This window comes from Manduca sexta, chromosome 26 (assembly GCF_014839805.1).
Source record: "Manduca sexta isolate Smith_Timp_Sample1 chromosome 26, JHU_Msex_v1.0, whole genome shotgun sequence".
NCBI classification, from domain to species: domain Eukaryota; kingdom Metazoa; phylum Arthropoda; class Insecta; order Lepidoptera; family Sphingidae; genus Manduca; species Manduca sexta.
The window spans coordinates 9,568,347-9,640,435 of NC_051140.1; the positions used below are offsets into that span (position 1 = coordinate 9,568,347).

At 33.0% G+C, this 72,089-nt stretch overlaps 1 protein-coding gene across 32 annotated transcripts; it reads right to left on the reverse strand.

Annotated features, from left to right (window-relative positions):
• Positions 1-5,727: 5,727 nt before the first annotated feature.
• Positions 5,728-29,266, reverse strand: LOC115452604 (alaserpin-like). Of its 32 annotated transcripts, none has more exons than XR_005113128.1 (11): positions 29,033-29,266; positions 26,707-26,801; positions 25,895-26,038; positions 24,781-24,984; positions 24,403-24,501; positions 23,747-23,887; positions 23,449-23,658; positions 22,962-23,106; positions 8,720-8,845; positions 7,720-7,841; positions 5,728-5,824 (listed from the first exon to the last, which is right to left on the reverse strand). XR_005113128.1 is itself a non-coding variant. In XM_030181186.2 (10 exons), exons 1-9 carry the CDS (start codon positions 29,049-29,051, stop codon positions 7,720-7,722), a joined length of 1,179 nt encoding a protein of 392 aa, XP_030037046.1. In that variant the 5' UTR covers positions 29,052-29,266; the 3' UTR covers positions 5,728-5,824. The 32 variants fall into 32 exon arrangements, 15 of the variants coding, with proteins under 15 accessions (XP_030037046.1, XP_030037047.1, XP_030037038.1 ...); XR_005113123.1 differs by lacking the exon at positions 8,720-8,845 and adding an exon at positions 14,434-14,567; XR_005113125.1 differs by lacking the exon at positions 7,720-7,841 and adding an exon at positions 14,434-14,567.
• Between the last annotated feature and the right edge of the window lie 42,823 nt (positions 29,267-72,089).

Consider the following 72,089-nt stretch of genomic DNA (forward strand, 5'->3'; position numbering starts at 1 on the left):
AAATCTAACTTTCCCTTCCAGTCTTCTTTGTATTGACCGAGCATTCAACCACTTTCTCGGGACTTCAAAACAAATGTCAAAGTAAATGAGCGGAAAATCATGATATTATCAAGATTCATTTTGCGATATATTTTTAAAAATATTTGTGTATTTTCAAAAAGGTTTCCTTATTGGCTAAATGTTTTGTAACTATCGGCTGAACACATTGTTGTATGTATCATTTTACTTCATTTAACAAGCGGTATTTTGGGAGAAATATTGTACGTTCTAAAGGGCAAATTAATAGTCCATAGGGTCGGATAATTTACGTTGTATAATCCTTTTAGGGTCCAGCTTCCGATAACGTAGGTTGCTTCTGTTTTACATGTTTAACAAAATTTGATATCTCTTCAAAAGGTTTAATGGAGATCTTGGAGATGTTCCGATGAAATTAATGGGTAAATAATAATTTTTAAGATAGTTTCTTACTCGTCTTTATTAAAAGTATTTATTTATTTAGAGATAAATAAAAAAAAACATATTTGAATATAAAGAGATAAAACAAATAACGTGCATTAACTCGGTATCATTGTGCAAATCTCATTTCCAGAAAACTATAATCGTAAAATAAATCATTTGAAGTCTATATATTCTTTAGCTTAGTAAGTTATGTTGTGAGAAACAGTGTCTAGCCTTTTTGTATTCATTTATAAGGCTTTCTTCGTAGACAATTAGGTGGTTGAAATAAACTCAACGCTGTAAGCGTTTTGAATGTCAATATTTCTAATTAATATGCTAATAATATATCTAGTAATTGTGTATAGCTTATACTTTTAAATGAAAGTCTAGTTATGTAGTATACGAATATGCTATAAGTATATTCGTTTGTTTTTTTTGAGAATTGATGCCGATCACTGTTAACTGATAGCTTATTGTACAATTGAGTAGGCTCTGTTATGTTTAATGGCTGGTATTTGAATTTCACAAACACTCACGCCTTTTATTCTCGATGGGGTGGGCAAAGGCATTACTGGTGTACTCAAAATTTCGTCCCATGGTGTGGCAGGTGGGAAGCTATCGCCATATCGAACTGTTGTGGCTATAAAGACCCAATATCACTTTGCCCGACCCGGGAATCGAATCCAAGGCTTCAGCACGGCATTCGTACCGTGATACAATTATGCCACCTAGGCAGTTTTTTTTTATTTAAATAAAAAAAATAATAATCAATTATTGACTTTTGCCTAACTTGTTACTTCTTGTTTATGTAGGGTCAACTTGAAATAGATTAATAATAACCATACACTCGGTTTTATGTCTGATAACATCGTGCAACAAAATATGCACGAATAACGAATAGTTTTGTAAAAATCTCCGGTTTTAGTTTTGTAATTTTTTTATCACTCTGTAGTTTAGTGCGAATACGCTGTGTGCGTGAGTGTATTCCAGCCTGAAAGTAACATGTTGCCGCTCCGACGCATTCTATTAGATTAGTAGTAGGAGAATTAGGTCGTGTAAAATCATTTTTTTTGTTTTTATTTTCTAATTACACTTTGATTTTACATCTACGGTTAGAATAACTTATTGTAGAATTATTTTCATGAAAAACGAGTAGATTCATTTATTAACGCTAAGCCAAGATAACTATTATAATGTAATATTATTATTAAAAATAAATTTTATTAATACATATTAATTGTACAGTGCATACTAACCTTATTATATTTTCATGTCTTATAACATACACGTTTAAGTTTGTTAGTGAAAGATTGTTTTAGGACACAGATGTTCTTAAACTGTAAGCACTAATACTAATAGTTTAGGCAAGGCTTTCATTAATTATCCTAATGTACAACATTTTCTAACTAAGACGTACATATCATTTATCCTCACACCGCCTGTGGGACATGTACGAAACATATTGGTAGTTGAAATGCTAAATGACTTAAACGACATTTTTTTGCGACACTAAGTGTCATTCATATTTAAAATCAGCATTCTTTTATGTTTTTTCTTAACATAGTTACAATTTTTCGAAAAAAGATGTCGCTTAAGTCAATTGGCCTTTCAACCGACGATACAGACTTAATTCAAATGTGGTTTTATCAATAGTGTGCAGCGCTCGAAATGAGCGAATGGATTCGAATCTCCTAGTATTCCTCCAGTTTCTACCATAAGTACATTTGAGGCTCGATCAACCGGACTAGTTGTAGGGCATTCGGATTATCTATAATTTGGTTAGTTGAAAGTCTGAAGAAAAGCGATACATTATTATTAAGCAATTTTTTTACTGGTAGGTCTTTTATATGTGATTCCGCCTAGGTACGTCCCACCGCAATGTCTAATTCTGCGTATAGTCACTATTGTGTTCCTCTTTGGAGAACATTGTTATCAGTGTAAGTATAGGACATATTAAGTCTCAACATCTCATGTCTCAAGATGGCAAACGCATTGGAATACAAAACGAAACTTTGAAATTCTAAGTATTGAAGGTGTTTATGGGCCATGCTAGTGCTTTTAGTACCAACATAACTGTTAATTTTTTTGTATGTTAATGTTAAGTATCGTTAAGTAATACTAAATTGCTATCACAAAAGTTAAGAACACGAAGTTGTTTGATACTTCAACAACATAACAAGATGCCTATATTTTTATATCGAAATTGAGAACATTATAATAAAACTTTCTTATAAACAATGCAATATTCTACAGTTGATAAGAATGAAAGCAACAAAAATTTAAAGAAATAAAAAAGTTTAAAAACAAGAGTACGGTGGACGGAATATCTGCCCAGCCAGCCAACGAAGCAATGTTCATCGATGTTTCTAAATCTGTTTCGTTTTACTTTTGCCTTCACATTCATTCTTGTCCTCACATACATTTTTTCTTCACGCTAGACTAGTTCCGTATTTTATTGAATGACCATTGGATACCTATTATTAAATGTAGACAGCTAGTTTTCTTCATTCATATTTTGCGTTTATGTCATTGCGTAATATGCACATAAGGATTGAATTGTTAGGTAATACTTAATAAACTATGAATAAGAGTAAGAATTGTTTCTAATTTAATTTCATTAATCGTTTTTAAACCAATGGCTAAATTATTTATATAAGGAGCCATGTCTAAAAAAGAGAATGTTTAAGAAAATAAATACTTCGCAAAAGCCCCGAAGCAATTTTGTAACATTGATATCTTTGCTTAATAAATAGTAATGATCCTAAACAATAAACGGCTGACATTGTTTTGTTTCTGCCTAATTCATCGCCGTCGACGTCAATTAAAACGAAATTGATTGTTTGCGTACATTTTGTGGAGGCAACAGTAAATAGGAAGGCGACGCTGCCTTGCCTGGCCATTGTCTTCCCGGCACTCACTTTACGGGCTAATTGCTTCTCTTTCATACAGAAGCGAACAAGAAAATGTTGTTAGACTTCTGTGCATTGTTCCTTAATTGAACTTGTTCGTGGTGCAGCGCCTACAGACGTCATTGGACGGCTAGGAAATTCTCTACCCACGCTAATTGGAATATGAACTTTTCCGTATTAGTTTCACGTGTGATATCGATGTTTGGTTTTGGTTGCATTTTTTTTAAACAGCATGAACGTCGCTTCGTGTACACTTCTTTAATAGAGAGTATACTAGTATTAGCAGTGAGTTCTGAGAAACATCAGGAAAATTCATTACCAAGATCTGCGTGTGGGTTAACAGAATTTCGTATCGGGAAAGTGAGAATACAAGTATTGTGCCAAAAACGGACATGCAAAGTTGTAATAGGGTTTAATTTAAGTTGGTCGGTGAATCATGACATCGCTCAACATACAATAGGTACAACTACAAAGATAACAAGGGTGGAAGGTGACTTACATTAGTCTTATGGCTGTGTAACGTTTGTTCCTCTGACAGCGGTCATTAGGGCACAAAAGCGTTGTCTATCAGGTAGTTTCCTTAGCGCTGTTCCTTAACAAATTGGTGGAGTAATGTGGGAAGCGGTCGGACAATGGTAGCGCTTCCGAACTATGGAGGCCACTATTTACTTAGTTTACCGGTCGCGGCGCAGCGCGGGTTGGCTAACTCAATTAAATTTTACTTAGAACAAAAGGAACTACAAACCGACCAAAGGCTGTCATGCTGGACTAATAGGGGATGTATATATTGTAAAGAAATTATTTTAAAAAAATTGAATTGTTGTAGGAAATGATTCCGTGCCTATAAACAATAGCTAACTAGCTCTCTGAACAGGAAAAATCAGTTACATTGATTTAAATGTCATACAAACCGGAATACATAGCAAAGTTTCCATACCGCCATAATACTTACAATCTAAAAACAACATTGCTTACATACTTATAGAATATTGCAATCAGAAGACACTAAAACAAAACTATTTTTTGGATTTTATCGTGGTTGTTTATATTGTAAACTTTTCGCGACGTTTCAAAGATTTTGCAACCTCCATGCACAGGGGGAGGGAGAAGGCTGGGCCATGAACACTACAAAGTCTTCGAAACGTCGGAGTAAATAATAATATGAAAACCGCTTTAAAATCCGAAAAAAGGTTTTATTTAAATGTCTAACATTCGCGTAAACATAAGAAATCGTTATTGTCATAAAACTGCTTGCTTACTGCAAGAATACTTACAAAACTGACATTACAAACCTGCAGGAACACATAATTTACACGTCGCCAAGAAACCTGTTAAGCGTTAAAAATAAAAAAATCTTAAAAAAAAAACTATTTATCTCCAAATGTTTCTTTGTCGTTCGTAAATAATTTACGAAATACTGACTCTATAACTTACCAATTTATTTCCTGATGTTGGTGTAAACGATAGATATTTAAATAGATGTAAGACTAAATATCAATTTTTTTTATCACAGTTGCATAAATTAGTGTCTTAGATGAAAAGTAGCTATTGCTCGCGGAAAGCCTTTTCCACTACCAAAACCATGTAGGTAACATTGTAGCAATTTATAACGTCACCTGTAAGACACCAGCGCCATCTATTTAAAAAAAAAATAGGTAACTTTCCATGTGAGGAAATTACCGAAATAAAAAATAGCCTATATGTTAAGCCAGGACATGATCTAACCGAGCTAAATTTCATCCAAACATTCTGCTGTTCCTACGTTTACTTCTAACAAACAACTAGACGTCTAAACATTTTCACAAACTTTCTTATATGTAATATTAGTAAGATAAGATAAGATGAGACTAGTTTGAAAGGATTGTTAGCAAATTCGCTATTGTTGGCGTGCTACCAACTCAAACTCAAACACTTCTTCAACAGTGCAACAATTGTGAAGAAGAATACAAGTCGTAGTTATATTTTTAAAACTAGCTTTTGTCCGCGGGTCTACTCTCATGATATCATCTTTCAGTATAAATATTTTCTCGGGATATAAAGTATAGCACTCAGGAGTAATGTACCTTACTATAAGTGAAAGAATTTTCGAAATCGGTTCAGTATTTCCAGAGCTTACCCCCATAAACAAAGAAAGGTAGAAAATTTTCCTCTTTATAATATTTGTATAGATTACCAAATAAAGTCGCTATGTGGTCTATTTTAATATTCTCCCATTGGTAGAATTGGTTCTGTAAACATTGGTTTACGGAATTCATGGGTCTTTGTTTTAGTTCCTTTCTTCAATTTGTAATTAAGTAAAACTAGTCAATACCTTTATTTCCAACTTACTCTCTCCTTGTATTGTTCATTTCGCACAAGATATTTAAATAAAACAAAACAATGTATCAGTAAGAAAATGTTTATTGTTTGTATAAAAGTGATTTGATTACATTCCAACCGGACGTTATTGTTAATGTTTCTTAATGATAACAATATATCTGGAAACAAAAATAACAAATAAATTAACATTTGGTATGATAACGTTGTTTTTACACAGCCAAATAATCAATCTATAATGACAGTTATCGCATTTAAATTAAGAATATATAGTTTTAAGTACAATATAACAAAAAAAAATTAACTCTTAATTTGTTCAAAGAAAATACTGTAAGGTCACAATATTGCGTCATAATAGATATAGTCTGATATGGATCATAATGTCTGTGAGTTAACTCTAATATTGCAAAAAGTAGTTAGTTATTATAACAATACAAATCACTAAACATAGATCATGGAAATTTGTATAAACCACATTTACTATGATCCTTCTAATAGCATATTTGATATAGATTATACAAACAACGTTGGGAATGAATAAAAAAAACTATAAAACTTATAGACATTCCTTTAAATTATATTCATTTACTATTTTATTTTAATTAAAATTGTGCTGCTGAAGATGATTTATAGGCAAACCACAAAAATCATGCCAAAGCTATCTCAATTAGCAAGAACATTATCAGACTATATCTATGTTGCAATTTGGCTGTGTATTGTTAATAATCTAGGTATCACAGTTCCAAAATGGCTAAGCATCGTTTTATTAAGATGCAGCAATATTATATTGTATTATTCTAGGATTAAAGTAATATTGCGGCATATTGCACAATCCAAAAAATATACTTACGGCAATGACTAGTTAGGTAACTTTAAAGTTAACATAGTTAAAGTAAACAGACTAAGCATTCATTTAGTATGATAAAATTATATATATTCAAATGCCATATCTAAAAATCACAATTTTTGAGATTGTGTCACAAAAGGCATAGTAGAAACGAGATATTAAATATTATTAATTTATCCAGAATCTACTATAAAGGCGATAAGCGTTTTTTAGCAAACAATAATTTAACACCCCATCATAATACTATTTAAATATATATTAAAGTATAAACTACACGAAACTGTAATGCGCTTAGAAATTTATGCAGTTTTGAAAGTTTCCGTTCTGGGTGTCAAATTATACGTTAGCATAGTTAGCACACATAACAGCGTATTAGTTATTTAGCATCACATTTAGTTCATAGTATCATTGGTAGCCGTTAGTAATTTAAAAACAAAGCATTCGAGCGTGATTGCGAGTGTAACTTAATATAAGCAAGAAATTCAAAGGCCGCAACCAAGACGCCTTACAATCGTTAACGCTAATAGATCACAAAAAATATATGGGAATGACATATCCGATCGATAAGTCTATCGCTAGGCATAATGACATCTGTCATTCCCATACAATTATTTGTTATAATAGCTTTATATTGTAGAAAGGCGTCTTGGTTACGGGCCCTGATAAGAAATATATGACCAATGACAGTTTAGGTTTATCGAAGTGAAGTGATGATGATGATTATTCATTGTCATATTTGTATAAAGGTGCCAATTTTGTGTCTAAACAGTGACATTCGATGTTGAATTTTACATTTTTACGGCTTCCTTCAATGTGTAATTTTGCCTACAGTTATACATAAAAAATCTACAGATCACGATGGCATAAATTTTCCTATGAAGAAAGTGGTATCACAGCGGATTTTAAAGACGAACGGACGGTCGATTACCATCACAGCACTTGAGATAAATCCAGATCTGAGACCGATGCTAACATCTGAAAGTTTTATATTTATATACATAAGTTAACAAGTACCAATGTCTTATGTTGTCGATGATCGACACAATTAAATTTTACGTTTCTGCTTTCCTGCTACCAAACGATTAGTGCGTCTTAACTGCTAGCCATAACTTATTAAGATTAACTCCCAGCAGTGTCGAAAAATAAGGACTCAGCCATAGAGAAAACGGTTATAAAGTGCTGTATTACAATCTTATCTAATATAGGTACCTAAGACTGGAAAACTCCACTGAACAATGTGGTTTTGTCTTGTCTAAGGAAGAATATGAAGGGATGGTCGGCGTTGAATACAGGACTCCGGATTACAGCCGACAGATATGCTATACCAAATGCTGGAATTATGAAAATGTATATAATTAATTAGCATTAAGAGCATGCGATTAATACAAAGATTGCTTTTTGTTTCAAATTCGGACAGAATTGTCAATTATTGGCTCACAACCAAGGCCAAGAGAATTAATAGCCAAGAGGCTATAGAATTTATGGTTGAAGTCTACCAGAATTTTCGTGTTTATAACAATGTTTTTGCTGCTTTATATAATATAATTATCTATGGTTATAAAGATGTAGAGTCCTAAAGACTGCTTAATAAAGAGTATAGATTGTGTTTAGTTTATAATAATACCGCGGGTTTTATGTGGTTGAGAATTTCAGTGCGTCTTTGTTATTTAAAATGCGCTTATCTTTAATGTTAAATGGTTTATATGTTTTTATGGTAATTGTTGTAGGAAAAAATAACATAATAACGATCCAATGAAAAAATGTTAGTGTAACATCGCAATAATATTATAAGTATTTTATAAAATTATAAACATTTTTACGGCTTTTTACTGCGTGCTTTTATTGGCAATAATATATTGTATATGATATTTGCTCATAACTTATTATTCAACGTAACTTTGGTTATTCTTATTTATTTGGCGAAGATTTGAAATAGGTACGCTAATTTAAGATTCGGAACATAGTAACGCAAACATATTTGTTAATACAATGTGAAAAATTAAGTCAAACATTTTTATTTTCTTTTTATTAGATGAGAGGACAGAATACCGTTCGATATTGATAAAAAATAGTTAATCGAATAATAAAATTATTAAGAAATAAGATGTTTGCTATGTAATGTGCAGTAAAAAGTTCTCGAGTCTAAAATACCACGTACGTGTTTAGTGCATGCAGGTTTGTTTGATGTTTAAGTATTAATATAGTTTACCATTTTAAGGTTGGACGCATACCCCGCTGAACATAGAGTTTCTATTATATTTTAAACTGAAGAAAAATGGTTTGTTTATTTCCACTTTTGGCACGAAATGAAAACTATAAAATGTGATCTTGAACGCTAAAACACGAAACAAATAACATTGTATAACGTTGATCAACCTCGTAATTATCGTTCGTATAAAAAAATAATAGCTTCTTAAGAGAATGATTGGCATTGTGCGGTCTGCTAAATAATTATTTCTCTTATAACTTATGGCAATTTATAATATAAAAACGGTGTTTAAAATATGCAAATTTTAAATATAATTTTAACAAATAAAATCGATGACCAATCGCCTGTTACGTTGCGTACTATCTCAAGGACAAACATCTTACATAATATGAGGTTTTCGGTTTAACATGACTAGCCCGATATTTTGCTTTCCCCGACATTTTGTGACGAGCCGTAGTATTATGCAAGTAACTATAAATAATCTGAGGTTGATGGCTGAAAGTCGAACTGTTATTACATTTTAGCATGCTTGTATGCTTCAAATATTTTAAGTTAATATATAATAATAAGTACAAAACTGATACTCTATAATACACGAAATAAATGGCAAGCAGTATAATATCAATTTTACCTAATCATCTCTTTTTTTTTATTTTACAGCTGAATACAAGTTCTATTGCAGATTTGCAAAATATTTCGCAGTCGAAGTCCACTTGCATTCAAAGTACATTCCAAACGAATATTACTGATATCTAACAGTGAAGATGTTTACAAGCAAATTTGATTTATAAAGACAGTACATTAAAGTTAAAACTTATTAAATTACGAAGTTAATGTTGTCGAACAAAAAAATAGTTGGTTATAAATATATTTTAATGACTGAATTAAGTACCTATTTAGTCATAATATTATGATTGATGATTAATGGCGATTTCAAATTAAAATTATTTAGATAATTTAATGGTCGCGATATTTATTTTTCTATATACGTTTCGAAACTTAGAAACAATATAATATATTTTGTAAAATGCCAGTACGGTTGGCAAAAACACGAATTATGGAATTGCAAATGCTGTTGCATTATATCAAATAAAAACTTGTCTATTGCCAAACTCAATCAATTATATCTGGCTTCTATTTTGGTTTCTCTATTACGTTCGCAAAATATTAACCGGTTTCAAAAACTAACGTCTATAAAAAAATGTTAGTATTGTGCATTTTGTTAGCCTGTTTTTTATGCAATAATCAATATTATACTGGACTATTAAGACAGAACATGCACAGTGCACCACGTGGGTAACCCTCGCTTAATAGGTTAGAATTTATAAATAGCACAAGTGAAATTAATGAATCAAAATTACCGTTTCATCAAATCTCAGGTTGAATACATATCCCACTAAATAATAAATGTTCATTAGTTCTTAAGTTGAAGTAGAAAGGTCTGTTTACATCAAATTCAATATTGTCATCGTAATCAGAACAACATCTGTCTGTCAAAATGAAGGCTAAAAAATGCAAACATTAAAAACTTGTTAAGTGAATATTAAATCTAGAGGTTTGTAATATGTATGTTTTTGTGTAAATAATTACATAATTACAAATAAATACTATATCATTTCTAAGTTATCATCTTGACCCTGTTACTGGATACTTGCGCAATTTAATTTGGATTTAATTAACCTAAAAATTAATTGGACGCTATCTTTTCTTTATATATAGAATCGTATACAGAAGACGCGTTGGCGATTTAAAATCGTGGAATTATAACATTACAGCCAGTGTTACTGGACATAATTAGACTTAACATCTCATGTCTCAGGATGGCGAGCGCATTGGAATACTAAACAATACTTTGTAATGCAAGGTGTTGGATGCTGTTTCTATTATTTATGTGTGGTCGTATCGTTTCCCTCAGGTGAACGGCAAGATCGTCTCGTCATTCATAGCAACAAAAAAAAAATACAACTTACAAGTAGAACACAAAATGTTCCGGATGTATAACGCTAGTATGTTTTTTTGTAAGACGGGGTTGGTGGAAATAAATTTTATGTTAATATATGGTTTATTATTTTTATCAGCAACATGTCAAATGTTTGTAACGATAATTATCTCTAACATCTGTGAAATTACAGTCAAGTTGGAATTTACCGACTTGTGGATATCTGAAACTGAACTGTATTTGGCCTTTGACGAGATTATGCAACCATTGGTAAAACGAGCGTCAAATTTTATTTATTTATTTGAAAAACTAAAAACTATTTTGTTTTTGAATTTTTGGTATACCTCGTAACGTAAAATACCCGTTTAAACAATAAACGTAAGATTAATTAATGTAGTGTACGAATGTTTAGATACGAAATAAGTGAATTTAGCACCAGAGCGAAATAAGGAGATTCATGAGGAACATCAACTTAATTATTTACTATGATTCGGTACAGACATGCGAAAATTATAATTGAAGTTACCATTTTATGGCTGGAAACATATTCCGTTGAACAGATTTTGACCATTAGATCTTATGTTGAAGTAAAAAGGTTTGTTTACAACAAACTTAATTTCATTTAAAGAAAAGTCTAGTGATAGCCCAACTATAGTGAATACTTAAAAAAATCAAAGATAATAAAAATTATTATTATATATTTAGTCACACAAATCATACCGTACAGAATTTAGAATGGCGAGAACCTGATTCGAAGGGGAACATAACAAAATTAGAAGAGTGCTGCTTGCAACAAAAATAGACAATGCGATGGGACCCAGGCAGACTTTCGGATACATGTGACCTATAATATTTATTGCCTAGTAATCTTAACCTAACAAATAACAAAGACACAAATGTCGGGGTAAGCAGCCGTATGTACACAAGTACGATCCGTGGTTTTTAATTTTGGTTTCAAGATTCAAATAGAAAAATATGAAATGATTACATTCTTTTCTAAATGTGTTGGTAAAATGTGAGTACAATGCATATAAATAAAAAAAATATGAACACAATATTTGGTTTCGTTTTAAACTTAAAATATAATAGTGAAATGGATAATAAATAGTGTGAACAGGTTGTTATAACAAAGATACATAATTTGATATTATCGTTAGAAAATACTTATACAAATAAAAAGTGTATAGCTTTATTTCATTTAAATACTATACTTTTACCCTAAGGTAAAATTCGAAGTCGTGTGGTAGCATTCTACCAAACGAAACCGGCGGGATGTAGTTCCTTATTTTGCAACCAAAGCAGAATACATTATATGTAGGTGGCTTATATCGGAAATAAATCTGACTGTGAGTGGTGTTGTCGATCTGATCAATTTTCTATTGGAGAAATGGTAGTGATATTTATGTAAAATTATTTATTTTGTTTTTGTAGTTACAATTTTTTATTTGATTCTTGCGGTAAACTGCAAATAATTAATTAAAAAAAAACAGTTACATTTTAGAGCTATACGTACTGCCGTTTTTATGTATAATTATTTATGGACATGAGGGAGCATATTGAGTTGTAAATTACATGTAGATTGGTGAGTGAAGAAATAATATAAGAAAGAAGCATGTTTATAACGTATAAATGATAATCAAAACTAAATGCATTTTCTACAACTATAAGGTTTCAACAGTACGCAGATAAGAATAACGAAAAATACGTATGTAATTGACTAGGCTGACGATCCCGGAGCAGGCACCAATAATACAAATTGTAGAAATATTTACCATTTATAGTAGTTTCGGTTGGACTCATATCCATTAAACAGATATAGATCATTAAATGATGTAGCGATATTTACTTTTCTATATAAGTTTCCAAACTTAGAGACAATATAATATGTTTTGTAAAATGCCAGTACGGTTGGCAAAAACACGAATTATGGAATTGCAAATGCAACATGCGGTATAGCACTTAAAAACTTGTCAATTGCCAAATCAAATCAATTTTATCTGGCTTCTATTTTCGTTTCTCTATTACGTTCGCAAAATGTTTACCGGTTTCAAACACTAACATAAATAAAAAAAATTTTAGTATTGTGCATTTTGTTAGCCTGTTTTTTATGCAATAATCAAAGTAATACTGGACTATTAAGACAGAACATGCACGGTGCACCCTGTGGGTTAACCCTCGCTTAATAGTTTAGATTTTTTAAATAGCACAAGTGAAATTAATGAATCAAAATTACCGTTTAATCAAATCTCAGGTTGAATACATATCCCACTAAATAATAAATGTTCATTAGTTCTTAAGTTGAAGTAGAAAGGTCTGTTTACATCAAATTTAAAATCGTCATCACCAGATTTGTTTATCACAATGATGGCTAAAAATGCAAACATTAAAACACTTGTTAAGTGGATATCCAAATCCAGAGGTTTGTAATATGTTTTGTGTAAATAATTACAAATAAATGCGACATCATTTATGAGTTATTATCTTGACTCTGTTATTTAATACTTGCGCAATTTAATTTTTATGTATTTAACTTACAAGTAATTTGACGCTATCCTTCTTGTATATAGAATCGTATATAAAAGACTCGCTGGCGATTTAAAATCGTGGAATTATAACATTATAGCCAGTGTTACTGGACACAATAAGACCTAACATCTCGTGTCTCAGGATGGCGAGCGCATTGGAATACTAAACAATATTTTGTAATTCAAGCTGGTGAATGTTGTTTCTAATCTTTGGTCGTATCACTTACCATCAGGTAATCGGCAAGATCTTCTCCTCATTCATAATGTAACTATAATATCGTAGCCATCTCATAAAATAGATCTTAATATAGTCAATATTAGTTATTATTCGTTTGTAACTTAAGTCTTCTATTTATTGTTATTGAAATTGCTTAAACACGGCACACCCGCCCAAAATGTTAATCCTACTTAATTCATTCTACGAGAGAGGCTGTGCCTAGTGTAGAATGTTTTGCTAAATCTGACTGTGTAATTCTTTTGTTTTGGAAATAAATTATTATTATTATTCATAGCAACAAAATAAAAATTATACAATTTACAAGTAGAGCACAAATGTTGCGGATCTATTACGCTAGTATGTTTTTTTGTAATATGGGGTAAGTGGAAAGTAATTTTATGTTAATACATTGTTTATTATTTTTATCAGCATTTCAGACGTGTGTAATGACTTTTTCTGACATCTGTGATACTACAGTCTAGTTGGAATTTAACGTCTTGTGGATATCTGAAACTGAACTGTATTTGGCCTTAGACAAGATTATGCAACCATTGGTAAAACGAGCGTCAGATTTTCTTTATTGATTTGAAAAACTAAAAATTTTTGGTATACCTAGTAACAGGATGCACGTACTGATCGTGCCTTCTCTAAAAGTTCGGTGTTATGGCATCACTAGTGTGGTGTAATATCCAATAGTATTTATAACAAACGTCCAGATTTTAAAACTGTTCCAACGGTCTTTGACAAAATATCGTAGAAATCGTATAAAACGAGCATTTCAAAGGAAAATGGTAACCATGAAATTTGATGAGAATAATGTTTAAGAAATAAAGATAAAGTGATACTGTAAAAATGGCATCAATACCCGTTTAAACAATAAACGTAAGATTAATTAATGTAGTGTACGAATGTTTAGATACGAAATAAGTGAATTTAGCACCAGAGCGAAATAAGGAGATTTATGAGGAACATCAACTTAATTATTTACTATGATTCGGTACAAAGACATGCGAAAATTATAAATTGAAGTTACCATTTATGGCTGGAAACATATTCCGTTGAACAGATGCTGACCATTTGATCTTATGTTGAAGTAAAAAGGTTTGTTTACAACAAACTTAATTTCATTTAAAGAAAATTCTAGTGATAGCGCAACTATACCGAACTCTAAAACAATCAAAGATATATTATTATTATTATACATTTAGTCACACAAATCATAACGTACAGAATTTAAAATGGCGAGAAACTATTTAGAAGAGTGCTGCTTGCGACAAAAATAGACAATGCGATGGGACCTAGCCAGACTTTCAAATACATGCGACCTATTTATTGCCTAGTAATCTTAACCTGACAAATAACAAAGACACAAATATCGGGGTAAGCAGCCGTATGTACACAAGTACGATCCGTGGTTTTTAATTTTGGTTTCAAGATTCGAATAAAAAAATATTAAATGATTACATTATTTTCTAAACGTGTTGGTAAAATGTGAGTACAGTGCATATAAATAAAAAAAAATTGAACACAATATTTGGTTTCGTTTTAAGCTTAAAATATAATAATAGTGAAGTGGATAATAAATAGTGTCAATAGGTTGTTATAACAACGCTACATAATTTTCTATTAGTCGGCGTCTTGTTTATGCGCGAAGATTCCCAAATTATATTTCGTAGGGATCTAGATATTTTAAAATATAGAAAATACTTATACAAATAAGAAGTGTATAGCTTTATTTCATTTAAATACTATACTTTTACCCTAAGGTAAAATTCGAAGTCGTGTGGTAGCATTCTACCAAACGAATCCAGCGGGATGTAGTTCCTTATTTTGCAACCAAAGCAGAATGCATTATATGTAGATGGCTTATATCGAAATAAATTTGACTAAATCTGACTGTGAGTGATGTTGTCGCCCTGATCAATTTTCTCTTGGAGTAGAAGTAGTGATTTTAATGTAATATTACTTTTTTGATATTTATTTTATATGGTAGTGACAATTTTTTTTAATTTATATCTATGGTAAACTGCAAATAATTAATCTTTAAAATACAGTTAAATTTTAGAGCTATACATACGTACTGCCGTTTTTATGTATAATTATTTATGGACATGAGGGAGCATATTGAGTTGTAAATTACATGTAGATTGGTGAGTGAAGAAATAATATAAGAAAGTAAGTAGCATGCTTATTACTTATAAATGATAATCAAGTTTAAATGCATTTTCTACAACTGTAAGGTTTCAACAGTACGCAGAAAAGAACTACTTATGTAATTGACTAGGCTGACGACCCCGGAGCAGGCACCAATAATACAAATTGTAGAAATATTTACCATTTATTGTAGCTTCGGTTGGACACATATTCCATTAAATAAATATAGATCATTAGCTTTTAAGTTGAAGTAAAAAGGTCTATTTACGTCAAATTCTATAGTGGGTACAAAATTGTCTATGGATTCCACGTAAGTGATGAAGGCTAAAAATTAAAGGTTATGAAAATTATTAAGTTAACTTTTAATAGTTATAAACCATGTGAATGTTGGGTGTGAATATTGAAAATTTTTCGAAATAATTTGTTAATACACAAATTAAATACATTTTTTAATAGTACAAACTGTGACTTGTCTGGGGGGTTGTTTAAGAGAGGGGTTGGCAAATAGGTATTTTCATAGGTAGCATTTAAAAACCCGTTTTAGGTTCTAGAACATGTAGAATGTTTGTTAAATATAGTGCTAAAGAAGCTTGTATGTCATATTTACATAGGTTAAATGATTGTTGCTCAACAATATGCAGTGATGTAAAGCGCAGCGCGACCAGAACAATTTATTTGATGAATTTACAATTATTTTATACGACAGAGTAATAAATATATTCTATAGTAGTTACCGGTTTATGGTTGAACACAAATCCCGTTAAACAGGGACTGTCCACTGGCTTTTAAATTGAAGAAGAAAGGTCTGTTTACGTGAAATTCGATAACAGGTGGTTCAAATTGTATTGATGTTATGCCTACGATGAAGAAAGCTAAAATGCAAAGATAATATATATTTATCTTTATATCATATTATTAGGTATTTGTATTTTAGTTGTAGTATTTCAAGTAGTATATAAAAATGTAACAATCTTTAGAATTATTTTATGGAATTTAGTTTTTAAACTTTTTATACCGAAAATATGTTTTGCACCAGATTTTTTGACGGCAACAGTTACATTCAATTTTTATTTTATTATTACATTTAATTTCATTTTACACTGAATAACGAAATTATAAACGGAAAATCCGCATTTTTTACACTTTTATCGAATTATTTCTTATTTTTAATATCAGTATTGAATCTATAGTGCTCTAGCTGTGTGAATCATGGTTAGTGGTGATCTTTTATTATCATGAGATTTTATCATCATTTTATAATCAAACAGACTGCAACAAACATTATATAAAAGTTTATCAATTTAAAAAAATAATACGAAAATGAAAGATTTCTTTTCATTTTGGAACTTAAGTAACTATTGTAGTAGGATCATAATATTCATTTACTTACGGTTTATCGGTATAATTAGAATTTATGTATAATTAAAAATTAAACGGGAGTTATTATTTAGATTCGTTTAAAGCTGTAAAATATTAATAGTTGAATGAATAAATAGTATTTTTAGTTAGTTATTATAATGTTTAATGTTGTAATATTATGTCCGTCATGTGTATGCGCGTATATTAATTCATTTAACATACTGCTGGTTCTTTTCATTTGAGAATATTCAGTACCTATTGCTAATTACTTCAAGATTAAGAAAATATAAGTAATTTTATAAAAAAAAATAAGGCACAGAAGTGTTTGTTTAAGTTATTTTTTCCATAGGTGCCTTACTTGAAGGTCAAAGGCTGAGGTTGTGTGGTAACATTCTGCCACATATAACCAGCGGAATGTTGTTGCTCATTATGCAACCAAAGTAGAATGCTTAAGTAATAATTACAATTATGCGTATTTTAAGTACTGCCCTTTACTTATGTATTTGTTACTATGAGTGACACTGTTGCTATTATTAATAATATGTTATTATAATAAATGTAATTGACTAACAGAAGCCCTATTAGGTTGTTAATTCATTAGACGTGAAAAGTGGTTAGTTCAATATCACAGGATGCCTATTGTTTCTAATTGTTAACTAAGGTTAAAAGCATCTTCTTTTCTATTAATAATTCAACACTAAGTAGAAAAACAACTATGTAATTCACTGGCTAGACACAAAGGTTATTAATAATAATAAACAACAATATATGCATTATAAGCTGTGCTAATAATTACCGTTAAAGGTTAAAGCATCGGCATGACACATATTCCGTTGAATAGAGATTGACCATTGGCTTTTAAGTTGAAGAAAAACGGTCTGTCTGCGTGAAATTCAATAGTACGCTCAAAAATATCTATTGAATCTACGACAGCGATGAAAGCTACAAATTTAAAGGTTATTAAAATATACTGTACAACTTAGTAATCCCATATAAATGTGCGGTTTAAATTGAGTATATTTTATTGGTTTATATTTTATATATGAGTAGCACAACTCAATGATTAATTATCATGTGTTTGATATGAATTAAATTTAATTTAATATACCACGCTTTGAACGGGAAATTTTCAATTTTTTATATTTAATACTACGTGATTAGAGATCAGAGATTTATTATGGGTTGTAATCAGCGGTATGATGTTGTAATTTTAACAAAAAACTAAATTTGAATGTGTTTCTGACAATCCGATTTTTGTTATAGATTTTATAATATGTGCAATACGTAAAACTAAGACGAATTTAAAATTAAACGTGTGTTGTGGAGCTTGATTTTAGACAATTTAAGTTTATTTCATAACATGATATTTAATACAAAAAAAACTTCATATTTATAGTTAAATATTTTTTAGATTTAGGAAACACTTAATTTGTGTATAAGCCCCAGTATCAATTTTAGTTTTAAGTTAGTTAGAACTTTCCGGAATATCATGATTGATAATAATTTTATTTAAGCATACGTTACATTGCACATGCATTACGTGGTCGCATAATAATTAAATATTACCCAACGAAGTAAAATGTGTCTGGACAACGATCAGAATATGCCATACGATAAATTCATTTAGTTAATATACTTAATATTTATTTTATAGTACATTGTAGTTACCGTTTTATGGTTGGAGACATATTCCATTAAACAGCGACTGGTCATTTGCTTTTAAATTGAAGAAGAAAGGTCTGTCTACATAAAATTTTAGGACGGGCGGTATAACTCTAAACTTCTTTTTTACCACGCGGATGACTAAAAATGTAAAATATTTATTCAGTTTACCATGTTTGTTTACATTTTGAGTAAATAAAAATGTGTATCATTAAAGTATTCTATAAAATTCATTTTTGTGACGTAAATATTTCGAGTGTATTTACAGTTTTTTTGCGGCGGTTTGTTTGAATTTTATATTATTTATATATCTAACTAAACAAATTGACGAATGGTAAAGCCACGTTTTGAACATTTACGGCTCATTCCTCCTCTAAGATCGGCAATGCATCTACAGTATTCTGGCAGTATAATTAGGCATTGGAAAAGGGGATCACTTCCATAAGGTAAAGGTGTAAAGGTGCGTTTTATGTCATGAGATGAATTTTACAACTAAAGCGACAGTTGTGGCAGCCATATGTTTTCCTATTACAAATACAAAATACTCAATGCTTATTACTATGAATTTTATTGTTACTCCATGTAGTAATAATAATAATCAAGTACATTCTTGCTATTATATTTTAAAACAAGATGTTGAAATTAAAGTGATTTATCACAACGTAACTTGTACTTTAAATTGATATTTTTAATCTGTTATACTAAAGACAAAGGTTGAGGATTTAAGGTAAGAAATATGTGTTGCTGACGAGATGCTTTATGTAAATGCGACCCAGAGAAGAATAGAGATATGATGAAAGTGTTGCGATGATTATAATTAACGATATTTTAAATTCATAATCATTTCGTATTATATTTGTTTATTTTCTTTATATATTTTAAGACTGAAGGACTGATTTTATTTTCAATTTTCTATCAATTTTCAAACTCTTTAAAAATGTAAATTAAGTAAGAAGTTAGTAACGACAATTCCCATAAGTTAGTCACTCTAATAACACAAGTACCACACACAATGATTAAACATTACTGGGTGATGGTCCCCAATGTGACCAAAACAATCCACTTGATTGTAGAATTGATATATTCTACATCAACAGTAAAATAACAATTATGTTGCACATTGTATTTACCGGTTTACGGTTGCATGCAAATCCCGTTAAACAAGGTCTGGTCATTAGTTTTCAAATAGAAGAGGAATGGTCTATCTGCTTCAAATTTCGGAGTGGGTGGACGTACACTTGGTCGTGGTCGAATTCCACGGACGACTAAAAAAGTTTATATGATTTGACATTATCATTTGTTTCTTATTAAGTATTTAGATTTAACGGGTACTTACGTACTTTACAATAAGTTTTAATCGTAATATTTATATTATTAAAGTATTCTTTATTATTGAACGTTTTATCCTAAACTAAATGGGGGAGACCTATGCCCACTGCTGGACATAGGCCTCCCCCATTGAGCGCCACAGGGACCGGTTCTGGGCCGCCCTTATCCATCGGACTCCGGCGACCCTCACCTAAACGTATTTAATATAATAATATATCAGCCTTGTGGATACTATTCTACCGTTGGGTACTTCCTCTACTATTGAAAAGGTTCAGGCCTTAGTCCGCTATGCTGCCTTAATTCAGGTTAGCAGACTTCATATACCTTCGAAATTATTATGGAGAACTTCGCGGGTATACAGGTGTTTACAACTCCTTCCCCATTACACTTACCATCAGATGCAGTGGGGAAATGAAGCCGTGCCAGTTAAAAAAATGGTACAAGACGCATTTAAATTATAATATTAAACAACTTGACCGGTATCAGAAGCTTATTAAATGAGACAGGCACTTTTGATTTCATGTTATAGCCACATTTCATTATTGTGTATTTTAGTATCTATTAGTGAATGGTACCCAGTATGAAGTATGTTGCTAAAGAGTAGAATGCATTTATTATATGCTAGTTATACCTGTGTTTAATTTTAACTTAAAAAAATTATGTAGCAAAATTCTACATGATGTAAAATTACTTTCTTAAAGTAAAAAGATCGGTAATGGCTAAGGCAAAATGCATTAGTAGAAAATAGAAAGAGAACACCAAACCCGTTTTGAAGAAGTAAGTATTAAATGATTTGTCAACATTTACCGTTTTATGGTTGGAAACATAGCCCGTTGAACAAAGACTGGCCATTAGCTCTTATGTTGAAGTAAAAAGGTTTATCTATGTCAAAGACGGGTACGACAGGTTCATACGAAGAATATGATTCTATAATAAAGAAAGCTAAAACAAATTAATTCAATTTTAGTTAAGTACGTGAAGTTAAATCAATGGCAGATTTAAGAAAAAAAGAAGTTCCATAAAAAGAAAGGAAAGTTGAAGTTCCATAAAATATTTGAACATCTCAGTGTTGCTTTTAGTAATATAAGAAAATGTCGGTAGATTTTTGACAAACGTGGTTGATTGTTTAATGGATATACGGAATGATGAAGAGTATTCATTAGTACATTATGCATGCGGTCGGGCATGGTGAATGTAGATGTAAAAACACGGCCTAAATATAATACAGTGTCGCAGCTAGGGCTTGTATTAAAATATACATTCTATGATATAACGTCACTATTAGATATTTAGAAAATAGTCGCTTCGACTTCGAAAATTTAAAATGATATTTATTCATATTAACGTATATTTTTTAAGATTTTTTCATAAACCCTAGACGCGTTACTGACCATTTTTGTTGTAGTAGCGAATGGAAATTACCATTAAGGTTCGATAACTTTGCCGTTGAACATGGGGATACCATCAATCTTAAGTTCAAAGTAGAAAGGTCGATCGATATGAACTTCTGGATATAGTATCAAACTCGCCGGTACGATACCGAAAGCTAAAATCCAAAAATATACATTATGTTTCTGTTTGAACGAACATAATTACGTCATTAGGATGAGAACAATGAAAAACAGTGAAAATAATTCGATAGTTTGAGATTTATAGTTAGAAAATAATTAGGATATCAAGGCTTATAATTACCGTTGGAAACGAATGACATAATAGTAATACATGGCCCAAAAGGAAAGCATAATTGATTTATGTTTGTCTACTCGTCAAAAGTAGAAAGTAAATAAAGGCACCCATAAGTGAATAACTGTGAAACTCATGCTGTCAATTTAACTTTATATGTACCTAGGCCTTAAAGACTCCATTAAATAAGGCAAGTCCATTGAATCTTAATAAGAAAATAAAAGGTTTGTTAGCCACGAAGTATCGTATGTCGAGTCTCGCTTGTCGTGTTATGAAAAATGCTGGAATACAAATGTCAATTTGTAAGTCGTTATGGAACTATTTGCAACTTTCATTATAAATGTATAATTTGTTTGAAAAAAAAATATTAAGTATTTGTCAAGGAAAATTGATACTTGTTATGTAAGAATTGCAGATATGTGACTTCAAGCCTAACTGAACTACGAATATTATTAATTGAATTAATTCATTGTAATTCATTATTTTCAAATAGAATATCAAACTTGTTTTGTTCGTTTTATGACACAAGATAGCCCAGTAGGTGAGAGATCAATGGGTGGTAGGTGATCCCCATCGTTTATGAACTCCTGCATTGTTACCACAGAGGCATTGAGAATGCTTTGCCGATATTTTAAGAGAATACAGGGGTAGTACGAAGAGATTTGTTGAATCATCGGCATCTCGTGATCCTCCAAAACGCTACAGCAAAGGTACCACACACCCCTTTTACTTTGTGGTTTTATATGGTGGTATATCCCCGATCGAGCCTTTTTTAAACTGTCGACAATCTGGGTTCTAAGGCTAAGGCCCTGTTTCACAAGTTTCAAGTAAATTTTATTTGACCGCTATCGTATTAAACCTCTAATGTAGATTGTACTTATTTTATTACGATTTATTTGGAAGAATAGATCCGAATGTGAGTTTTGTATTTGGTTGGCTTATACATTTTTGTGCTGAGTAAGGATTCACTCTGAAGTTGTGAAACGGGCCCTAACAAAGTTACTTCAACGTGGCTCTACCAATAAAAAAATGCCTGTACTCTAACGTTGCTTTAAACAAGTTACAAAATGGGCTTAGCATTTACGACCGACGACTTGTCTGGGCAAGTCTCACAGCATGGGAAATCCAATTTCGGGCAAATAGATTTAAATACCCATAAATAGTGTAGACCGACCTGGGAATCGAAACCAGGACCTCCTGGTTCATATCACACGTATGCTGGACATAGTGGTCTCAGTAGACCACTATTGGACTACCAAGGAGACACATGTCGAATAACGACGACTGTCACTAAATAGTGACTTAACTAAATAGTCAGTAAGTAGCTAAATAATTATTCATCTTTCCTAAATTGATGGCAATGATAAAACTTACCGTTAGCAGCCGCAGCTTCTGCACCTTCTTCGTTGACTTCGATAAAAGCTTTTTGTATAGCCGCATCTACATATAAAGATTCCTTTGTTTTTAAAAGATTCTCTAGTCTAGCTGCTCCTGGAGTGAACAATTTTTTGATGTTCATCTGTAAACAGAGACATTTCGCTTGTAATTTGGTAATTTTACAAATCACAGTAGAAAACAGTATGATGTTGCATTGTGTTACGGTTGATTATTATTTTAATTATGTAACCACTATCATCGTATTTCTTATTGATTCAATACAGTAGTTGCACCAAATAGTGCAATAGAGGCTATGTCAGCGGTACTGCAGGAGTCGTTGGAAGCAAGCATAAAATAGAAAGAAAACATGGAGCAGGCTAGCATATTCCGGCCTCGACTAAACTAAATCAAATAGTAATATTAATTTCATTTGTACTGTTTGTACATCCATTTGGCAAGATTTAATAAACGAAATGATTCCTACGTTACTAAGAACTTCTTTCAGATCGGTAGTTGTTTCAATTTTGAATTTTGGAAGGTAAATTTCAACTTCAGTGTTGTACAAACGCTCCTCAGCTCTTGAAAGAGCTTTAGGATCCTTCAGTTTTTGTTCCAGTGCTGTGATTCCGTCTACTTGGTTCGGTAATATAATAATCATAGATGCTTGGTCACCCTCATATGACATTTCAATCATCTGAAATAAATTTAAGTAGTTAGTATCAAGTGTAATTCAAACGAAAATGAAATGAAATATTTCTTCTTTATGAAATATTTTAATTCACCTTAGCATCAAGTTCAGGAACATCAGCGTAACGGACATCCTTCTTACCGATCATCGTAGGCACTTTAATTGTTTTGTCTTTGGAAACATGGAAGTCTCTGTCCATTGTTCTTTCCTTGACAAACTTGTCTTTCCAGCTACCCTATAATGTCGAGGAAATAAAAAGATATAGTGATGAATGTTAAAGTTAAAATATTTAGTAGATTATTTTAAAAATACATAGAACGTAGATAAAAGACTTAATGTGATTTTAAGAAAAATAAAACGTTAGTAACGCAGGAACACGTTTGTAATAGGAATTATTATTCATATTTAAAAAAAAAACTGGTGTAAATTGCATTTAAAAAACGTGACGGTATACTAATTGGCGGTGGTTTGCACGAACTGCGATTATAATTGGAATCAAAAATCAAACAAATGTTTTTTGTGTGTGATCGCTTCAACTAAACGTAACTTATGAATATTTTATTCACGGAACTGTTCGAATCGTATATTTATGCGTGATATTTTCAGTTAGAACCAAAAGTGGTGTATTCAAATTATTCATTTAAGTCTTTTTTGATAGACTTAGTGTCTTCGTAGCAGAATAACCCAATCAATCACCTATTTATTTTTCAAATGATGAGCGCGTTATAAATTTGTTTGTATTTTACGTACCTTGAAGTATATAGCATTGACGAGAACGGAGCGTGTTGTTTCGTCCAACGCATCTGGGTCGACTAAATTTTTGATGCGATTGTTGGTTTGATCTTCAACCTAAAATATTAAATATAATTTACGAAAATAAAGAAATTTATTATTTTTACTAAGTACTTAATTTTAAATAGTAAATGATTATAACTATGTACCCTAGTTTCATCTTTGCTGTAGGTAATATCTCAAAAAATTGTCTGCCGCTTAGCTATTCCCATTTTTTCTTCATCAAGTATGGCAACACACTCATTTTGCTTGCTACGTTTGGAGTGGTGGAGACCCACTTTATATTTGCCCAGGTTGTATCCCAGAATAATCTAGAGGAAACTAATGCCTACTTACCCATTTGTTAATCGCGCCGGCTGCTTCAACGTTCTTTACAAAGTCTACATTTTGGACTTCAGAACCGAAAACGTCTCTTGATACTGCCGCGAAGTCATCATTTAGTTCAAGACCTTTTGCTACGTAGATTTTACTGGCCATCTTCAGATCGACTCCTTTGACAGCTCGCACACCACGGTTTAGATCCGCAAATACATCTTTCGTCTATAAAATAATTTGAGGGATAAGGAAATTGTTAAAAATACAGACAGAACAACGCTTAAATTTATTTGGATTGTATACATGTATATTATCTTGTACTTATATATGCAAAGGTTTGTGAAGATGTTTGGATATTTTTTAGAAGTCAACACAAAAGCGGCTGAACGGATCTGGATGTAATTTGACCAACAGAACACGTGTTCTGTACTAGATAGTTAAAAATCAATTTTAATGTACCCTTGCAACTAATTTTCTTGACAAATAATTTACAGTCCAGGCTGCGCGCTTGTAGAATGAGTTACCCGTATCGGTAGAAGGGCTAAAACTTTTCCATTTTTAAAAGGCTTGTTAAGCAACATTTTTTGTCACTGTATTATTCAGTCTCCTTTTTCTTACTGAATATGAAGTATACTATAATGCATTTTAATTGTGTAGTTTATGTATTATAATATGTAATTATTTTTTAATGTTATATATTATTAGTTATTTTATTTTTTATTTTATTAAATCATTTACAGTACAAATTACATATGGTGTTCGTTGCACCAGTATCAGTAAACCTGAAAGGCAAAAGTCCTTGCACCTAATATTCAAAGCTATACCAACGATAATTTTATTTTCTTTCGCACAAGTGTTCGAAAAATACGAAGTAACGACCTAGTGCTATGTTTTAATACTTCAATACATCGAATTTTCAATCCACTTCATTACTTCATAATGACCGCCCGCTCATTTCGTTCCTAGGTATTTAAATCCATTAAAAGGTTGTGTGGAAGAAATCGCCGATTGCGACAAGATCGTAATTTATACTTCCTGTTTGTTTATATTCTCTATTGTATAATATATACTTTCCTATAAGATTTGATGAATAAATGATTAATAAAGAGTTTTAAATTAATTAATAAATACTCACCACATTGTCGTTGGGTAAAGCCAAAGCTCTTAGCAGTTCGTCGTGTGATTCACCTACGGAAGCCAAAGCCAGTTGGCCCAATGGTGGCAGGACGGAGAATGCAGACAACACGACGTTTTGACCAGGGTTCGCTTTTACCACTTCCTGAAATAATAGTTATGTCTCTAAATGTAAAATATATGTGAAAAATAATTTTAATGTATTTGATGTATACGGTTTAATTTAAAATTCTGTTAAAAATGGCATTGATCTTCTCATTTTTGGTAGTACATTTAATTATCAATTATAAAAAAAATGTACTAAATTATCCAGTATTTAAAGGTACTGGAACATCTCTAATTGTTTTAAAGTTATGTTATTCGAAAATTAATTTTACAACAGCCATCTTTATCGCTTTCCTGAACTGAACTTGAACTTTCGTTTTTGCGCTTTGTCTTTTAATCTGCTACTGACACCATTCCAGTTTCAAGTTCCTAACTTTTCAAAACAAAATATGACAGCGTGGGAGTCGTTCTACTTCTAACTTATTAAATAATTCGCATGATAAATAACGATGTATTTTTAATTTTAGTAGTAAAATCGCGTCTATGCATAAGATGTTAAAGGCCACAATAACAAATTAAGTAAACGTGTGAAGATAAGGCGTAAATTGATACTAAACGTGAGATATTTAACAAAATAATAAATGATAAAGTATTCGAGTGAAGCAGTAGTATAAAGTAAGTACGTGTATCTTAAACGTGATGAAATTAATGTTCAAAGATAATCTGCCTGGCAACTGTTATGAAAAACTTGTTAGTGATTTTACTTACAGAAAACATCTGGGCTGTAAATTGGTCGTTGCTTTCTCGTAAAATCTTCTGCAGATCCGTCTCGCCAGCCATGGCCAAGGCCGCAAGGCCAAATACTGTAAAACAAAACATTTTTTAACATTTACAATTTTGTATGTGGAAAATGGATAAAAAAATATCTAATTTGTGTTTCAAGTCTTCATAAACGGGAAAGGGGTGGCGAGGTGACGCGAGCGCGGTGAGTGTCATATATTGTTGCTATCAATGTTTAAATAAGAAAGCAACGATTAACTGCATATGAAATTTTAGTGATAAATACAAGTTATTATTGCAGTTTTATCATATTTACCGATTGACCAATTATTGTAAAAAACCATCGTTGCTTGGCAACTAGAGTTAAATATAACAATCGTCTTCTAGGTTCAAGGTTATAACATTATGATTATATATAACGTTAAATTTTAAAATAAGATAACTGAGAGAGCAATTGATGCTCCTAACAAAATTATAGTGTGATTAATGATTGTATTGTATAAAGATCTCGTTTTTTTATACAAGCTAAGTTTTTACTTATTTTTTCTACTCATCGAATGGATATATAATCAACAAGATAAAGTCAAGGACTACGTCATGTTAACACAGATGCTTCCTCCCAAAAGTGTTTTTGACCGACTTAAAAAAATAAGGTTTTCTATTTCACCCGTATGTATGTATGTCGAATATTTTCTCAAAAACCTACTGATCTGATTTGGATGGTGTTTTTAAAATGTGTATTTTTTATGGAAAGAGTTTATAATACATTATTTGGTTCGTAGTGGTTTTTTAAGTAGGTAGTTTTATTTTATTTTTTAATTTTTGATACATTATTGAGAATTATTTTTCTTGAGTCTAATGGTAGTGTAAATCCACTCGTAAAATTAGTTTACTTAATGGTATTTATTGGTAGGAGAAATAATGTAGCTCGTATTTGCATCAAGAATAAAAAAAATACGAAGTATTTAACACAAAGCAACAACAATCAATTGAGTAATTGGAACACATATATCAGTGCATAGTTTCATTCTATTAGCATAGATATATATGTATATAGGTTCTTTACAATTAATTATATACTGCGTAGCAAGCACTAACCCAACAAATATAATTCCTAGAAGTACAACTTATATCATTCTTATGACCATCAGGTTCTGATAACGTCGAAATGACACTAAACATATATTTTTAAATGTCATTTTAATTGTATGATTATATTCGTCTGGCTTGAGCGGGTTTGAGTCACAACAAAAACAGTTATATATTTTTTTTATTAATAATCGAAAAATAGGCAATAAACATTTTGTAATATTCACACTGGTAAATTTTTAACCAATTTCAAAAAAGGAGGAGATACTCAATTCGATGTGTATTTTTAATAGTTTAAACGATATTGATACATGACGAAGCGACATGATGTGACTATATGAGATTAGCGCGTTAAAACTAACAAACCAACTCTTCAGCTTTGCGTATTAGTAAAGATTTGTTGTTAACAACAATAATGTGTTGAACACAACTTAATAGTCTAAATTTTTAGAGTAGTGTTGGTGATTTGTATTCTATTCGCACATTAGTTTGTGTTACCATGTACTTACAAACAACCTATTAGACGTTGAAGATCTTATGTTTTTTGAATCCCGTTATTTTATGCATTCTGAGAATTCAGATAGTATTTCCAATATTACTTATATCGTTATTACCAGACAGTTATTTATAAGTTGAAGCAATAAAAAAAACAATCTTTATTGGTAAGGCGACTCAGTATACGTGCGTTTGAGGAAAACCGGTCGGCTGTCCATAATTGCCTTTGCCTTTTTATGTCAGGGAATCCCAGTCTGCGCCGGAGCAACGGAAATGTTTATGAAAGGTTGTATTGTTTACTTACAATGAAATAACGCAGCCTAGTTCGTTAATAGTTATAGCGTTTTGCAATTACCGCATCAATACATTAATGATCTTTCGTCACACCTATTAATATTGAAATTGAAAACTCTATTAACAACAGCTGCGATAAAATATTATTCATATTTTCATTTGTTTTAAAATGGTATAAAATTTGAATGTGTCATACAGTTTTACTTTAGCAGTCGGTTGTCAGAGGATGCCTCTGACATTAAATCCACTCATCATTGTAAAAGTTTTAAAATAATGTGTTAAATATAGGTGCAAAACAACAATCACTATCGAAAAAATATCTTTAACCTTACGTAACAAACTTAAGGTCAACAATAGACCAATGTTAAGAGCACGAACTTGGGAGATAAGAGTAAATCATCTCAACCACAAAATAATAATATTAAAAATAACTTACTACACATAATAATCTTCATGTTGCTGTGCCGAACGTCCCACTCGAATGCCGGACAAACACTAACCAGTTTCCGTGAGCGTTGTACTTAAATATATGCATTTTGTTGACCGTGTTCATTGTCAATATACAGTTGTAAAATATAAACAGAAGAGAGTACTTAGGGAATACCTACGTCGATGTACGTCAACATCTTTTCTTAGTACCGCTGGATAGTCGTGTTAGTTTTGAATAAGGAAAACGGGTATCTTGATTTTCCATTATGTTTTTGGGTATGATGTAGATATTATAATCTATTTGGTGGGTATTCTAAAGTTATGGTAATGTTCGGGATTTAAAACGTAAATGTATGTACGATATTGTGTCGCATCCTTGAGTTCCTGACCTTGAAAAAGGTTATTCCAAACAGGTATTGTGATCTGCCGCTGGATGTTGCTGGCACTCTGTAGCCTATGTATGTAGGTATGTGCGTTTACATCGAGCAATTTTATGGATGCTAAATACTCATGGCGATAAGTATATCAGACGATTCTTGCCGGTTTACCTTTTCAAACTTGTCAATAAGATGCTTTCGAGTTTCATTTATTGTAAATTTATAGTAAAAAATTGATTCGGTTTTCTTCGAAATCCAGAAAGAAATGTCATTAGCCACCGTAAAATACACGCATTGGTGATGTTAATTGTAGTGTAAACATTATTTAAATTTTTATTTATCGTAAACCTTATCAAATCTACTGTTTAATTACTACCTGCATTTCTTTACATCTGTGTACAGAATTTCGTAAAATGTGCTGTAAAAGAGACCAAAGTCTTTAATTACTTTTAAGTTGCTCTTGTTAGGCAGTTTAGTCTCCAGTTTCTTGGATGAAAAAGACAGAGGAAATATAAACAGACCGAGATCTGGTTTGATATAAAGACTTCTTTTATCCAAAATGTTAGTAGCAAAATTGGATTTTTTTTTCAAGAAATAACTTACACACGGAAGACGCAGCCTGTATGCTGTTTTTGGACTACACTGTAATCTAAAATCTGTTTCCTACTCCTCCATATTCTTCTATTTAGTTTGTACTTTGCTTTACTCGTCGAGCTTCACTATTGGGTGTCATGAATTGCGTGCCACTGCATTGCACTTCATTCTGGCTTACAGGAGTTGCAATGGTAGGTGTGAAGGTGGACAGTCTCATACATTGTAAAAACCCCAGTACATTCAATACTATACCTAATTATTAACTCCAGTATGACTAGCAACTACGCTAGTCATCCTTTTAAAGGTAGCACAAATATGGCATAAATTTATAAAATTGAATTATTTTGAAAAGATGATGAAAGGATTACAAGTATTTTTAAGTGCGATATACTTAAGACAATAATATATTACTATATTTCTAATTGTTATTATGGAGTTTAACCCCTCCGGTTAATGGTCTAAAATTTGTTATCATTGTTCAATATAATGTGTGTATACTACATGTTTCTGAATTTAAGCGTTGTTGTTAAAATGATAATTTATTTAATTGGAACGGCTTATAAAGCTAATTATACTAAGATTATTGCAGGTGGATGTGTCGCATACTGAGAAATATAAATAGAATAACAACGCTCCGTTTCTTAAACAAATTTATATTTAAAAAGAATAAAGACACGCAGGGATAAACTTAAGAATGAAAAATGTTTAAAGAATTATTTTTTTAAAGTAAGTCAAATGCTTACTAACAAAATTTACCCTACAATGATTCTAGTTGTTTATTAAATTATGGGACCTTTAAATATTGATCAAGATGTTTGAACCTGAGTTGGTATCAGTTTGAACTTCAATTGAGATTGAAGATGATCAGGTCTGAGTAAAATGGGTAAAGTTTTCAAGTTTGCCGGCCGCCGCGAATGAATGACGACATCTATAGCAATTAAAGAGATAACACCGTCGAAAGTTGCAATCTTCAATAGTTTAACAGTCAATTCTGGATTTATGTATACTTTCGTGGCCTTTAGAATTATTATTTTTAAGGTTAAAGGCTTCATCATTTTCGTTTTTCTAATGTGAAGTCCAAAGCAGATGTTCACTAAACCATGTCCGATTGTTCTTCGGTATCTGTCGACTTAAACTAGAGTAGTTCGGTGCACGATTTTGCTTCTATTTACCATTAGCCTCGCAAACATCTGAATAGTAAGTAACAAACGACTTTGTGTTTGTTAAGGCGAATTCTTTTGTGGTAGGTTTAACTACTTATGGTTTGCAATATGATATCTCCGTGCTGGCAAGCACGTAAAGCCGTTTGTTCTGCGCCTGATCTCTCTAGTTACGTCAGATTGCCGTCTCACTGGATTATAGGAGTGAAGGAACAGAGTGCACCTCTGTGTATTGGCCTTTCACTTGACTCTTGTATAACTGGCTGATCGATTGGTCACTATGGCCTAACTTCGGCTAGTAGGAGGATTTCATTCCTATATTTATTAATCCTTTATTATTTTCTACTTTAAAATATATTGATTGGAGTTATATACTCGGTAATCTTTATTTATATAATTACATTACATTTTTTTTTGTTATAATAATGATGATTGCTATTTAAAACTAGATAAGTACTGAATAATAATTAATTTATTCACTGTTTCCCAGGAAGCAGTTGCTTATAAAATAATCAAATATTTTTTTACGAAATTCCAGGTACAGTAAGTGCTTCGTGATCGTACAATCTAAGTACACATTATAATATAATTGTAGAATTTCGTGTTAGTAGATAAAATATTTTTGGAAAAATACTTGGAAGACGAAAGAAATAGGAAACGAAACGTAGAACAGTAATTTATGGAATATTATCTGTGTGGAATATCATCTTATAATATAACTTTTATTATGGCAACCCAAGATACATGCGTAGCTTAGTTTGGGTGCCACTAGCAAATACTGTATGCCTCCTAAGTCTGTATTTGAAATAAATAAATGAATGAATAAACGAAAGTTCAAATGGTCGTTGACGTATCAGACCGAAACAAATCATTAGATTCAATATGGAATAACTAAAAAAATTCTAAGCTTTACTTTGGGACGTCGGGGACAGATGGACACACAGGGGAGACGACCCACACGAGTCTTTCGTGCTCTGTATTACGGGGCCGTGTATCGGCAAGGGTATAATGGGCCGAGATAAAGTCCATGCAAACTCAGCTGAAGGGAGCTGGCAGTGGCAGTTAATTCTGATAATTCATTTATTTATATGTTATTATTTAGATTAACTGGAACTCTTTTGTTTTCCAATATTAATACTGTGTAAACATATTTACGTTAATATAGGGTATCAGCGGAATGATAGGATGAATAACTAATTGGTCCAATTTTTTTTGGTTTTGCGGAGATAATGCAGTCTTTACTACTATTGTTGAGCCTGAAGGAGCGACTGGTCGGTTATGTTGGGTTGACCGGCGGTTAGCCGCCCGGACAGATAGAAACCATCGGGCCACCGTTGGGCCAAGTCTCTTAGCATATGCATCCCTATGCACGCTGATACCACTAACACTTCGAGGTGACCTTCCTCGGCGCATTATGGACGTGTTCTTGTGGCGAGAAGTGCTTAGTTTTCCTCCGATTTTTTCTTTCCACGCCGCCTAGTGCCTACTGTCTTCAACTAAGTTGCCTCATGTTAAGTGATCTCTGCTCATAAACATTCACAATATCAAGGGAATTATAGAGCCGTTGCCCGCCTTAAAGGTATAATATACATAGGAATTAAATATTGAAGTTATAGGTGTCGATGGTTTGAAGGATATTGTAGGCAGTGTAACTACTGGACATAATGAGACTTAATATCTCATGTCTCAGGATGGCGAGCGTAGTGGAATACCAAACAATAGTTTGTATTTCCAGGTGTTGGATGGTATTTCTTCTGTTTATGGATGGTCGTATTGCTTACCATCAGGCGAACGACAAGCACGTCTCGTCATTAACAGCAATAAAAAAAAAATAAGCGGTTAATACTGGATGGAGTTGTGTCACAGAGACGGTTAGCTGTCTGAAGGAAAATATAAAGATTATCCGCTAACAAGTGCGTACTGCATATTGTGATCAATTGATTTGAGTAAATTACCTCTAGGATTTTGTTAATACACATGCACACACGTCACGCATTTATCCCCGAAGGAGTACCTATGCAAAGGCGTAACCAGGGCACCCACTTTTCGACAAGTGTATTACGTGCCATAATCTGATAGGGGGCGAGCCTATCGCCATATCGGGCACAAATTCCAGACTCCGGGCTGATACTGGGCAGAAAACCCAAATATCACCTTGCCTGACTCGTGATCTCAGTTCGGAGGATAAATAATTTATAATCTATAAAATAATATGTTCTCCCTGATATAACAATATTGCCATACTACTGCCTACTAGAGGTAGGTCTCTCGTATGTGAGTCGGCCTGGGTAGGCCGACAGATATTCTGGAATAGGGATGCCGTTGGGTGTTCATACATATGGCGAAAAGTGGGTGCACTAGTTGCGTTTCTGCGTAACCCTTTGGGGATAAAAGTTTATGCGTCAGTGTGTGTATATAAATCATTCTATGTATTACTTCATATATTTTTCTACGTCATTAATTTAACTTTTTAACCGACTTCAAAGAAAGAAGACGTTTTCAATTCGACATGTATTTTTTTTGTTTGTCACCGCAGAATTGGATTATTTATAAACCGATTTGAAAAAATATTTTTATTCGAAAGATTGGTCCTATAGATTTTTTTTAAATCGCTTCAGTAGTTTGGTTTTAAAACTAAAATAACTGGAAAAATTATTTCGTTGAAGTAAACAAAATTACAAATTTTTGCTTTTAGATGTTTGTAGTTCTACCTCTGATTTAGAAATTTGTCGAGTACAGACGAATAGTCACGAATACGTGTGTGTTAATAGTGTATTCGGTACCCACATCTCATAGTAATATTTATTCGCCACGTTATTCGGCGTATTATTCACTAAGACAATATGACATTCTGCATGTTGGGATTTACAATCGTGTATTTTTAGACGGGTCCGATCGTGTAACTATAGTGTGGTGGTACGGGAGACTTTATTTTCGTATTAATGAAATGTTTTTGAAATTTTATATTTATCATCATCAGCCACATAAAGTCCACTGCTGAACATAGGCCTCCCCCAAAGATTTCCAGACGGATCTGTTGAAAGCGGCCTGCATCCAACGTGTTCCTGTTCCTGCGACCTTTATCAAGTCGTTTATATTTATACTTATACAGGGTCATTTTGACATCGCGTTACTAAATGAAACTATATACTCGTCTTCAACTTTGCTGACATTGTGCCAAAAATCATCCGTTAATAACCGATATTTTCACCAAAAATACTTGTGGTAGTTTTCTGAATTTTTGACCATTTTGTTGTTCAATGTGAATATGGTATGTGCATGTGAAAGAGTGATGTTTGCAAAAAAATCTCTTAGAGTAGTAGTAGTGGCATCAGGGCGCGTAAAATTAAAATTACTTTTATTAATATTTATTTTGTTCGAAACTTACACTTTTTTTACATCTACTGCTCAATTTACTTCTTGTAAAATGTTAGTTTCAAGTAGATAAGTTTGTGGTTTCATTTAGTAATGTAATGTAAAAATGACCCTGTATACAAATTTAAAGAGTTTTTTGGTAAGTGCTAATCTCAGGAACTACTAAACCGATTTAGAATTAATGTTTATTATAGAAAGTTACATTACTCCGGAGTGCTATAGGAATTTTTTTTCTTGGAAAATATTTATCCTGGAAAATCTGTCACTCAGGCGGAGTCCGCTAGTTTCGTATAATTCTATGTCGGTAGGTAACCATAAAACTGAACTTAAGACTTCTTAGACCATAATCAATAGAAGTGGCGCCAGACGAATAAGGCAATGACCAGTCAAGTTACGTGATATATCTGCAAACCAAACGCAATTGGACAGGGGACATATTCACAAGTCAAAATACCTAGAAAAATATTCAACTGTGTGTGATTGTAGATGATATGGTAATGACCTCTATTGGGGCCCGTATTCTTTTTTAATACGCGACGTTCGGGATCATCCGGTAAATAACAAGTTCAAATAGGCCGGCGTAATTGTGTCCACTGTCGTGGGAATCACCTCTCGTCAGTTGATATTCTATTGCAATTGCAGTGGGGTCACTTTGGCGTGTACGAATAAAACAATTGATTTACACCTCCCTGATGCGTCTGGTCTTGAATTTAAACAGTAAATAATCATTTAATCGCTTATTTCCTCAAAGCCGTGCATCTTTGATTATTCTGATATTGTGTTTGTGTGCGTGCGGTAGAGATAACTTGACATTAAATGACCCGTTTCATAAAGTCTATTGCTGCTTTCTATTAAGTTGACCCCGGATAGTGAACACTCTGCTAATGTTGTAAATATTATATGTTTTGCCCGCGGCTTCGTCTGAGTGAACGAGTTTTTCGGGATAAAAGTCCCGCTATATATTTTGCCGGGATAGAATGTATATCCTTCTCAGGGTCACAAACTATCTCCGAAGCAAATTTCATCGAAATCAGTCGGGTAGTTTTTGGATTTATCGCATTTAGCTAGGCGGTTATATGTGGCGCCGGACTTTGTTTTATAACATATTTTTCAGATCTTTTTAAGAGGAATAATTTCGTCATACATTATTATTTAGTAACTTTAACCGTATACACAGCGCACGCAACTACTTACCCGCTATATACTACAACTATGACCGGCTATAATAGTATACAACAATTTAACATTCTAGAGAAGAATGAAGAAAAAACAAAATAAAAATCAATTAAAATATTTTTTCAATTCGAACCAGTAGTTTTTGAGATTAGCGCGTTCAAACAAACGAAGTCATCGGCTTTATATAATAGTATAGATAAATAGATATGAGCCGTCTAAAAACAATTCGGTGCGTAGCTACATTATAATTTTAATGTTAAGACAGATGAAGGAATAAAAAATAAGCTGCGGTTTTCCTTAATCACGATACGACTATTATTGCTGATGCACTACAGCTAAGATCTGTTCAATAGATATGAATGATAAATTCCGTACACTCGGTTCTTCGTTCAAGGGTGTTAATAAGTATTTAGCTCGGAATGGATTATACGCAAGGAATCGGAAAAAACAAGAGATTGAAAGTGCTTACCGAGGTTTGAAATTGGAAACGCGTTCGTCAGAGTCCGGAAATTGTTGGCTCGTCGACGTCGGCTGAAGCTGACGGGTCACGTGAGCTCATTATCCTGTCACGTGGGGCTCCAATTGCTCCTCGCGGTAGGGTTGTCTACCAAGGAAAAACGCCCTTGGCTTGTTTTGTTATTTTGATTTATCGCAAATATTTTGTGGTATGATTGTTGAATGACTAATCAATAAGTAAGCAGGGGTTAGATAAAATGTAGGGGATTATATGTCATAGCCATCCATCGCGTTTATATGTCATTTCCATATTTTTTTCTATTAACGTTGATGATTGTAAATAGGTATCATGCCTAAAGCCCAAGATATTTTTTTCTAAACACAACGACGGTCAAGCTATTGTTTGATTGCATGCCTGACTAAAACCGACATTTAAGATCAAATATTATGTTCTTGTTTGTTCTATAATTTCAAGTTCTGAAATAGTATCTTAATTCTCCGATTAAACTGATGTGTCCATATTATACGATAAACTAGTTGGCCAGTTGCTTGTGATGTAAAACAATTTTTATTTTTTAAGGCTATTAGCATATACAGACTGAAATAATTGACTTAAATCTGAGTTCGTATTAAAATCAATTAAGATTTATTTTTGTATCATGCGGCTTTTTATTGAGACGAGATATTTATATTTTTAACAAGGATATTATAGTATTAAGAAATATAATTGTATGGAACGGATTATTTCTAATTGTTTTTTTTTGGACTTAGTCGATATCTGCATCGACTTAGTTTAAACTTTTAAAGCCGCTCAGAATATTATTTTATTAATTTTACAAGAAAATATTTTTTGTTTTGGATTTAGATGGTTAGAGCCATAACTAGGTAAGTTTTCTAATTTTCACATAATTCTGAATTGTAATCTGACTTTAAATTTATATGAAAGTCTATGGTCGCAAACAGGCATAGGTATCAGATGGCTTATGTGTATTTAAAGTCTAAAATTCTGTAGTTGTTTCTATTTTAAACCAAAATATTATAATTTACAGTATGCTGCAAGGTGCGCTCATCACCTAAACTTTAGGTCGTAAATGATATGAATACGTAGTATAGCAGAGAATTATAAAATAGCGCATAAAACACAAACAAATCTAGCTATAGCGTCGATAGACAGTAACGGCTATAAATAACTAATATCACAATATTTGATTCAGTTTTAATGTATCGATAAAGGGACATATTAGTTAATTGACCAATTAGTAAGACCCGAAGTTAATAAATAGTAGAGATTATATAGTGGTCTATTTAATGAGGTAATATTTAGAATCAGAATATAACTATGCAACTGTCACATACACAGGGTGTTTTTATTTCATTACCGTGGTAAAAAAATTTCGTCCTGGTCAACCTGTGAGGTGAAGTTAGGCATAAAATTAAATGATTTATGTTACACTAAATTACATTATTGCATAAGTCAAACGTTTCTTTATTTTAGTAAAAAACTGTACTTCATAATAATTCCATGTATTAAATATTAGTGTCATGATTTTTGTTAGAATCCACTATAATGTTGGAGCAAAACATTTTGTATGAAAGCTGGTCTGAGTTTTAACTGTAATATTTTAAAATAAGAATTGTAAAATTATAAACGTGTGATGAACGAGGCCTAATGTTAACAAAGCCGCGGTCACACGCCGACATTTCACATCTCCAAGCTATAAGACATTCATTAATTATAATTTAGGCGGGCGCAAATGTATTGTTTACACAAAGACTTATTGCGTAAGGGTCTTCGCTTGAACATCAAAGTAACATAAAAGGAACCTCAGAGATTGATAAACGATCAGATCACTTGGAAAGAAGTGGTGAAACGAAATCTAATAAAGTGTGTAATTAAAGTCAAGAATCCCGACAATAGCTTAGACAATCGACGGAAGACTTATAAAAGAAGCCGAGCTTAAATTACAACACGTTGATTGAAATAATTACACACGTTCTGCAAAGCCGGTGTTGTACCAGTTTTTGTTGCGGAACATTTTGTGTTTATGATTTATGTTTAGCTAGTCACTCAATCGTTAAGGCTGACTGCCTTAACGATTTTAAACATTTAGATATGTTTATTGATATGTGAAGATAGAGGAATTACATTATAGATCTAATTTAATGATGTTTCATTACGGATTGATACAAAAACGAAATTATTATTATATTCCAAACAGCCGCGATAGTCGATGTCGATAATAATTATTATAATTGAAATAATAATGAAGTTTTCGCCTGTTTGGTTTAATGTCAGCGTATATGGCCTTCACTATGGAATTTTAGATTGAACAGTTTGTGTGGGTGTTCCTAAAATTAAAACTGAAAATTCGAAAGTTCATAAAGGTTTTTGAATGATTGAATGGCTACGGATGAAGGTATAACACTCTGGGTGTACTCTTTGACGGTATTCTATGAAGTACCTCCCAATAAATGATTTATGTCAAAATTAGACTAACCTGAATAAACCTTATCCTACACCGATTATGAAAAAGTTATTTCACAAGCGCAAACCACCAGCAAAACCTAGCAGCTGATGAGTGATAAATATCTATACACGTATTTCATATTTAAACAATTGTAACAATACGTAGAATATATTAAGTAGTTTTAACGGAAACATTGCTTACACAGATGTTTATAGCATTAATATAAATTGTGAATATAGTATTTTTCGAATTAAATTTCGATTTTTTATCTGTTTATTACAGGAACCGAATCGTGGATAACTATGACTGGACAACGTGCGACGACACATTTTAGTTTGTTCTATTAACAACAATATGGCGTCACGACTCAAAATGTCACGTGATCGACTGTATAAATAAACATGTGTATACCTTTCCGAAAAGTCTTAAGAAACCGTAATGTAACTACAATTAAAAAAAAATCACTGTTAATGTATAAATTCGTAGTCATAGAAGTAAATTTTCTTTGGTCGTTGCGTCACAGTATAAATCGATTTGATAGAGTTAATGAAATAAAAAACATTAGGTTCTCTACAAATTTGATTATGTTTTTATTAATAATAATACCAGTCTTGTATGATTGCACAATGTTCCACAGTTGATCATAGGTCTCTTCTAGTACTAAGAGGGTTTGGCTGGTAGGGCTTTACATACCCTCGATATTTTTATGACAATTCCTACATTAGTACACACGATGTTCTTCTCATCTTTAAATCGAGGGATAATTGAGAAAAATACTCATATAGAGGAAGGAAGAAGAATGCATTAGAATGGTGTCACTACCCCAAAAGCTGGATTCCAACTCACGATCTTCTTGGCAGTTTATTTCATTCTCTACTGGGTTATCGTCGTTTATTTAAAATATCGCAAAATTATTCTTGAAAGTTATTTTAAATTAATTATTTAACAATTATAATTTATGACGTGTAATATGATATTTCAAGTAAATGCCACCTCAGTCTAAAATGAATCGAGTCTCAGTCTCGAATGAATATACAAATTCGAATTTTATGCGTCAACCTTTTTATTCTATAGCATAGAGTTGAATTTTTCTAAAGATATAAAAATCTTTAATGAAGCCAGCAAACATTTGAGTTATAAGTTAAACTTTGGACCTCAGCTAAGTGAAAGTCAATAAATTTCAATTTCATAAAATGAAATGTTAAGTTCCTTAATTTGTAAATTTAGGTTTTTCGATTATTAAGTTCCGAAGGCACTTAATTAAAAGGAGTTGAAAGTTTAATTAATCCTTTTGTTAAATAAATTAGATAAGCCATTATGGCAAAGTTTTTGTTGGACTGACCCTTTGGCGGGCGCTGTAGATACCCACAAGCATGTCCGAACTCCAAACTCCCAAAGAGATTATGAAATTTCTGCTTGACTTTGAAGATTTTGAATGTTTGTCGAGCATCCAATATCGCCATTGACTTTCTAAAGTTTAAGATAAGAATAGAATATGTTCTCGTTTCTTTAATGGCAGGATTTTTATATTTTATATAAATTAGAAGATATCTTATCTGATTAGCAGTATTTGAGAACTAACAAATGAGTGCATGGGTCGTTGAATGAATGTTAAGCAGCGATGACTTCGTTTAATAAATATACATTGATATAAGATAATGTATTGGTTTTTGAGAATATAGTTGGGGAATAATCTCGCAAAAGATTATATATTAAAATTAAGTAAAGTTTATGAACCAAAACCGTATGCGCGCACTTTATATAAACCCATCTTAAAAAAATTAGGTGGATGAAATGAAGACTTATTCTCGTATAAGATTTTTTTAGTTAGTTTATTTTAGTTTTTAGGTCGTTAACTGCTTTATTTCCATATATTATTAATAATAGCATATTTATATATACAGTCCCACTGCTGGGCATAATAACCCTATTGTTGCTGAGAAGGGTTAGGTTAGTTACCATGTAGAAGGCGGTTTTTATCAAAATTCTGCTTTATGCGACTAGGTAGAGCGCGTAAAATACTTTATAATTTATTATCGTCATGGACATCGTAATACATATTTTACTTCGTGATATTAATCATCTGATATGCAGAGAATATTATCCGTTGCCTTCCTTGACACCTGACGTCAATTGTTAAATTACATTGGCTTTATTTGACTATCCGTCCTTTGCGTGATAGCACGGATTAAACCCTTAAAACAATTGAAATAAGATTAACATTAAGTTCCCTCTTTTTCGATACTCGTAATTTGATGTCTAGTCTATTGATTTAACAAGATGATAACAGGACTAAAGCCATGCTGTAAATATATTTGTCTACAGGATAGAAAGTAGCCTATAACCTTCGGGAGTGATGCAGGGTGCTATTTCTTAAATAAAAAATCTTAAGGTGAGTATATACTAGTAATGTGCCGGATGGTTAAAAAAGTATATCCGCAGATAGGGATCCGAATGCGAATACGAATCCTAACTTCCTTACTCAATCGACGTCGGTGCGGTAGCGGTACGATAATTAATGTTTGCAATATAATATACCAAATATTTAATTTTAAAAAATAAATATTAATCTGATTGAAATTCAATAGTTTTTCACTGTTCCTTAATACCTACATACAGGGTTATTTTAAATTACGATCCGCCTAAAAGTAACGCATACGGATACGGATCTTTATTCTCCCTCGGATATCCGCGGATACAGATCGGATACGCGTATCCGAAACATCACTAGTATATACAAACATAGGATTACTAAGGGTTCTTTTTAAAAATCAAAATCAGGTATTCCCCTGTTGTATTGACGTAGAATAGTGTGAAAGACTAATAATCGTAGGCAATGTGACAAGTTTCCTTATTATTTGCAGTCATTCAATGTTGAATATACATTTGTTATTTAATTTATTATCCTAAAAGGCAAGAGGATATTATAAGTATTTTCACACTCACACACATTCATGACATCACGGATAAACTGAGATCTGAATACTGTCACATGTCTTCTGCACAGACAATACATCTTCGCACTTGTCTGTTTGATATAAACCAAATAGGAGTTGAGCGAAACGTTCCGCGCCAATTATGCGCTGACCAATATTATGGTAACTGTCATTTACAATTTCCCGCATGTCGCTAGTTCAAAGATTAAACACATACATTTTATTTTAATTAAAAACTTTGATTGATGCAAAAATATTATTACGGCTTTATTTCAGAAAACTATAGATATTTATACAACGACTTAAAATAGCGAAATTGTATAATTTTAAAACCTGAATGTATTCACATAAGCAACAAGAGCGTCCACTTCGTCAAAGGTATTTTGGTCCGATGACATGAAAGGGCGAGTAGGCTATAACGGGCACGAATCCAAATGCACACCTGTGTGTGGATTAGCCGATCTGGTAACAGGACATAACAGTACGCAGACAGCGTACACCGCTATTCAATCAATGAGGCTATTCGGTGTTCAACTATAGCTTCGACGGTTCTAGATTGTTCTATTATCGAACTGAGTAATACAAGTTAACCGTTTCTATATTTAATGTTTGCTCTTTGATTCTTTGACCAATGCGATTTGTCGGGTGTGATGTTGACAGGGTTGATACGCAACTGAGCTGCAGTCGACTGCTTTCAACAATGCCTATGCTCTAAATTTATTGTATTCTCTAAAGCTTTGAGCTGAAAGAGGGCATGAAACAATTCAGTCATGTTTAAATTAAGTGCATCAGTTTACTTAACATGAATTCGCTTTTAGAATTAACCAACTAACATTAATGCATGACGTCAGGCGAAGCGGTATATCCAATAATAAAAAAGCAAATAGATTTTTAGTAGTTGTAAGGTTTTACGCCAATACTCTCATTGTGAACTTACCTTAATATTAATTATCACAAAAATGACCATGAAGAAAAATACGGATTCATAATGATTATTTATCGACCCATATTATCGTCTAAAGAAGGCAAAACTTCATCAGTTGAGGTCGATCAGTTTACCAACTGCCTTGACTGAGGTGGTGATTTCATTTTTATATAAATTCACCAATGTTTACTACTAGTAGAATAGATACTACTATTAGTAGAACAGACTGGCTGGCTTGATGGTGTAGTAGTAATGGGTACGCGGTAGGAATACTACTAACATGTTAACATGTTAACTGGGTTCGAATTGTTTTGGGTTGTAATTATTTTCGGCCCGAGTCGAGCCAAACACAAATACGCCTGGGTTTTGACATATTTAAAACTACGCAGTAGCAGCCTGAAGTAAGGAAGTTGATTGTGTGATATCCCTGTGCCGCGGAAAACACGTAAAGCCGTTGGTCCTGCGCCTAATCTCGTTCCGGTCATGTCGGACTACCGGCTCACCGGACTATGTGAGTGAAGGAACAGAGATGCAACTGTGTATTGCGCACACACTTATGCACTATAATATCTCCTGCGTACTTGGCTGATGTCGGTTGAGATTTGCCATCGTGACCGAAATTCGGCTAGGAGGGATTCGTTCATTCAATAGAATATTTCATTTCATTATGTATGAATAAATTGACTCAATTCTGGTTACAATGTTAACATAGTATAAATGTATACTTACAATATTATTAGGAAAGTAACTTGTATATTCATGAATGATTAAATTCTAGATATAAGTATCAACTCCAATTGTTCCAAATATCCAAATCCAATTGTTCCAAATATCCAAATCCAATTGTTCCAAATATCGAATTATTTTTATAATTTGCAGTACAGAACTAATATGCAATCCTTTCAATTATTATATACTCTAATTTGAAAGTATAAGCAAAGTCCGCATACGCAGGTACTAAAGAAATTAATAACTTTTAAACCTCACTGTCGACAAATGAATCGGCATTCATACACCCTAAACGAAAACCACGAGCAGATGGACCAAATGGAAATTGTGCTCGCAAAGTACAGCAGGATTGAATTACTGAATGAACTTCGAATGAAAATTGTGCACGTGTGTCGATAAATACAGATATTCACGTGTATTTCCCTGCATAGCTTCTTTGTTGTTCCCCAGTCTGGCATTTTAGTATTAATATTTAATGATTCCTTTTTTTATTGGCTTAGTCCGTAGTGAACAAAATTTTTTACGGTATAGGTAAAACACATTTATCTACGACTTTATGTACTTTTTTATTTAATCTCGCTTTTTATCTATAAATTAATATCCGAAGAGAAAACGTTATACCCTTTTTTAAGCACAGTGCGTACACAGAGGAGTCAGGAAATTAAAAATTATGTGTAATATATACACACACATTCCAATGGTGTGATAGGGGGCGAGTCCTTTTTTTATTGCTTTGAATGACGAGACGAGTTTGCTGTTCCTCTGATGGTAAGCGATACGACCGCCCATAAACAGTAGAAATACCACCCAACATCTTAAATTGCAAAGTATTGTATGGTATTTCACTGCGCTCGCCATCCTGACACATGAGATGTTAAGTCTCATTATGTACTGGCTACAATGTCCTTCAAACCAGTACACATCAGTGACTACAAACTGCTGTTTAGCGGCAGAAATACCTACATACTGCGGTGGTACCTACCCAGACGGACTCTCACATATGAGAGACCTACCATCAGTAAAGCCCGGAGAATTGGGTATAAATTCTAGACTGCGGGCTGATATTGGGTAAAAAACTCAATATCACTTTGCGCGACCCGCGGATCGAACTTGATCGAGCTCTGCGACCGTACCGTAACACAACTACGCCAGAGAGGCAGGTATGTGTGTTACTAACAAATTAAATTCGACGGTCGCAATCATTTGATTCGATCGCAATCACAAGACGACCACTAGTTATTTTAATTTACTTTTTTTATTTGTTTTGTCCCACCGACTATGACGAAGGAGTTTTGTTCTAGCCGCAAATTGTCACAAATAATTTATTTATTTATTTGCACTTTACATACATAACATGTATATCGTCACACTGAATGCCAAAGGCATTCTCTCCCAGTCAACCTACTGGTGGTGCAGAGAGATAAATAAGGTAGGTGCATCAAGGACATTTAATAATACATAAAAGTATATATAATATATACCTATATTAAATATAAATAAAAGCCGAATAATGTGTTCAGTATCACTTGATTTTTATACAAGCAATTTGATGTTAAATTACCTCTTCGGAAACATCCATAATCCTGGAAGTTTCGTAAATAAAGAGATTTTTTCTTAAAAAAAACAAATGAGAATTGGAAACACGTAGCAAATGTTAAGGAAATCTTATGTGTTATAAGAAAGGACAGCCTTTTGTACAAGCTATCAATTTGCTTCTTAGTTTATTGAACTATCGAGTTGACACATTGATGCTGTAGACAAGTCTACAGCATAATACCCTCCCCAATATAAATCAATAAGACGAGATTATTAACGAGCCTTAGTTCATTTGCCAACCGATTATAGATAAGCCTTAAACATTGGATATGAAAATTTCCTACTTTCCAAATAAAAAGCTATGAGTTCATAAGCGATTACGTCCTAACGGTTGAAAAATGAGTCGAAATCCGAGCGCCTCGTTGTCGGCGCGCCCACTCAAGATGAATTGTAAAAAATTGACGTCAAGATTAAAATGATTTTTATTTGTTAGCTATGAGGTAACTCAGCACTGTATTTATTTTGTAGGTAATCTAAAAATATTAGCTCCTTTTTATGTAACTATACAATGAATTAAACTAACCAATTAAAATCTATTATAAATCAAAAATCACGTATGATAGAAATAAAATTGGTACAAGACCCCGCGGTGGCGTACAAAATAAAAAAAAAATGGATATACACTAGCGAATCCCCATGTTACTCCAAATCACTACCCAATAACTATTCTTATGCACAATGTCCAATGGTCCAACATTTTGTCATATTCAAATCGTTTGGAACTTGTAGATAGTATAAAAATGTGAATGTTTAGCCCATTTACCGATTGGAGCACAATACATAATACCATATAATAATAATATGAGCCCTGTGGTTTATACTGTCCCACTGCTGGGCATGGGCCTCCTCTACTGTCAAGGGGGATTAGGCATAAGTCCACTCACTACGCTGGCCTAGTGAGAATTGGCAGACTTCACATACCCTCAAAATTATTGGAGAATTTCTGAGGTATGCAGGTTTCCTCACGATATTTTCCTTCGGCGTTAAAGCAAGCGATAATTCTTAAAGTATACTCATATAACTTTAGAATAGTCAGAGGTACGTGCCCTTGGGTCTTGAACCTGCGGACATTTATCTCGGCAGTCCGTTCCAATCCCAATTAGGCTATCACCGCTCTTACTATGGCACAGTATATTTTCGCTAACATTGTTGTTTAATCGTATAATTCTAGAACTATTTGCTCGGGTAATGCGTACCTGTTCAAACCTCGCGCAAAAGGCTGACAAAGGCGTGGCTTGATTGCGATCAGCTACTTTTTGCTGCGATTTATCCAGCCGACAAATCGATCGGCCAATCTAACATGTCACACGCAGCGTACATTATTTGCATTACTATTCTGAAAGCAGGCAATTTCACGCTGAATTAATTATTTATGGCTGTCTGGTGTTTAAATTTGTTTTATTATTACCACATATCCGATGGGATTTAACCCCCTTAGGGAATGAATATACAAAAGTTCGTTCAGTGCTCATATGTGAATGAAATTATATCCAAACTAGCCTGTCCTCGCGACTCAGCCTGCGTGATAAATTTTTCCGGGATAAAATTCACGCTTTATATTTTCCCGGGATAAAATGTAGCCTATGTTGTTAGTTCGTCCTCTAGAAATACATCGGTGAAGACTGCATTTAATTCTATGCAGTAGTTTTTGCGTGATGCGTGTACAAACATAGAGAAAGACAAAAAATCTTAACAACTGTTGTTTTCGAATCAATTACTGTTATAAAACCTCCCCGTATTAGTTTTTATTTAATATCTATAATGTACAGACATCGGGCTGTTATAATTTCATTATATGTAAAAAAATATGTCGCGTTTCTTAATGCACCGGTTCAGATTGGCGTTCTGTCAATGTTATTGATCGTATCATGACATAAAAGTTTAAAATAGTCCGCAATTCGTAATCATCTCTGCTCTTTTTGTAATCAAGGAATAACTGTGTCCAGTACAAAATAATTAAGAATATAGTAAATATAAAATGGAAAATATAAAGAGTTCCTCTGAATTTACAAAGTAACATTTATTATGAGTACATAATTGAACCGGATTGGACGGATCAAGTCCATTCATATATTATAAGCGACATCCGTAGCGAAAATAACGTGCATTCCGTTTCGAATTTGTATGAATTTTAAGGCTATGGGGAATCAGATTAACGCGTCATACCGCCCAAGTATTATTTACCGTGCGTGCTGCGAACAAATTACGCCTGGCAGCGAAAGATTAAAGGGGCAAAAATCAATATTTTCGTCACCCAAAACACACCTTAGACAGTAAGAGTTTATAGAGACGGCGTATTTCATACGAGCTGACATATTACACAGCTGACATATGACGCATTTTTCTCGTAGGGGACGGTAGAAACTATAGAAATTCATAATGTCACTTTGGTCGATTTTGGGACACTTTTTTCGCTCCTGCCACTTATATCAAAGATCTCATGCAGATTGGTTCCATCCTATTGGTTAAAGGTACTTTAACCTGGTCTTTTCCAACAATGTCAGAAATCGGCCATTCGAAGTTTCAGTGCAGTCGACCCTTATTAGCTCTTCTATTCATAGCCGTCTTATATATCCCCTGTATTAGTCTATTATCATCGTATAAAATTCTTTTAAGGCAAATAAAGCGGCTAACGTATTGTTTTTATATAAATGTATGGATATTAAAAACACATAATGACTTCGCGCGAGTAACTTGCAGTTTATAAAACACCCTAAAGTAAAAACAGAGGAAAGTGTTCATACATACTCGATTATATTTACCTATATTGTTAACTAGCTTTTGTCCGCGGCTCCACCCGCGTTATAAAGTTTTTCAGGCTAAAGTTTTCCGTTATAAAAGTAGTAGTTTCCCGGGAGCCTATGTTCTTCCCAGGGTCTCAAACTGTCTCCATACCAAATTTCATCTTAATACGTTGGGTAGTTTTTGAGTTTAACACGTTCAGGCAGACAGATGCAGTGGAGGACTTTGTTTTATAATATATTTTTTAGAACTTTTTAAGAGAAACAATCCCGTCATACATCATTGTTGCATAACTCTAACCGTTTACGCAGCGCACGCAATGGAAGCTCTCAAAACTAATAAATTGTCCCCGTTTTTGCAACATGTTTCATTACTACTCCGCTCCTATTGGTCATAGCGTGATGATATACAGCCTATAGTACTCCACAAATAAAGGGCTATCCAACACAAAACGAATTTTTCAGTTCAAACTGGTAGTTCCTGAGTTTAGCCATTACTGCTCCGCTCCTATTGGTCATAGCGTGATGATATATAACTTAGAGCACTCTACAAACAAAGGGCTATTCAACACAAAAATAATTTTTCAGTTCGAATCGGTAGTTCCTGAGATTAGCCATTACTGCTCCGCTCCTATTGTATATAGCGTGATGATATATAGCATATAGCACTCTACGAACAAAGGGCTATCCAACGCAAAAATACTTTTTCAGTTTGGACCGGTAGTTCCTGAGATTAGCCATTACTGTTCCGCTCCTATGGGGTATAGCGTGATGATATTATATAGCCTATAGCACTCCACGAACAAAGGGCTATCCAACGCAAAAATATTTTTTCAGTTTGGACTGGTAGTTCCTGAGATTAGCCATTACTGCTCCGCTCCTATTGGGTATAGCGTGATGATATATAGCCTATAGCACTCTACGAACAAAGGGCTATCCAACGCAAAAATAATTTTTCAGTTTGGACCGGTAGTTCCTGAGATTAGCCATTACTGATCCGCTCCTATTGGGTATAGCGTGATGATATATAGCCTATAGCACTCTACGAACAAAGGGCTATCCAACGCAAAAATATTTTTTCTGTTTGGACCGGTAGTTCCTGAGATTAGCCATTACTGCTCCGCTCCTATTGGGTATAGCGTGATGATATATAGCCTATAGCACTCTACGAACAAAGGGCTATCCAACGCAAAAATAATTTTTCAGTTTGGACCGGTAGTTCCTGAGATTAGCCATTACTGCTCCGCTCCTATTGGGTATAGCGTGATGATATATAGCCTATAGCACTCCACGAACAAAGGGCTATCCAACGCAAAAATAATTTTTCAGTTTGGACTAGTAGTTCCTGAGATTAGCGCGTTCAAACAAACAAACAAACAAACTCTTCAGCTTTATATAATAGTATAGATATAGATATATTGCTTACTAGCTGACCCGATAGACGTTGTCCTGTCTTAACTATGTATGCACGCGCGCATTTCGTCCATCGCTGACAGTTATGTAAAATTAATATTGTCGTTAAGTTTTCTTAAATTTTCTAATTTTTCGCCCAATTTTTATTTTTTTTTCTTTAATATGAACCTTCTAACAATAACAAGCACAACAAAAAAAAAATAGTGAAATCGGTCCAGCCGTTTACGCGTGATGGCGTGACCAAGGGAAATGGGGATTCATTTATATATATATATATATATACTAGCGGACTCCGCCTGAGTGACAGATTTTCCAGGATAAATATTTTCCAAGAAAAAAAAATCCTATAGCACTCCGGAGTAATGTAACTTTCTATAATAAACATTAATTCTAAATCGGTTTAGTAGTTCCTGAGATTAGCACTTACCAAAAAACTCTTTAAATTTGTATACAGGGTCATTTTTACATTACATTACTAAATGAAACCACAAACTTATCTACTTGAAACTAACATTTTACAAGAAGTAAATTGTAACAGTAAACAGTAGATGTAAAAAAAGTGTAAGTTTCGAACAAAATAAATATTAATAAAAGTAATTTTAATTTTACGCGCCCTGATACCACTACTACTACTCTGAGAGATTTTGTCGCAAACATCACTCTTTCACATGCACATACCATATTCACATTGAACAACAAAATGGTCAAAAAATCAGAAAACTACCACAAGTATTTTTGGTGAAAATACCGGTTATTAACGGATGATTTTTGGCACAATGTCAGCAAAGTTGAAGACGAGTATATAGTTTCATTTAGTAACGCGATGTCAAAATGACCCTGTATAAGTATAAATATAAACGACTTGATAAAGGTCGCAGGAACAGGAACACGTTGGATGCAGGCCGCTTTCAACAGATCCGTCTGGAAATCTTTGGGGGAGGCCTATGTTCAGCAGTGGACTTTATGTGGCTGATGATGATAAATATAAAATTTCAAAAACATTTCATTAATCTATATCTATACTATTATATAAAGCTGAAGAGTTTGTTTGTTTGTTTGTTTGTTTGAACGCGCTAATCTCAGGAACTACCGGTCCAAATTGAAAAATTCTTTTTGGGTTGGATAGCCCTTTGTTCGTGGAGTGCTATAGGCTATATATCATCACGCTATACCCAATAGGAGCGGAGCAGTAATGACTAATCTCAGGAACTACCGGTCCAAACTGAAAAATTCTTTTTGCGTTGGATAGCCCTTTGTTCGTGTAGTACTATAGGCTATATATTATCACGCTATGACCAATAGGAGCGGAGCAGTAATGAAACATGTTGCAAATACGGGGACAATTTATTAGTTTTGAGAGCTTCCGTTGCGTGCGCTGTGTAAACGGTTAAAGTTATGCAACAATTATGTATGACGGGATTGTTCCTCTTAAAAAGTTCTATAAAAATATATTATAAAACAAAGTCCCCCGCTGCATCCGTCTGCCTGAACGTCTTAAACTCAAAAACTACCCAACGTATTAAGATGAAATTTGGTATGGAGACAGTTTGAAACCCTGGGAAGAACATAGGCTCCCGGGAAACTACTACTTTTATAATGGAAAACTTTAGCCTGAAAAACTTTACAACGCGGGCGGAGCCGCGAGCAAAAGCTAGTACGAAAATAAAGTCTCCCGTACCACCACACTATAGTTACACGATCGGACCCGTCTAAAAATACACGATTGTAAATCCCAACATGCAGAATGTCATATTGTCTTAGTGAATAATACGCCGAATAACGTGGCGAATAAATATTACTATGAGATGTGAGTACCGAATACACTATTGACACACACGTATTCCTGACTATTCGTCTGTACTCGACAAATTTCTAAATCAGAGGTAGAACTACAAACATCTAAAAGCAAAAATTTGTAATTTTGTTTACTTCAACGAAATAATTTTTCCAGGTATTTTAGTTTTAAAACCAAACTACTGAAGCGATTTAAAAAAAATCTATAGGACCAATCTTTCGAATAAAAATATTTTTTCAAATCGGTTTATAAATAACCCAATTCTGCGGTGACAAACAAAAAAAATACATGTCGAATTGAAAACGTCTTCTTTCTTTGAAGTCGGTTAAAAAGTTAAATTAATGACGTAAAAAAATATATGAAGTAATACATAGAATGATTTATATACACACACAGACGCATAAACTTTTATCCCCTAAGGGTTACGCAGAGACGCAACTAGTGCACCCACTTTTCGCCATATGTATGAACACCCAACGGCATCCCTATTCCAGAATATCTGTCTGCCTACCCAGGCCGACTCACATACGAGAGACCTACCTCTAGTAGGCAGTAGTATAGCAATATTATGACGTCAGGGAGATACATATTATTTTATAGATTATAAATTTCTTATCCTCCGAATATATATATTTAATAACAATATTATAAAAGAATGGACAATTGATGACAAAAAATAAAGCCCGGAGTTTCTTTCTGCCTTTCTTCTTCGGGTAGTCATCGCTTAGGTAGTTAGTGAAAGGCTGGTAGGTTAGCTAGGTTAGGGCTTTTAATTGTCCTCACCGGTGAGGATCGCGACGCGTTTCTCCCTTATTGCTTATTTAAAAATACATATATACATAATTTTATTTCTTCTTCCCTGCCAGCCCGAGCTGGCTTCTTTGTTTACCAAGTATATTTTTCATTTATTTTATCTTCAATATAAATTGTCTTTGTTTATATAAGCTAATCTAATTAAGTAATAATTTAATATTCTCATGTGCCTTGACTTATCATAAGTGCAACTATGTTCGCCTACGTGATGAATAAAGCATTTTTATTTTTTTTTTTTTAACTGAGATCACGAGTCAGGCAAGGTCATATTTGGGTTTTTCTGCCCAGTATCAGCCCGAAGTCTGGAATTTGTGCCCGATATGGCGATAGGCTCGCCCCCTATCAGATTATGGCACGTAATACACTTGTCGAAAAGTGGGTGCCCTGGTTACGCCTTTGCATAGGTACTCCTTCGGGGATAAATGCGTGACGTGTGTGCATGTGTATTAACAAAATCCTAGAGGCAATTTACTCAAATCAATTGATCACAATATGCAGTGCGCACTTGTTAGCGGATAATCTTTATATTTTCCTTCAGACAGCTAACCGTCTCTGTGACACAACTCCATCCAGTATTAACCGCTTATTTCTTTTTATTGCTGTTAATGACGAGACGTGCTTGCCGTTCGCCTGATGGTAAGCAATACGACCATCCATAAACAGAAGAAATACCATCCAACACCTGGAAATACAAACTATTGTTTGGTATTCCACTACGCTCGCCATCCTGAGACATGAGATATCAAGTCTCATTATGTCCAGTAGTTACACTGCCTACAATATCCTTCAAACCATCGACACCTATAACTTCAATATTTAATTCCTATGTATATACCTTTAAGGCGGGCAACGGCTCTATAATTCCTTTGATATTGTGAATGTTTATGAGCAGAGATCACTTAACATGAGGCAACTTAGTTGAAGACAGTAGGCACTAGGCGGCGTGGAAAGAAAAAATCGGAGGAAAACTAAGCACTTCTCGCCACAAGAACAATAACAACGTCCGTAATGCGCCGAGGAAGGTCACCTCGAAGTGTTAGTGGTATCAGCGTGCATAGGGATGCATATGCTAAGAGACTTGGCCCAACGGTGGCCCGATGGTTTCTATCTGTCCGGGCGGCTAACCGCCGGTCAACCCAACATAACCGACCAGTCGCTCCTTCAGGCTCAACAATAGTAGTAAAGACTGCATTATCTCCGCAAAACCAAAAAAAATTGGACCAATTAGTTATTCATCCTATCATTCCGCTGATACCCTATATTAACGTAAATATTATGTTTACACAGTATTAATATTGGAAAACAAAAGAGTTCCAGTTAATCTAAATAATAACATATAAATAAATGAATTATCAGAATTAATGCCACTGCCAGCTCCCTTCAGCTGAGTTTGCATGGACTTTATCTCGGCCCATTATACCCTTGCCGATACACGGCCCCGTAATACAGAGCACGAAAGACTCGTGTGGGTCGTCTCCCCTGTGTGTCCATCTGTCCCCGACGTCCCAAAGTAAAGCTTAGAATTTTTTTAGTTATTCCATATTGAATCTAATGATTTGTTTCGGTCTGATACGTCAACGACCATTTGAACTTTCGTTTATTCATTCATTTATTTATTTCAAATACAGACTTAGGAGGCATACAGTATTTGCTAGTGGCACCCAAACTAAGCTACGCATGTATCTTGGGTTGCCGTAATAAAAGTTATATTATAAGATGATATTCCACACAGATAATATTCCATAAATTACTGTTCTACGTTTCGTTTCCTATTTCTTTCGTCTTCCAAGTATTTTTCCAAAAATATTTTATGTACAAACACGAAATTCTACAATTATATTATAATGTGTACTTAGATTGTACGATCACGAAGCACTTACTGTACCTGGAAATTCGTAAAAAAATATTTGATTACTAGCTTCCGCCCGCAGCTTCGCCCGCGTGGATTTCGGGTTTCAAAAATGGAGAAGGTGCTCAATTTGTCGGGATGTTTTTTTAATTTATGGTGGTATGCAGGTGGTCCGATTGTCCGGTCAGGGTCTGATGATGGGATCCTGGTGAAATCGAAGGAACTTTTAACCATTAAGGTTGCACACGAAATGACGGAAGCTTAAAAAATGGAGTAACTTCTCCCGTTTTCCCAACATTTTCCATCACTGCTATGCTCCTATTAATTGTAGCGTGATGAAAAGTATACTATAACCAGCTCAGGAGTATGAAAAATAATTGTACCAAGTTAAGTTAAAATCCGTCGAGTAGTTTTTGTTTCTATAACGGTTATACAGACAGACAGACAAAATTTTTACTAATTGCATTTTTGGCATCAGTATCGATCCCTAATCACCCCCAGTTATTTTGGAAATATATTTCATGTACAGAATTGACCTCTCTACAGATTTATTATAAGTATAGATATGCAAAAGTAGCTCAAAAATTGTCCATAACGAAAACATGCATTTTAAAGTAAAACAAAAGAAATAATATCGTGAAGCCAACCAAATAACTAATGATATATTAAATTTTGTGACTGTTAAATTTAGTCGGGTCCGCGATATCACTTTTGTTGAGTTTCAGAACGCGACATTACATTATTATATTCTGTGCTCCAACGCACACTGCTTTGATGTTAGGAACACACCTACATTGCTTAGACAACAGTGAACTTTATACAATAGCAATAAAGCTCAAATTGACTCTACGTATTAGTTAGAAAACGTTTGTATGGGAAATAGAAAAATGCTGTTTTGAGGATTTTCCCGGCAATTATTCGAATTTTTCTCACCTTTTAAACCTTCCCTAGACCTCCACGAATAATTCAAGACCAAGATAAGATAAATCCGTTCAGCCGTTCTCGAGTTTTAGCGAGACTAACGAACAGCAATTCATTTATATATATATATATATATATATATATATATATATAGATATTTCGAAATAACTGTAGTACATATCATAATACGCAGTGGCGTGGAATAGTGCTCCAAAATCCGCTTGAATTCTTCGAAAGGCGGAATCTTAATTATTCTGGTAAAAGATTCATACATTTTTCTAGCAGCAATACGAATATTTGTGGAGACTATGTTTATACTATATTAAATTATACTTACCTTATAATATGTAAAAAGCACATGTACTTAATCATTGAAAGTCCTTGACTTAATTACAGGGACATTTTGACATTACGTTAATAAATAAAATAACACATACTCATCCTTACCTCTACTAACATAGTGCCAAAAATTATCTACGAATAAAGAATCTTTTCACAAAAAATCACGGTTTTACTTTTATAATTTTTGTTTAATCATTTTGTAGTTGAGTGTGAATATGGCGAGTGCGTGAGTGTATTTCTGACTGAAGTGTGATGTTGCCGCTGCGAGGAATTCTCTTACAGTAGTAGTAGTGTTAAGTGTAGTATTAGGGCGTGTTTAATTAAAATTATTCTTTAATGATATTTGTTTTGTTTGACATTTACACTTTTTATTTTACACCTACGGTTAGAGTAACTTATTGTAAAATCTAATTTTTAAGAAGACAAGAAAGTGGTTTCCTTAAGTGTTAAATTATGTACAGAATGATTTAGCATTGCAACCCTGTAGTACATCATTATAATTAATATTTTATCAATTCGTACCTCTGTTCCACTTTACTAGTTGGTCTCAATTGAGTCATAATTTAAAACTATTGTTTAAAGTGAATACAATTCAAATCTTCCACGCGATCGTATGTTTTTACGCAATGAATTATTATGATGTTTTCACGCGGGTGAGGAAATGCCCTTCGTAAAATCGAACTGTTGGTAACAAAAGTCTCCATTTACAATACGTTATGTTATTGGCAGTTCCTGTCAAAGTGCGAACTTATAAATCATCCCACCAAAATATCCAACGAATAAATCCGAGTCGGATAATAATGATCGATTATGTCAAACTTTGTGTGTGATTTGTACTAAAATAATTGGTGAGTTTTACGCTCCGTCACGAAGGATGTGACTGTGTAAACATTTACTGAGTGACAAATTTATACTAATAAACCTGTAGAATTTGTTTATTTGAAAGCGCTAATCTCACAAAGTATTAAACCGATTTTAATACTTCGCGACTAATAAGTAGATACATTCCTCTTGAGTGCTGTAAGCTTTTTTTATCTTGGGAAAATATAAAACGTGACTTTTATTCCGGATTTTTTTTTCATGCGGATGGAGCCGCAAGCAAAAGTGAGTATACAATAAAATCAGTATTATATATATTTCGTGGCCAACATTAGGGCAGCGGGGTGGTCTGACGCTCAAATCCTCTTAGTAAGAGGCTCATTTCCAGTATACAGTATGCTGTCCATTCCATACACAGGTTGTCTGGAAAAAATCGTGGAATGCAATAAGGCCGTCAATTGTACTATTATATTAATTTTATTATTATTCCTATTTTATGTTTCACTTTTTCTATACAATAAAGTTTAGTAAATAAATAAACATACAGGGCTGATAACATTGTTGCGTTTGAAAAATAAACCTTTGGTCTAAACTCTTGCGCGAAGTAATAATAGCGACCGTTAAATCTATCACGTACTTGATATTATCCGAATATTTTTTGCTAATCAAACGGTAAAAGCATTAATAAATACGTAAATTTATTGCTGACTTACGTAAACCTTATTCTCAATACTTTTCTGATCAAAGTGTAATCACTTTACATCAGTCCTTATGCTTAATTATATAAGCAGCGCATGTTAATTTAGTGCTTATTACATGTAGAATAACTACATTGCAATCGATATAAAAAAGTAATAACAAAAGTCTTTTGTAAACCCCTAATTTAAGTCGGCTTGCGGGCCGGTCATAATACTAGGCTGGCTATAAATATCCACGTTGCAACTTCAACGTTTAAATTGAAAGAAAATTGCGGTTGTTACCCGACTGTCATATTTCTTTTCATTTACTGTCATTTTAATAATGTTTTATTTTTGTAAACGGCAATGTTATATTTATTAAAGTTTAGATATTTATTTATTTTGTTTAAATTGAAGGATTGTGTGAATATTTTGTGAATTTAGTATTTTTTTTTAATTAGCTTTTGTAATAATATTTCTGTTTTTTTTAGCGTTAAATTTAAATTAACTCTTGTATTATAATATAACTTTATAACGCGAAAGTGTTCTCCATTTGTCTCTAGAGAAGAAATGTCAAATAAATAATATTTTATATCGTGTTTTTTGCTTATGTCGAAAATTCGTTATTCATATCTCGGAAAGGCACTATTTCTGTTTGTCGTTCTATTTTTGAAATCTTGGTTGTACACAGATTACTTCAAAATGTCAGCATTAGATTACACGCTAATCTAATAATATCCATTTGGCCGACAACCAGGATTGGGTCAATTCAGGGGATTATGGTCTGTAAAGTAATGTGTAAGTAAACCTAGATCAGAGTACACTACGTGAACTAATGACTTCCCGAGGCTCTAATGAGTTCATTGAACCCAAAACCAAATATCGATATTTACGGTTGCAATCATCACATTTAATGGCCGCCAAATTATATCATAATTCAGTATAAATTGTACACTTATTCCAATTACTATGACATTCAGTTTTTAATAGCATATCACTGATCCTTAAGGGAAAGGTGAGGAAACAAAGGAACTATAAATTGACGGAATTTATGTATCCATCATAACCTACATAAATTTATGTAGACCTAAATTCTAAATGTTAGGTATAGGGCATAATATATGTCTACAGGATGCATCAGTACAAACTACAGATTAATTTAATCTCAAAATCTAGGTAAAGTGGCAGCTTGCTCTTGCGCTTCTGTCGGTTAGCGTAATTTCCTACAAATGCAACTACCTACCTCTTATTCCTAATCACTATTCATTTCTATTAAGAAATATGTATGATAAAGAATAAAAAATAGAATAAAATAATTTTCTTTTTAAATAATACAATCACGGTCATCAAACAAGGCGTTTGAAGTATTAAATAATTGTATAAAATCACATAAATTATCAGCAATATTTTCCAATTGAATTAGGTAATTTGGAATTTCATCGTCGAATATTCCTTTCTTATCGTCAGTACAACGTTAATCATCGTCTAATCTGCATTCGGCGCACGTAACTGTGCGCGCCAACAACGCTGCAGCGAAAACGAATAAAAATATGCATCCAGCGATTTGCACTTTGCCAAAATGAAATATAATTTGTATTCCTTCAAGCTGACTGTTTTAGTGAAAAATTCAGCGCAAATCGAATTGTCGATAGCGTGACTTTTGATAGAAATGGAGGTAGTTTGCTGCTTTTAACTATGCCGGTTAGATATGTTGGTCGAGCTTTGGTCCAATGAGTCGGGAAATTAATACAAGGCGAGTGCCACTGTCAACACGTTTAGCAAGTGTGAATAAAACCACTGTAAGCAGCCGATAGAGACGGGTTTTATGGATCTTCCCACACGTTACGCATTGTCAAGTTTTTATTGTGTAGAACTTAGAAGTATACATGTGACTGTGACTGCGAGTTGCAACAAGCCACGCAAAAGGAGTTTTACAGTCGTTGGCGCTTGCCTTTACTCGGCCAACTAGGCAATCAGAACTAAGCGATAGCAACGCAAGGTAGATGTGTTATCTACACGTTTGTATAAGCCCTCACTTGGCAAGGCTTGGTTAACATTTGTAGCCGCGCTAAGCTAAATATTTATCCCTATTAGCCTTGTCTTGTGTAAAAAATATTGTCATACAATATTTTTTAATAATTCCACGTTAATCTATTTAAGGAAATCTAATATTGGAAAGGCTATTAGATTATAATATATAGGAAAAAGATTTAAGTCTAACGGACTTTGGCAAGCACAGCAAGGCTATGTAGGGATTGTATAACATTTTTTTTATGATTTTGTCGTCAACCGAACCTATGTCATAAAGTAGGAAATTGTGGCATGGTGTCCGATTTTGAAGCATTTTCCTTTAAGGAATACAATATTTGACATCATTACGAACCCTCTTTCTCTTGAAAGAATCTAGTATTACTTAGTATTACAGAAAATGCAACCAACGTTTGTGCATAACAAGAAGCTCCATTTACGGTCTTTTTACAATAGTCATTTCTTATGATCACCGAAAAAGACTTCGAAATAAACAGAGAGAATTTTATTCGTAAGATTTTTACAAGAGTATTGTCTAAAACTTTGATACGTGATATTGAAAGTAAAATGTGTATTTTTTTTGTTTAACGCACTACTTTCTACTGGAGAAATCTTACGCATTCTTTTACTGGATAATGTTTAAGCTTCGGCTTACTATGGCGTTAAATGCGTTCCCGATTTTCTACTAGATTTCGCACAAAAATTACATTCAATGTTTCCGACGTAACTAACCTCTTGTAATCTACATATGCAATTGAAAATGGAATTCTGTCGACGTCACGTCCGTCGTAGTTTGGCGCATACATGAAAATGGATTGTAAATAAACACGTTCATAATATTCTTACTATAACAATTTATTGTAACAGGTTCGGAATTTAAATCTTCGCGTTTATTCGCATTGCCGATTTTCTGAATTATCGCGTACGAGCCGATATATTTTTTGGTATCAGCTTATATTCAGCCATTTCGTGTGCAACGTTGATTTATTGTTAGCATTGGTATTTATGCTTACATTCTAGTAAATATTCTTATATTGTTTTGAAAACAATGTCTAATGTCAGAATTGCGTGATTGGAGATCACAGATACCATATTACTTACTGTCCACTTTTAGCCGTTTAAAAATGTACACTACGGTTATTGAATTACAAACTATAATCATATGCACATTTCTCCTTTCCGGCATTACTTGTATTATCACTTATGTTTGAGCATGCAGAAGGCTTCAAGACACCGGGGCGCACTTCATAATGTTAGTAAGCCAGAGTATGCTTAAGTCTTCGTGTGACAGCGTCTCAGGAATATAAACGTTGAGGTTTGAATATAAACCTTCAACCTAGCCTGTGTTACGTGTATTTGACTGAATAATTCTGCCGTAAAAAATGCTGATTAGTTAAATAGCTGATTAATAACTTTTATTGTTAACAAGCTCTATATTTGTATGTTTTACGTAAGTCAGGTAATTATATAAGCGATTTACGCAAAAATTATTAACGCAAACCTTCTAAGTAAGTTACAGTAATGCGCACCCTTATTTAACTAAACTTACTCAAGTAACTAACATAAATTAAACTTACAAATTCTCGTCTATGCAAAGTAAGTTGAGTTTTAATACCAGGGAATAAGGCATGCGGGGTGCTGGACGCAGCATATTGAAACCTGTCGTTATTTTTTACAAGCTGTCACGGCGTGTTTTGTTAGTGAACGTCAGCACTTAGACAATTAACTCGATTATCTTAAAATTTTTCGCCATAACTATTTTTCAGAATATTGAGATGGCGGTCAGTAAGAGTACCTTAACCAATGTTACTACAAGAAAACTTTGTTAGGAGTCTTTCTATAAATCTTATGTAATATATTTAGATATGCATTTACATTTCAAAAAAACAGTCAACAAAAAATGGGCAATTTCTGCAAAAACTATATGAAAAGGTCTGTCGGTAAAAAATAAGCAATTTATGCAAGAACTATTTTTGATGTCATTCGATATTGTTGCTTATGGGGATCAAAGGATTCCATGAGACTATCACGGTTTTGATTACTTTCAAGGTCAGAAATTGCAAAAACCTTACAATATACATTATGTAAGAAATGCGACTTCAATTCGCATTAAACATAACAGAACTTTGTATTCGAGGTTGATTAGAATATAAAAAATAATAGAAATCGTAAAAAAGCCATTGCTCGTAATATGACAGTGATATATCGACACTTACTCACATAGCAGTTGCACTTAGCTTGTAGGTCTGGCATTAAATGCATTAACAATTTACTAACAAGCGCGAGTCTTTGTGTCCGTCTAATGGACGGACGTCAGTTCACCATTACCGCGAGATGAATGACGCGACATTCCCCACTAATGCACCAGTACTTTGATACCATTCGTTGCTGTATCAGTTCTTTTATCAATGATTATTATCGTTTAGTTACTATCTATTAAAGGTCTTTAAAACACGGAATTTAAGGAAAGTCAATTAGTAATGAACCAAAAATAGATAAATTATAAATAATTTAATTTTCTCCGCATATATAAAGGCATTGTACAAGCAATACGCTGTCTGAGGGCCACTCATCAAGTCTTTAGACTGGTATCTCATCGCGGCTGACATTAAGCTTAAGAAATTATTAAAAATATAACAAAGCAGCCACAGTCGGCGCTCTCATCGTTCAAGATTTGTAAATATGCAAAGTATTCAAACGAAACTAATTTGTTTTCTCCGAGGTGAAATTAAAAAGTATGACAAAGATACAAATTGCTGCGCCCTCAATTTGCCCGTGTCTCAACTTAACCATTTTGTTTGTTATTATAAAGGCTGATTTATTAGGAAAACCGCAGGACATTACGCTTTATGAATTTCCCTTTTCTGATTCGAGTGCGATAAAACACATTTATATTTATTTACATACTTATTTTGCTTTGTTTGCACGAGAAGTAATTATGGTTTGGGGTTTTTGCAGGCACGTTGGGTGTCATGTTTAAAGTGAAGGGATTCTTTATTTTCTCTTGGTGCTTTTCGCGTATGCGTGAGGTCGTCGCGCGTCAAACGATCGGTACAACGAGAAATATTGTGTAATATGTTGTAGTGCATTGAAGATGTCAAGCTAGAAATTATAGAAGAATTTGTTGTAGACGATTGTTTTTATTGGATGCTCCCTTTTATTCCATTACGCAAGGATAAAATAGGAATTCTTTAAACAAATTTTATCTGATCTTACATGAGCAATTTTGATTTTTTTCTAAATTAACATGTTGTAGTTGTAAACGTTTATAATTATAAGACACTACATATCAGTTTCGCAGATAATTTACTGGTGTTAGGTGATAGTAGTAGAATGGTGGTGGTCTCTCATATGTGAGAGTCCCCCTGAGTAGGTACCTCCGCAATGTCTATTTCTGCCGCCAAGCAGCAATGGGTAGTCGTTGTGGTGTTCCGGTTTAAGACACAATGTAGCCAGTGTAGCTACTGGAAATAATAAGACTTAACATCTCATGTTTCAGGATGTCTAGCGCAGTTGAATACCAAACAATACTTTGTAATTCAAGGTGTTGGATGGTGTTCTACTGTTTATGGGCGGTCGTATCGCTTACCATCAGGTGAACGGCAAGCTCATCTCGTCATTTAAAGCAAAGAAATAAAATACGGTAAAAATGTACATATTAATAACACTAATTTTAGAAAATAGTGGTTTAGTGTTTTTGTTTGTAGAATTTTAGTATAGCAGTAATTATATACCCATGTTAATATGTAATTTGGAACGTTAATTAGTCATATTTACTTAATATAGAAATTGCATAGCTCCTGCTACGTTAATTGTGATTTCTCGTGTTTCTCGGGAATATCACATGGATTCTACGAATAGCTCGTTAACCCAAGTCAGTGTTAATTAATGAACATATGTAATATAATTCCATTTACACTTGAATAGATAATAGGTATTCTGCATATATATGGATTGTATACTGTCCTCTGCAGTTTAGAAAACGCAAAACAGTTTAACATGCAATATTAAATTTTATTAATGTTATAAATACGACAGATGTTTGCATGTTTTAGTTTATTAGAAGAAATCTTTAATGTATTTTTTTTTGTTTTATTTAATACACAGACTGAAAATTTTAAAAATTCTTATTTTAAAAGCGATTCTTTTTATATATTTTTTTGGTGATGGTACACATTTGCTTGTAGATAGTTTTCTAAAAAGCGTGCACTATTATCGTTATATACATTTTAATTTTCCGACCATTGTAAAGTATTTATTATATTAAAATTTGATTTAATACTCTGACGAATCTGTCGCATGTGACGATTTTTGTAATCTCGGACTCCACCCGCTTGTTACCAACGCGCAGGGCTTGCAACGCAAGCGCATTAATGTGCGACCATAAACGCGCAATTTGAAAACACGCTGGATATATAAACGTGGTTTCCTTTCGTATTATAATTTATAAAACTTCTATAGAAGATCTTTAGAATAGCCAATGAGGGTTTTCAACGATAGTTTAAATTACATTTAAGATTAGCAACCAACAACGACTAGAATCAATTGGTTTTTCCGTTAAGAAAAGTGCAGAATATCGGATGACTTTTTATTATTTACGTTGTGGTTTAATTCATAAGCTGTAGGCAACAATGTAATATTTAGCGATTAATATATTTTTACTTACGATTCTGATTCTTTTACTTTTGCTTTATGATGAGTTTTTTTATTGATTTTTTAATACCAAACAGGAATACATCCGGAATTGCAAATTATTTAAAACTTAATTTACCATAATATGTCTGGTATGGATTTAATTAAACATGATGTATAATTTAAATCATGTTAAAGTTATATATTAGTAACTCTGAAGATTAAATGAACAATTTCTTTTTCTGCATTGTTAGTAGACTAGTCGCGAAGGCCTTTTTTGAAAGGAAAGTCAACAGTTTTATTTTAATATAAAAACAATATATTAAGTTGCAACGATAAGCCCTTACTGTATGACAACGTTACATGAATTAGTATAATACAATTTTGGAACTCGATTGACAATGCATATAGTATATCATTTATTTTTATTCATAAGTTTTATAAATGTCCGTTGAAAAATCTGCAAATTATAAGTCATTGAAATTACGTAGTAGAGGCGAGTGTCAAAAAACAGAAAAGGGGCGAAATACTTGAATGTGACGTCAGCGGGTATTACGATGTGTGCGAAAGAAAGAGATGGAGCGATATCTCCACTCAACGCCCACTCGTGCACGTAGCAATATTTGAAATTTGAATTACTGCTTCATTTCTTATCGAGTTTTAATGCCGTTTGCACAAAAGGATATCCTTTTCGTACTAATTACTGTTACATATTAAAGGAATGTACAAAAACAATCGTGGTCAAACACCCTATTCTGCTAACATACAAAAAAAGTAAACTTATAAAACTGCAAACAATTTAAATGTGACAACTCGCCGATGTCTGAAGGCCGGGCGAAGTGAAATAAGCGAAAAGCGTTTGTTTGATATTTATTCGTCCCCAAACACCCTCTTTTCGCCATAAATCTGTGCCGTCTTGAATATAGTTTGCATTATTATGCAAACTCAAGTGCCGGGTCCGTGGTATGTGAATAAGGCACTGCTGTGACAAAAAGTCCTAAGAACAATGTGTCTCCTTTCCTTTGTCAGTGATAACGATCTGTTCCACGGGCAGGATCAAGCATACAAAAGGAAAGGAGGTGGAATTTATCATCCTTTTCAGGGTTGATCGGGCAAAAAGTACTTCAGATACATAATATGAACAAATATCTGGTATAGCTTTTGCGCGCGGCTCCGTCCGCGTGAAAAAGTTTTTCCGGGATAAAAATCCCGCGTTATATTTTTGTGAAGTAAAAAGTAGAATCCTATTAGTGAAAAAGAAAACAAAATTGGTTAAATAGTTTGTGAGATTACCGCGTTCAAACAAACAAACCCTTCCGCTTTATATATTAGTATAGATTCCGAGACACAGAATGTAAACTATAAAATAATTATCAGCAAAAAAATCAGAAACCATCAGTACCTCTACTAAATGAAGTATGTATACTACCTCTACATTTACCTAAAAAAGAGTATTCAAAAAACTGTTTAAAGTCCTTAACTGATCTCGTACTCATGCCATTTCATTTTAACTCACATAAAAACTAAACAAGTACATGAAAGCGAATAAAGTATTACAATCTTGAAATCTATGTGGGACTTATATTTATTTCAATAAATGTGCAATTAATCAAATAAAAATATAACACTAGCGTTATAATTGAGCATTTTGTTACAATGGCCGCGGTACACGAAATACGTTAGAAAATAAACATGAACAGTTATTAAGTTCACACGCGACGAAACGATTAGTCGCTTATTAAATGAATGTTTAAGTTAAATCGATAAATTGTCGATCAATGGTAAATGATTAACGTCATACGATCACGGGAAAATAGCACCTGAGTTGCCAATGGTATTGTATTATAGATAATTTACGTTACTTTTATGTAATACACGGTTTTAAGCGTAGCTTTGTACGTGAAAAAAAATCGGAATAAAAATCAAACAATCCATTTTTCTAAATTCAATTTTGCAAAATTATACACATCTATTCAGTACTTTTTGTCTTTATTTCTTACAAAGATACAAATAATTACAAATTGCCGTGATTAAGAAAAAATATTAATGTGATATAGCACTAGATACTAATTCAAAATCCTTTATTTCCTTACCTAGTTATTTAGGTTAACGATACCCGCATACAAACGAAAGAATCCGTGACTTTTCACTCGTACGATATCTAAACTGTTAGTATCTATATATATATATATATATATATATATATATATATATATATATATATATATATATATATATATATATATATATATATCCTGTCGATACAGCAATAATACAAGACTAGGTCAATGATACTGTCAGGAAATATTTCCTACCTTTTTCTTTTTAAAACTGTCTTCATGTGGATTAAACGCTCTATTCCTAACGTATATCGAAATTTCACGTTCTATTTTTAAACTTTATAGCGCTATTGGAGTGTAGTTGGCTTTTACTGGTTTTAGACATTTCTTTCGTATCAAAGTCGAGTAATTTTATAATATGTGGTAGTTAAAGGTGTGTACTGTAACTTTAGGTCTGACTCCAGGTCACGCATCACTGACTTTTCAAATTGACGTATTTGTGTGATGAGTTGGTCGACGAAAGATCCAACTATTCTCAAACCTATAAGCAAGTAAATTAGCGGGACAATTTAAAAAGCGGATAGTATTTTATTATTTAATTACCACATGTCATTGTCCTGGAGACTCATTACTGCGTTATTGATTACATAGCTGAGATTTCAGGCACATAACGTTCAAGCGTATTTCGGAGTGGCAGCTGTACCTCTTAATTAAGATCAATGTTTATTAAGGTTTCCATTAATGTTTTCCCTGCCTTAGCAGCGACTATAATGTATTTTTGGTGTGTCTATATCAATATTTCATTACGTCAAGGTATTACAAAGCGGTAGCTCTACAATATTCAGCTGTAATTATGTTACGTTTAGTAGTCCGTCAATTTCAAGCATTTAAAAACATTGCCGACATGATAATCCGTTGTCGAATTGAATTTTATAGCTTGTCTTAAAATGCAAGGGAGTTGAGGCGCGTAATTTAAAAGTTGCTTTCGGATTGGTATAAAAAATGTGTTTAGATGGTGGTGATGGTGTAAAAGGTAAGAAAAAAAACTTTAGCTTCGTAGAATAGGAAGAATAAGAACAATAAAAGTAAATTGAACTTGGATAGAATTTTCGCTTCGCGAGTTTTAGTGGCCGATTTGGCGTAACGAGTTTTTACCGCCTTTACAACTTTGCCGGTTTTCACAGCAAAGTTCACTTGTACGAAGTTTTTGTACTGACTTGGACGATTGCAAGCCCGTCGAAGTTTTCCCGATGCCAACATAATTTATATCTTTTTTGATAACACCATATGAAATTTCCCTATATTGTTACCGCTTTTGAATTAAGATATTATATAATAATTTTGCTACTAATTTGAATCTATAGACGAAAACTCGTTTAGATATATGTCTGATATGTTTTTATGATTAAAAAATCAAAAATAATGATTTCTTATGTTTACGCGAATGTTGGACATTGAAAATAAAACTATTTTACGGATTTTTTCAGGGTTTTTATATTATTATTTTCTCTTGACGTTTCGAAGACTGCAGCCTTCATGGTCACGGGGAGAGGGGGGGGGGGGGTACTGAGGTGTTGTTCATCCGTAAAGTCAAAGTTACAATATCTACGTACTAAACTAATATAAAAACCGCGAAAAAATCCGTAAAATAGTTTTATTTTCCATCGTCAAATCTGTAAAAATACGCATAAACGATATCTTTTAATGACATTGACTTATAAAGTTGATTATCTCACAGCTGAAAGAGATCGTACACTCGAATTATTGATATAAATTTAAATTTGACACCTCTACGCGTTGCTGAGAAAAACGTGCTTGACAGACAGACGGACAACAAAATAATCCTGTAAGATATCCTTTCGAGGTACTTAACCCTAAAAAATCTAAAGAAACCGTCAAACATAAAAACTCGAAATAAATCTTGAAACAAACAACTACAATATCCTCCAAACATTATATACGAATAACAGACGGAATATTCGTGATGTAAGAAAATTACAAGAACATTACGTAACCAGATTACGATATAATGTATTCCAAGCACATGATCTGCCCGCCGAGTACATCGGCTGAATATCTTTGCAAGCCCGCAGACCCTTCGTTAATGTTTTATTCCCTTTAATCACGAGCATCTTGTAAATATTCACTTTGGAATAATTAGTGGATTGACATGGAAGTAAATCCGGCTTTTAATTGGACAGATGGGCCGGAGATGCAGCGGTTAGCAACCGTAGTGCACCGTCCCGCAAATACATTTGGCAAATACCGAATATCCTAATTCGCATACACCACACTGGTGTTTTTGAGGTTAATTGTGGTAAAGTAAACAAACTACAACAATTTAATAGAATTATTCCGGAATACTACTGAATATTTTCAGCCCAACAAATACCTTTGAAAGGGTTATCGGTTGTTTTTATGGTTGGGAATTACAAAGATTCTTCAAGGGCTTGTATTGTTGCAGTCCACGCTGTATCAAAGCTATCTGGATCTCGTTGGGGAAGCTAAGCTATAGATTCAGTAGCAAATTTATTGTTTATTTACATATATTTTATGTTAATAAGAACTACGATACGTTTAAAAATACAAGCGTAATAGATCTTTATAAAAGGTGTTCATTGTATGCTGTAATTTTAGCAAAATTTTGTCGACAACTAGCAGTCATGGTATTTCCCATTTTGAAACAAGAAATATTTGAATAATATATTCCGTAGTCTGAGGCGTGACATTCGCGTGGCAAATATTTAAAAAGGGTCGACTATATTTTTCATTGTGTTGAATAATGATATTATTTATAATCTTAATAACATCATTTTAAGTTCTAATATTCCAGTTAGAAACATATAAGATTGATTCGGATGCCTATTGACTAATCAACAATACAAATGGAAATTTTCATTGGCTCAGCTTTGTGCATCAAATTATAGGTGGTGCAACCAGCATTTCCATCTCGCGGCACTGCCGACCGAACACGACCGCAACTCCGATAATTGGGAGTACTGCGCTCGGATATTGCTTTTTGATGTTATGAAACAATGAATTTTTATATTTCGATGTTTGGATTTTATTGGATCATTTTAGATTTGATTATTTTGCTGGGTAATGTTATATTAGGAAATTTTATTGGTTTCTGTTTACAGCATATAGTAATATTATAATTGAATATTAAGGATGGAGCACTCTTAGAAAGTTTTACAAAAAAGGGATTGTGGATGGACGATTGTATTCAATAGAGTAGACATTTTTAAAGGTTCTTAAAACCGACACCAGGTATGGACAAGTTAAAGATTTTTTGCAAAATGAATTACTATTATTACCATTGACGTATATTCTACAGACATGAACGTACATATGAACTATTTGTTCAAAATCAGAACTTAAATGGCAACCAAAACGTCACTGTTATAACCTATTTATTCACTTGAACAACAAATATTTTTTCTTATTTGACTAATATTTTTATTCAAATCCAGGTTTACTCTGTATATACAAGCGCGAACATTTTTTTTTGCTTGTTATATTAGTATTAACATTACAAAAATCTCGTCAACAAATAGCAGTCACGTTATAATAAATTTTGTAACAACATATATTTGAAAAATATACTCTATAGTCCGAGGTGTGACATTCGCGTGGCAAATACTTTTTAAAACTAAACATATAAATCAAATCCTATAGTAAATATTCTACCATCGGGCGCTATTAAAATGAACATATGCACTCATACCACGTTCCTATTTGTGTTTATCTGACTGCGCAAACGACGGAGGGACATGGTTTTCGCGTGGTCACAAATTACAGTGTTACATTTAGTATTGGGTTCATCCTCATTGAATAAAATTAAACTTGAATGTTCGTTTGAACATTTTAAAATATTGTTTTGTTTTTCTGATTCGCCCTGCTACGAAGAAACGGCAGTAAGTGCAATAATATAAAAGAATATTTAGAGTTTTAACAATTTAAAGTCTATGTTGTAAAATACCGGTTATTATATAACTTATGCTTTCCCTTTCTAAATGTCAAAAGCATTGCCCTGTATTACTAAAAAGTAAGATTTAATCATTATATAAAAGCCTACTGCCAGGTATTATGCAGCACTAGTTCATATCGTTAGTTGTAGTGTTTTAAGAGTCTTCAGAGTATCAGAATAAAATTGATTCCATGGCGCGGATTGCTATTCGGTATGGAATCAGGGCAGGCTCCGGCGATTGTATTTTACTCGATAACAAGCCGACCCAACTTGACCTAACTCTGAATGTAATTAGAACCGATGCTAAATTAAATTTAAAATTTTTATTTCATATTCCGATATAATAATCTTCTTCTATATCTATTCTATACTTATAATAAATCTGTAGAGAGGTCAATTCTGTACATGAAATATATTTCCAAAATAACTATCAGGGGGTGATTAGGGATCGATACTGATGCCAAAAATGCAATTAGTAAAATTTTTGTCTGTCTGTCTGTCTGTCTGTCTGTCTGTATAACCGTTATAGAAACAAAAACTACTCGACGGATTTTAACGAAACTTGGTACAATTATTTGTCATATTCCTGTGCTGGTTATAGTATACTTTTCATCACGCTACAATTATCTATACTTATAATAAATCTGTAGAGAGGTCAATTCTGTACATGAAATATATTTCCAAAATAACTATCAGGGGGTGATTAGGGATCGATACTGATGCCAAAAATGCAATTAGTAAAATTTTTGTCTGTCTGTCTGTCTGTATAACCGCTATAGAAACAAAAACTACTCGACGGATTTTAACGAAACTTGGTACAATTATTTGTCATTGTGAATAAAGGAAGCAAACAATATGAAATACATTGATATTATTATTTTTTCATTTCCATTTATTATCTTTTGGATACAAATTTATCTAGATTACAGTGGTGAGGGATACAGATTACTGCCGGCTTCCCTTCGTAATTTATTTAAAATCTTATTATTATTAGAACATTTTCCAGACCGTATTATGCATATTATTAGTACTATAAGTTGTCTCGGGTTTCCTTTCAGAAAATTTGTTTCTCCCCTGCTAGATTAATAGTCAAACAATGCCACGATTGATCCTTTGGGAACAGTCCCGCTATATCTTTTCCCGGAATATAAAGAAGCCTATAACCTTGCCAGGGTCTTAAACTATCTGCATAGCAAATTTCATAAAAATCCGTTCAGTATGTTTTGAGACAATCGATAGCATACAGATAGACAAAAAAGGTGACTTCGTTTTAAAATATGTTTAGATGTGCATGTATACGTACATATATATATATATATATATATATATATATATATATATATATATATATATATATATATATATATATATATATATATACACATACGTATATATATACATTTGGGGGTGATTTTTAATCATTGGGTACATAGTTTTAATAATTTTGCCAGATTCTGTATCCGTTAATTTCGATAAGCGATCTAATTTTTTTTTGGTTGACCGAAAAAATGGCCCAAACAGATTTTTTTTACATGCGTAGAAGTTACTTATTCTGATTTGTTTATTTACGGGATCGGCACGAAGATTAACATTAATGACGTATATTGAAATAGAGCGTATGTAAAGAAAATTTATTTGTTCGATAAAATAAATCTGATAAGAAAATATTGTCCCATGTTTAAACAACGCTGTAATTAGTTTGTCTACACTATGAATGGGTCGACGAGGGTTATTCTGTGGAAAAGCGTCGTGAAATAGCTTTTCTGCTGCATTTCGTAGCTAAGTGACATTATCGGAGTAACATATCCCGTCCGACGTTCCTTCTTTCGTCCAAGGTCGGTATGATTGCTTTGCTTTGTGGTTGTTTCGTTTCAGTTATTATTGTCTATGACGTGATCGTTTAGTACATGGCCTTAATAATATATAATTTAACGATGTTTGTATTTAATAATAAAAAACAAGCAGATATTTTTAATAATAGTACTTGTTACTAAAATTTCATAGATGCGTATAAGTTATATATTTGGGAAATATATAATTACAATTAGCTGAAAAGGGGTGTTTTTTAATATTACATCTAAAAGTTTTTATAGTCAGAGGACCCTATTACGTCTTTGGGGACATATCTGTCTTTTTGCTATTACGGCCGTTCTAATCAAAAATCAGCTTTAAAAGTTGTATAGATAAAAGAGTTAAAAAAAAACCTATTTACCTATACGGCTATCAAAACTGTCCATCGATCAGAACGTCCACAATTGCATAAAGATGAATTCGCTTGTTGATGGAAAAGGACCCCTGACTGTATGTTTCTATTTTTAAAATTAATTATATCCTGAGAAATATGATCTCCAACGCTTAACTTAGTGTACTTGTGAACGTTCAGAGTAACCACAATGTAAGCCAAAAGTTTACTCAAGCAAGTTAACAAGGCAAATGGCGTAGCTGTAAAAAACCACCTAAACGTTCAAAATAATGAACATAAATATACCTATTTTTATTATAAGCGCTGTTCAGTAAATTCAGAGCTAAGCTTGGTAATGCGATGGTCTCATTAGAATTCATTGCTTTACGTTGAAAACTTTGCGTGTTAATTGTGTTTTTGTCTTGACCGACGCACTCATTGTCTCGTAAATTTTCTTATTTTGCATAAACTGAATGTGCTGTGAAACTATTTGATTTAAAAAACGTTGATATCTGAATTAACTTTAATATTAATAATACGTTTTTTTTTGCGATAAAAAAATTTATTGTCATGTTACATTTGTCTGTCTCATAGGTATCGTATACTTTGCGACACTTAAACCAAGGGAATTTGTATAGTTTTAAAATACATTAATATCGGCTTTAAAATGGCTTTACATAATCGTATACTAAAATAAAAACATCGCTACTACTTTTATGAACACCGTATAATTTTTACAATTTACGAGCATGTTCATATATGTTTCTTTAATTTATTATGTATTACCATTGTATCGTTCGATAGAGTAATACAAATGTAAAGATAGATTTAAGTAAAGCCCATATCGCGGTGTGTCGTCTTGACCGTCCCCTATATTTCATTCCGTTTCGTGCTGTCGAACTATGATAAAAGGTTTAAAAGTAAATCTCGCGATGTTCAACCGACTTACATCTATTCTTTTCAGACTGTGTATGTAAGATGTCTGAAAATGTAAATTATATGTCTTTTGAATATTTTAAAGCAATAATAC

What these genes read in the sequence shown, in the direction of transcription:
- LOC115452604 (XM_030181176.2), bottom strand. An exon ending in CTTTACCCAACGACAATGTG is followed by an intron (nt 24,985 to 25,894) that starts GTGAGTATTTAT and finishes ATTATTTTATAG; the next exon opens with ACGAAAGATGTATTTGCGGA. An exon ending in CCGGCGCGATTAACAAATGG is followed by an intron (nt 24,502 to 24,780) that starts GTAAGTAGGCAT and finishes TTAATATTTTAG; the next exon opens with GTTGAAGATCAAACCAACAA.